This window comes from Panulirus ornatus, chromosome 17, assembly GCF_036320965.1.
Source record: "Panulirus ornatus isolate Po-2019 chromosome 17, ASM3632096v1, whole genome shotgun sequence".
In the NCBI taxonomy this organism is placed as follows: domain Eukaryota; kingdom Metazoa; phylum Arthropoda; class Malacostraca; order Decapoda; family Palinuridae; genus Panulirus; species Panulirus ornatus.
The window spans coordinates 44,307,251-44,379,339 of record NC_092240.1 but is presented as its reverse complement, the minus strand read 5'-3'; the positions used below and the strand labels follow the sequence as shown (position 1 = coordinate 44,379,339).

The window sequence follows — 72,089 nt, the reverse complement described above, 5'->3', positions numbered from 1 at the left end:
CCAATTCAACACCAGTACCATCCACTCCTCCTGCCTTGCTGTATGAAAAAAGTACAAACTGGGGAGTAAAAAATTCGAAAACCAAGAAAGAAACAACAAATCTCCATCTTCACTTCTTATCAAGAGCTATGAAATAAGCAAGACACACCTGCTTAATACTTCAACAGCAGTGGGACAGGCCAACTCAAAAGTATTCATACAACTTTAATAGTATTTTTTGTTACTTTTAAATTAATTTAATTTTTCTTTCACTAGGGAAAAACAACAAAGGAACAAATATCACTTTATGGTTTAAAGTCCCCTAAGCACACACTCACCTCCTTCCAGAATGCAATCTGTTTTTCTTCATGTCTCTCACAACCAAGTGCATAAGTATTAAAAATCGCCCACCTCTTAAATTCTCCTTTCATTTTGATCTCTTTAATCTTGAACACAATTCCTTATATTCTTTAACATTGATAGCTCATTCTTCATCAGAAAAGCCATCCACTCTTTTACATTTGCCCTTTCTCTCAAACTCTAAACTTTAATACATGAACACAGACAAAACAATCTACCTTCTTTGCCTTCACTTGTGTACCATTAAGAGCCAAAACATCCAGGTGACTGTCACCAAACAGAGCTCCTATCTCACCTTTCTTTTCTTTCTAGTTACAACCATAGACATAAAGACTTCCTATCCTGTGTCTTCAATGAAAAACCATCACTTAGCTCCCACCTGTAAGAGGATTTAAAGTGATAATACACCTCCCCACTCCCATCCCTGTCAATCATCTCCTATAATATGTAGGAGACACATGTAATGTTCTTACTTCCTTAAAAGGGGTGGGAGTGGGGTGCTGGAAATCCTCCCTTCCTCTTTTACTTTTCCAAAAGAAGGAAAAGAGACTGGGCTAAGAGAGGACTTTTCCCTCTGAGTCTCAGTCATCTGTTCTTCACACTACTGCCCTAAAGTGAGAAATTATGGATATGTATGAAAGAAAAAATACATGTATAAGCATAAATGTGTATATATATGAGTATATGAATGGATGGGTCTTTTATCATGTTTCCTGATGCTACCTCACTAACACAAGAAACAACGATCAAGGATAATGAAAAATAGATAAATATATATATGATGTGGGAGGCAAGTTGCTAGAAGCACTGAAAATTTTTCATTGAGGATGTAAGGCATGTGTGCAAGTAGGAAGAGAGGAAAGTAATTGGTTCCCAGTGAATGTCGGTTTGCGGCAGGGGTGCATGATGTCTCCATGGTTGTTTAATCTGTTTAGGGATGTGGTTCTTAGGGAGGTGAATGCAAGAGTTTTGGAGAGAGGGGCAAGTATGCAGTCTGTTGTGGATGAGAGAGCTTGAGAAGTGAGTCAGCTGTTCACTGATGATACAACACTGGTGGATGATTTGGGTGAGAAACTGCAGAAGCTGGTGACTGAGTTTGATAAAGTGTGTGAAAGAAGAAAGCAGAGAGTAAATGTGAATAAGAGCAAGGTTATTAGGTACAGTAGGGTTGAGGGACAAGTCAATAGGGAGGCAAGTTTGAATGGAGAAAAACTGGAGGAAGTGAAGTGTTTTAGATATCTGGGAGTGGATTTGTTGGGGTAGGGGGTGAAAGTTCTGGGAGCGTTGAAGAATGTGTGGAAGGCGAGAACATTATCTTGGAAAGCAAAAATGGGTATGTTTGAAGGAATAGTGGTTCCAACAATGTTATACGGCAGCGAGGCATGGGCTATAGATAGGGTTGTGCAGAGAAGAGTGGATGTGCTGGAAATGAGATGTTTGAGGACAATATGTGGTGTGAGGTGGTTTGATTGAGTAAGTAATGAAAGGGTAAGAGGGATGTGTGGTAATAAAAAGAGTGTGGTTGAGAGAGCAGAAGAGGGTGTATTGAAATGGTTTGGTCACATGGAGAGAATGAGTGAGGAAAGATTGACAAAGAGGATAGATGTCTCAGAGGTGGAGGGAACGTGAAGTGAGAGACCAAACTGGAGGTGGAAGAATGGAGTGAAAAAGATTTTGAGCGACTGGGGCGTAAACTTGCAGGAGGGTGAAAGGCGTGCAAGGAATAGAGTGAATTGGAATGATGTGGTATACCGGGGTCGTGCTGTCAATGGATTGAACCAGGGCATGTGATGCATCTGAGGTAAACCATGGAAAGTATTATGGGGCCTGGATGCGAAAAGGGAGCTGTGGTTTCAGTGCATTATACATGACAGCTAGAGATTGAGTGTGAACGAATGTAGCATTTGTTGTCTTTTCCAAGCGGTACCTCGTGCGCATGCGGAGGAAGGGAGGTGTCATTTCATGTGTGGCAGGATGGCGACAGGAATGAATAAAGGCAGCAAGTATGAATCATGTATATGTGTATATATGTATATGTCTGTATATGTGTATGTATATGTTGAAATGTATAGGTATGTATATGAGTGTGTGTGTGGACGTGTATGTATATACATGTGTATGTGGGTGGGTTGGGCCATTCTTTCGTCTTTCCATGTGCTACCTCGCTAACGCAGGAGACAGCAGCAGAATGAAAATAAATATAAATATGTGATTGTATGTGTGTGTGGGCGTTTATGTATATACATGTGTATGTGGGTGGGTTTGGCCATTCTTTTGTCTATTTCCTTAAGCTACCTCGCTAACACGGGAGACAGCAACTAAGTATAATGAATATCAAAAATATTAATCCATCTATATCTCTGATGCCCATTCCCTTCAACAAGGGGTGGCCACAGAAAAAGTCTCCACTTATCCCTATCCCTACATGCCTCCCTCACATACACTATTCTCTCCCTCCAGTATTCCTCCACCCTATTTATCCATCACAGGTGGTCTTCCTTTCACACCAACCACTTTAATTGTACTATCATACATTCTCCTTGTTAATTCCCAATCTTGCATTCTTTCCACACGACCAAATTACCTTAAAGCACTACATTTCCCCATTCTACCACTCCACAATTCAACCCCTTTGCACTCCCTGACATACCACATCTATCATACACCCCTTAATTTCTTTCTTCATTCCATCTTGTCACACCAAATGCTCTTCTCAAATAGCTCATTTCCACAGCCTGGACTTTTCGACCTCTGTGACTCATTTCATGTCCATGTTTCAACTGCATAGGTCAGGGCTGGGAGGGCTATGCTGTCCCTTAATCCTCTATTCTCTTCCAAACTTACATCTCTAACCTTCATTATTCTATTAAGGGACACAATGACTCTTCTACCCTGTACTGCTCTTTCCCTTATCTCTCTCCTTCCATAGTGAAATACCTAAATACTTAAGGTCTCTCACTTGTTCCAATGTTTCTCCACACATATCCAAGCACAATTTATTACACTTTCTTCTATCATTCCATATGGTTTTACAAAATCTATACTTTCACTGTATCCTTTCAAACACCATAACTTTACTTTTACTTGCATTCAATCTTCAATTACCTCTACTTACACACATCATAAAACACACTTACAACCTTCTGCAACCCCTCTTCACTCTCCGCAAAAAACACAGTATCATCCGCAAAATGGCTTGTCACTAGCCACCATATCTCACTGCCACACTCCATCTCTGCACCCTTTTCCCTAGGTTTGCTTTCATCTCTCTTATCACTCCATACACATATACATATCAAAAAGCTACGGTGACGTCACACAGCCATGCCTCACACCTACACGTACTGCAAAACTATCACTCAGTTTTCCATTCACTCTTACACGTGCATCTGCTTCTCTATAGAAGACTTTCACCGCATCCAATAGTTGTCCCCCTATCCCATACATCCTCAACACATCCCATTAAGCATTCCACTTGACTCTGTCATACACTTTCTCCAGATCCATAAAAGCTGCAATACAACTTCTTATCTTTCACTGAATACTTTTCCATGGTCACCTTTACTACAAATGTATGACCCACACACCTCCTACCTTTCCTATAACCCCCCTTGCTCTTCACTCATTCTGAATTCAGTCACTTACATCACTCTATCAATCAACATTCTTGCATACACTTAGCACCTTTTCCTTTGAATAAAGTAACAATAATAGTTTTCACCCGATCTTCAGGAACAACCATCTGCTTCCATGCTAAATTACATATAAGGCGCATCCACTCTTATCACACATTCTCCTCTATACTTCAGCATTTCAGCCGTAATCCCATCCACTCCACGTGCCTTTCCTAACTTCAACCTCATTATTGTCCTTCTTACCTTGCACTTGTATCCTCTTCCTTCCTTAATCCATAACCATGCATGTAACAACTGCTGTCTCCCCTTCTTCCAAATTCATCAGTTCTTCAAAATAATCTTTCCATCTTCCTTTCAATTCCTCCTCCTGATTCAGCAACTCCCCTTCCTTACTTCTCACATTAACATTTCCACCTTTCCTTTTTTACCTCCTTCCAGTATGGTTTCTTATTATCCCAAAACTTTTCACTTGACTTCCTTTCAAAATTTTCATCTACTCTTTCTTTACTTTCCTCTATCAGCTTCTTAACATTCTGCTTACAAATCTTACATTCTTTCCTCCTCCTTTGCTGAATTTCCACTGGTACAGTCTTTTCGAGCAATCACCATAAGCCTTTTTCTTCTCTTCCATAGCATTTCTAATCTCTTCTGTTCATCATGCATTGTCCTTTTTATTTCTATATCTCCCGAGCTTGTACTCAACTACTAATTCTACAACCTTTTTGATAGTATTTCTCTAAAACTCTAAACACCTCATTCATATAGGACCACATCCCTACATTCACTGCACTTCCATCTAAGCAATTAATTATCTTCCTTTCATACTCCCCTCCATTTTTCTGATTCATCTTCCTACTTGCCAACTCTTTTACCTCTCCATCCTTCCTTACACCATATCTCCCCTTATCCCTGATCCTCATCCCCACAAAATCCATAAAATGGTCAGAGTCTCCAAAGAATCCTCTCGATCCTAACATCCAGAACAGCCTCTCTCAATCTTACATCCACTGCCACATAGTCAATCAAAGCTTTTGCCCTTCTCTTCCATCATTCCTCATCCATGATCTGTGATCATCTTGTGCTGAAAAAAAGGTGTTTGCAAGGAATAAGCTCTCTCAGCACAAATGTCTACATGATAACTTCCATTCTCATTTACTCTAGGCACACCCTATTTACCAACTATTTCACCAATTTCATCACATCCCACTTTTGCATTCATATCATGCAATATGACCATGTTTCTCTCATTCTCAAAACCATTTATAAAGTCATTTGAATTTCTCCAGAAAAGCTTCGTTTCATCCTTACCTCACATGGCCTTCACATTCACAGGCACACCCATGCATACTCCACAATCCCAAACTTTCCTTTTACCCACACTATTCCTAATCCATTCCATAGATGCTTTGTAACACCCTGCCCCAACTCTTGGTGATAGAATTGCACGTCCTTCTTTCCCCTTTCCCCAATAATTTTCACTCATTTCCTCCCATACAACACCTCATCCCATGCCCTCCTATAACTTGCATTCATCATTTTCATTTCAACTCCACACACCCTGCCCAAGGGTATAGCTTTCCCCAATCCCCAGCATATCCAAGCTACAACTTTTAAAACTCTCCTCAACCTACCTCCATATATTCTCACCAGTCATCCCATTCATATTCAGCACCATCACCCTCAATTGTTTGTGTCTTTTAATCCTCAGCATAACTGGTAGACACCGGTGTTATTTTCTAGCCTTTCGTGCCTCACTCTTGACAGATCTCAGGCAGAGGGCAACTCCAACGCAATGTTTACAGAGGCAGTGAGGCTCTAAAATTGTTCAAAAACTAAAGTCACAGCACACCTCAGGTGTTTGTCTAAATCTAAAAGGACTTAATAACTTTCCCACAATTCTTTTTTTTATACTTTTCACAGCAGCAGCTCCTCCTACTTCATTGGTTATGATGCTAAAAAACTAAGAAAAAAATAGAAAATGTTATCGTGTGATTGAAGAAGATATTGCTTCCTCATGACAATTTCAGTCACTATTGCTGTTGTAACAATGTGGGGACATAGCCAATGCAACAAATTGTTTACATACATACACCTTACACTTATGGTTCATGTAATGTATTGTAAAATATAGGAAAACAATAGATAAAACAATAATGAAGTCTATAAAAGTAAATAAATACAAAGAATGTTAGGTAATAATTGACTGTAGTTCTGTACCATTTAAGAGAACTGTGGATCTTGTATCATGATAGTATACTCATAGGGTTAGTATCCTTGTTCAGTCAAACAAAATGATTTTACCTGTCACTTTCCTTATCTGGACAAGTTATGATATTCTGAGCCCTCATTATGGATTCCAAGAATGATCACTACCTCATGACGAGTTCAGTCCTGCCAAACGTATGTTAAATTTATTGATAAAGGGGCTTCGGCAAAAAAGAAAGTGCTGAATATGATGATCATATGTTTGGTAAAGTGTGTGAAAGAAGAAAGTTAAGAGTAAATGTGAATAAGAGCAAGGTTATTAGGTACAGTAGGGTTGAGGGTCAAGTCAATTGGGAGGTGAGTTTGAATGGAGAAAAACTGGAGGAAGTGAAGTGTTTTAGATATCTGGGAGTGGATCTGGCAGCGGATGGAACCATGGAAGCGGAAGTGGATCATAGGGTGGGGGAGGGGGCGAAAATTCTGGGAGCCTTGAAGAATGTGTGGAAGTCGAGAACATTATCTCTGAAAGCAAAAATGGGTATGTTTGAAGGAATAGTGGTTCCAACAATGTTGTATGGTTGCGAGGCGTGGGCTATGGATAGAGTTGTGCGCAGGAGGATGGATGTGCTGGAAATGAGATGTTTGAGGACAATGTGTGGTGTGAGGTGGTTGGATCGAGTAAGTAACATAAGGGTAAGAGAGATGTGTGGAAATAAAAAGAGCGTGGTTGAGAGAGCAGAAGAGGGTGTTTTGAAATGGTTTGGGCACATGGAAAGAATGAGTGAGGAAAGATTGACCAAGAGGATATATGTGTCGGAGGTGGAGGGAACGAGGAGAAGAGGGAGACCAAATTGGAGGTGGAAAGATGGAGTGAAAAAGATTTTGTGTGATCGGGGCCTGAACATGCAGGAGGGTGAAAGGAGGGCAAGGAATAGAGTGAATTGGAGCGATGTGGTATACCGGGGTTGACGTGCTGTCAGTGGATTGAATCAAGGCATGTGAAGCGTCTGGGGTAAACCATGGAAAGCTGTGTAGGTATGTGTATTTGCGTGTGTGGACGTATGTATATACATGTGTATGGGGGTGGGTTGGGCCATTTCTTTCATCTGTTTCCTTGCGCTACCTCGCAAACGCGGGAGACAGCGACAAAAAAAAAAAAAAAAAAGTTCACTATCATTATCCCTAAGGATAGGGGAGAAAGAATACTTTCCACATATTCCCTGCATGTCAAAAAGGCGACTAAAAGGGGAGGGAGTGGGGGCTGGAAATCCACCCCTCCAGTTTTGACTTTTCCAAAATAAGGAACAGAGAATGGGGCTAAGTGAGAATTTTCCATCTTCAGTCCTCTGTTCGTAACAATACCTTGCTAATGCAGGAAATGACAAATATGTATAAAAAATAAATATGTTCACTATCATATCTTAAAAGAGGATCCTCCAGAAAACTATAAAATTCTAGACTGAAAGTGACTCTAACTGAGGCATGCATTCATCCAGTTATTAATCTATTGTATCAAATCAGTGTCTCAACTGAAAATCAATACGGTCCTTTACTGTAATAGAGAGGAAAATTATCCTACACTTGCCAGTAGCAGATTACTTATTGTACTCCTTCCTGCCTTTGGATCATCAGCTATGAAGTTGTCCGTCCCACCTCTACCTTTCTGTATACTCTACCCAGCTACAGTATTAGTGTATTTATTTGGAATAAGAATCTTAAAGTCTGAGTAGAGCTTTGGTTTATTTCAGAACAGCACTACTCTATATCTTAGTACTGTACATATTGACTTCTTCTTTATGCACTTTTCACTTCAGTGTTCCAACAGACTTCATTTAGATTTTCTAAATGTACATACAGGAATATTAACAAATTGTTTTGTTACAAATAAAATAATTTTGTTACATACTACACTGTGTTCCTTACTATTTCAACAAAGTAGATGATTATATAAGTATGAAAATGCTATCCCTGGGGATAGGGGAGAAAGAATACTTCACATGCACTCCTCACGTGTTGTAGAAGGCAACTAAAGGGGACAGGAACGGGGGGGCTGGAAACCCTCCCCTCCGTGTATTTTAACTTTCTAAAAGGGGAAACAAAAGAAGGAGTCACGCGGGGAGTGCTCATCCTCCTCGAAGGCTCAGATTGGGGTGTTTAAATGTGTGTGGATGTAACCAAGATGAGAAAAAAAGGAGACATAGGTAGTATGTTTGAGGAAAGGAATCTAGATGTTTTGGCTCTGAGTGAAACGAAGCTCAAGGGGAAAGGGGAAGAGTGGTTTAGGAATGTCTTGGGAGTAAAGTCAGGGGTTAGTGAGACGACAAGAGCAAGGGAAGGAATAGCAATACTCCTGAAACAGGAGTGGTTTGAGTATGTGATAGAGTGTAAGAAAGTAAACTCTAGATTGATATGGGTAAAACTGAAAGTGGATGGAGAGAGATGGGTGATTATTGGTGATTGTTGTAAATGGAAATGGTGAAAAGCTTGTAGCTTCATATGCTGAAAAAGGACTGGTGATTGGGAATACCTGGTTTAAAAAGAGAGATATACATAAGTATATGTATGTAAGTAGGAGAAATGGCCAGAGAGTGTTATTGGATTACGTGTTAATTGATAGGTGCGTGAAAGAGAGACTTTTCGATGTTAATGTGCTGAGAGGTGCAACTGGAGGGATGTCTGATCATCATCTTGTTGAGGTGAAGGTGAAGATTTGTAGAGATATTCAGAAAAGAAGAGAGAATGTTGGGATGAAGAGAGTGGTGAGAGTAAGTGAGCTTGGGAAGGAGACTTGTGTGAGGAAGTACCAGGAGAGACTGAGTAAAGAATGGAAAAAAGGTGAGAACAAAGGATGTAAGGGGAATGGGATGTATTTAGGGAAGCAGTGATGGCTTGCGCAAAAGATGCTTGTGGCATGTGAAGCGTGGGAGGTGGGTTGATAAGAAAGGGTAGTGAGTGGTGAGATGAAGAAGTAAGATTATTAGTGAAAGAGAAGAGAGAGGCATTTGGACAATTTTTGCAAGGAAACAATGCAAATGACTGGAAGATGTATAAAAGAAAGAGGCAGGAGGTCAAGAGAAAGGTGCAAGAGGTGAAAAAGAGGGCAAATGAGAGTTGGGGTGAGAGAGTATCATTAAATTTTAGTGAGAATAAAAAGATATTTTGGAAGGAGGTAAATAAAGTGCGTAAGACAAGGAAGCAAATGGGAACTTCAGTGGAGGGGGCTAATGGGGAGGTGAAACAAGTAGTAGTGATGTGAGAAGGAGACAGAGTGAGTATTTTGAAGGTATGTTGAATGTGTTTGATGACAGAGTGGCAGATATAGGGTGTTTTGGTCGAGGTGGTGTGAAAAGTGAGAGGGTTAGGGAGAATGATTTGGTAAACAGAGAAGAGGAAGTAAAAGCTTTGCGGAAGATGAAAGCCGGCAAGGCAGCGGGTTTGGATGGTATTGCATTGGAATTTATCAAAAAAGGGGGTGACTGTATTGTTGACTGGTTGGTAAGGTTATTTAATGTATGTATGACTCATGGTGAGGTGCCTGAGGACTGGTGGAATGCTTGCATAGTGCCATTGTACGAAGGCAAAGGGGATAAGAGTGAGTGCTCAAATTACAGAGGTATACGTCTGTTGAGTATTCCTTGGAAATTATATGGTAGGGTATTGATTGAGAGGGTGAAGGCATGTACAGAGCATCAGATTGGGGAAGAGCAGTGTGGTTTCAGAAGTGGTAGAGGATGTGTGGATCAGGTGTTTGCTTTGAAGAATGTATGTGAAAAATACTTAGAAAAGCAAATGGATTTGTATGTAGCATTTATGGATCTGAAGAATGCATATGATAGAGTTGATAGAGATGCTCTGTGGAAGGTATTAAGAATATATGGTGTGGGAGGCAAGTTGTTAGAAGCAGTGAAAAGTTTTTATCAAGGATGTAAGGCATGTGTACGTGTAGGAAGAGAGGAAAGTGACTGGTTCTCAGTGAATGTAGGTTTGCGGCAGGGGTGTGTGATGTCTTCATGGTGGTTTAATTTGTTTATTGATGGGGTTGTTAGGGAGGTGAATGCAAGAGTTTTGGAAAGAGAGAGCTTGGGAAGTGAGTCAGTTGTTGTTCGCTGATGATACAGCGCTGGTGACTGATTCGGGTGAGAAACTGCAGAATCTGGTGACTGAGTTTGGTAAAGTGTGTGAAAGAAGAAAGCTGAGAGTAAATGTGAATAAGAGCAAGGTTATTAGGTACAGTAGGGTTGAGGGACAAGTCAATTAGGAGGTAAGTTTGAATGGAGAAAAACTGGAGGAGGTGAAGTGTTTTAGATATCTGGGAGTGGATTTGGCAGCGGATGGAACCATGGAAGCGGAAGTGAATCATAGGGTGGGGGAGGGGCAAAAGTTCTGGTAGAGTTGAAGAATGTGTGGAAGTCACGAACATTATCTCGGAAAGCAAAAATGGATATGTTTGAAGGAATAATGGTTCCAACAATGTTATAAGGTTGCGAGGTGTGGGCTATATATGTACACATGTATATATATACACATATACATGTGTATATATGTATATGTCTGTGTGTGTACATATATGTATAGGTTGAGATGTATAGGTATGTATATTTGCGTGTGTTGACGTGTATGTATATACATGTGTATGTGGGTGGGTTGGGCCATTCTTTCGTCTGTTTCCTTGCGCTACCTCGCTAACGCAGGAGACAGCGACAAAGTAAGATAGAATAAATAAAAATAAAAAAAAGCCATGATTTAGACGACCATTTCTAGTAATCAAATCAGCTTGCATGACTTTACTCTCTGCTAAACCTTAAAAATCCTTGGAAATGTTCATTATCTGTACCACAGAAAAATTTTTAATCCATTAATTGTGGACCCAACCATTCTAAACTAAATACACTTCATTGTATTCCTTAAAATATACGTAACAAGACATCAGAAACCACATTCATAAAAAAAATCCAATATTGTATATCCAACATTTACATACATACATACCCTATCAAGCACACCCATATTTACAATGATTAACTACCCTTCTAAATATCTCACTCTGTCTGCGGTGATTTCAGTGCACATCACCAATATGATTGACCACTCACTCCACAGAGCCCTGTAGTACTACAATCGTAAGCAATTACACATACTGCATATCATGAACCTCTGTAACCAACCCACCAAGTTACTTCCCAATCTCACCCACATACCTACTTTATCAGACAAATAGATTTGTACTTCTGGTCTACATATCTGTACCATATGGGAGACAAAACTTGCCCTATCCTCCCACCACCTCCTGATACCAATCACATTTTGATTCAACAAATCAACTTCTGCTACACACAAAAAGATACACATAAATTGTACCTGTGCATACTGTCAAGCTTTCATAAATTTATCAATCCAAAATTACAAACTTTTAGTCTAAACTCCAACCAATTATCAGACCTTACCACAATCTGTGTCAACATCAACTCACAAATCAGCTACAGAACTCTTCCTAAGCTCATAGAAAACATTTCAACCTAATCTTCTTCCAACAGATTTACAACTGTATTAAACAATATAACACACACTGCTAATTTAAGTTTTTGAATTTGAAAAAAGTTTTCTCTCCAAGATGGTGTCCCCCCCAAAAATGAAACAATTCTGGATGATCAGGGAGTGAATACCTCCAAACCCAACATATCAGTGCAGAGGCTCTCTTCTGGTCAAATAACAAACAACCGAAGTATTTGGCTTCATGAACCAGGAGTCCTCAGCCAGCAAGTGACAGCCAAAGGGTTGATGTCACTGACACAATTACTCCTGGCCAATCAGTGCCCACTTATCCACAAATTGTGGCACCAACCCAAGGTGGTAACCACTGGTGTAAAGAAAATTCTTTTGTTTTTATAAATGAAGAAGGCTGGGCAGGTTAAGAAAACAAGAAATTTGCTCATGGGATACTGCTTTCAAATTTCAAAGGCTTCATTTCTTTTTTCCAGAGACCTGTGAAAAGATGAAATCATACCATGTGAAGGAGGAATGTTACACAAAAAGTTTTTTCAAGAACTAAAAATTAACAACAGCAATCATAATACCTTCATGGTGATTTGGAGGAGATCTGGAAGCCAAGTCATTAGCAGGAGAAATCCTGAGCCATAAAGGGAAGATCCACCATGTTTAGACTAAATTATGGTACCATGTAATGAAGTTGACAGATGAATGCCAAATGCTACTGTTCTCAGTTTCCTCCAAAGAGAGACTCATGAGGAGGGTTAAAGTAGATGCTACCTCCATTACATCATATGCACTGACATAAAGTCATGGTTGCAGTAAAAGACGTTTCAAGATCCATGAAGACATTTTTCTTACAAAATGGGGTTTCAAGGTTCCACCATGCACAATTAAATTCCTCAGTAATCTTTAGTGGAAAATAATCTTGAAGGGATTCCACAGGCTCAAGGAATGATGTTCTCTAGAAGAACCTTTCCAAGTGTGGATAAGAATGGAACTAATATTAAACTTTAATATTTTCATTTCTAGCCAAAAAACCAAGGTTTGGGTTTAACTTAACCCATAATCTAATCATAAAAAACAAGAATACTCTAGTGTCTGAACACAGAATGTAATTATCCAACTCACCTTCCAGACCCTCAGGGAATAGAAAGTTTTCTAGAGATAAAACTGAGGAGCTACAGAAAAACTAATGAATTGTCTAAGACTTTAGAAAGCTCCTTCTTAGACTGAAGGAGACAGGTAACCGGTCTCCTAAAAAAGAGAAAGGTCAGAGAAGTTTATTCCAGACAAGGATTGACAAATTCAACCTAAAACACACAGAAAGTGATTATTGATGGGAGATCTTATACGATACAATTCTAGCCATGTACCAGACTAAAAGTAACTAACAACATAAGGCTTCTGAAACATCCAAGTCATTAACATCTTTCAACATCTAAGTCACTGACATCTTTCAGGGAGGTCTAAAAAAGATCTCCTAATAGAATGATACTGTCATTAAATAGAGAGCTTAGAGTAATCTGAAAGATCATTAGTCCTGACGATATTCAAACTTCTGCTTGTAGAAGTATTTGAGAAAAACCATACATGCAAGTTCCAGAATCCAGGACTTTCAGGTCAGGGTCTAACAAGGTGAGGTGACACAGAAATACCTGAGAAAGCAACTAAGCACATGGCAAATTTAATGGAGTCCCTGGCACCAAAAGTGCTTGTACTACCCAGGAGTTAACAATTCCAATGAACCCTGAAAAGCAGTTTGTTTTAGAAGTGAATCCAGATGAACTGGGGGAAAAAGATATATCTGGTTCCATAGACTCTAGGTCAGGAAAAGTGCATCTGTTACTGCTGGCCTTCATTCAAGAATGGAAAAACATAACTTATGAATAAAGCAGTGGCTCTAGAGGCATACAGACCATGAAGTGTGCTGCTACTCCTAGAAAAGGAGCCACTTGAGAGCATATTTCAAGAAAGACATCACTATTCCTTAGGAATCTGATCTACGGTGGGCATCTGCCCAAACAGTTCATACTCCTCTTTGATAAACGACTTAGAAGAACAGGTTCTTGGACAGAGCTCAAAGCAGTCTTTTCAATCAACTCTTAAAAGATGTAGAAATCTGTAAGATCCTTTGTTCATCATAGCGGCAGACCACTGTACCATCCATCAGAAATAAAATTTGACATTTAGATTTCAGTGCATTCTTGGCAATGAAGAACCATGGAACCAGATCTTTTATGATATACTGAAATTCCTGTACCCCTATTAACAATTAGCCTCAAAGAGAAAAAGGTATTCACAAGAGACAAAGACCACAGCAACTCCACATGTTCAATCTTATTTTGAGAAGTCACTATTGCTGAGAATTCGAGGGACAGAAAGTTGTATTAAGGTATGCCCTAAGACTTATCTAATGAGCTTTAGTATTCACATAGGCAGAAATATCTGCCAAGAATGCAAGGATATTTTCCAGGATGATCTGCAGGATGGTTCATTGTCTTAAAATTCCATTAAACTTAATTAGGCCAAGTGGAATACTGCTTAGCTTTTAAGGATGGATGCATTAATTCAATATATCATGGGATCCATTGTGTTAAAAGATGCAAATCTTCAAATGAAGACTCTGAACATATACCCCTTAGCCCTCCTAAACATTAAAAGACAAACAAATATCATCATACTTTCAGACCTTTGGTCCCACCCAGTAGATGTGGCCAACTTCCTATGCACTGTGGGAGCTCTAGAGAAGGGGTACTTTGGGAAGGAAGGTAAAAAAAGGTAAGGTATGGATGCATAATATATAAATACATCATTATCATGAAGTCACCCAAATCCACCTGCAAGTTGTTACAATGTGAGCAAGTTATCATATTTGGCAAGACTGTGTCATCTTCAAAGGACAGGAAGGAATATCTTTACAATATTCTCACTCCAGAGGAGTCTATCATTTTTCTCTGTTTCTCCAAGGAAAATGAATTATGTGTGAAGTGAGAAGTAAAAACTGAAAGATACTATATTAAAAAGAAATTTCAGATAGTGATCTTCCATTGCAACATCATGCACAGCATAGGGGAATAACCCATCACAAGCAAGTCTTAATGAATTCAGAAGTTAAAAAAAAAAAGAGGCAAAATGCATAAAAATAAGTCTAAAATATATCAACTTCACACCTTACAAGAAAAAACTTACTTTGCAAATCTAGCAGGTAAACCTGCAGGAACTCCACAGACTTCAGCAGGAAGAGACACCCTCGTACTGGGTAAGCAACTAGAATTAGTACTGAAGACTTCTGGTGGTTGACTGCTTGACATGTTAGGCTCCATTGCTACATCACATCAACTTTTTCAACCACATTCTTAGTTTTCTTGTTGACTTGAAGAAAAGTTGGCTTCTTAAGTCTTATCTGGGGTCTCCATACTGAAAATAAAATAATCTATTACACAATGAAAGTAAGTCTCAAAGGGTAAAGATATTGTATTGTGTAATGAGGTCCAAGATGGAACTAAAGAAAACATGTAAAAATATAAATCATCGATTAAGACATCAAAAAATGAATAATAAGACAGCTATGAATACCATCACTTTGCCTAATTAAGTTTAATGGAATTTGGAGACAACCTTACAAGTCTTTCACTTGTTTACCATCTTGCATATCATCCTGGAAAATAAATACATCTATAATATTAGATTAAGCTTACTACATTCACATTAAACTTTACGAAACTACAAGTTCCAATCCTATGTTAAGTGACAGGTGCAATCATATCACCTTTAACCTCATTTGAGATCTTTATATTCTTTTTTCCCTAACAAAAACATTCAGGTCAACAACAAAAATCTCAAAATAATTCCTTCAAGAGTGTATGCTCTAAAACCAAGACACCCTAAAATGCCTGAAGACCAGTTTCCATAACCAAGACCAGCTGGTTTGTGGGTTTGCTCTGGGTTATGGGATCAAAAATGCAAATGACCAATTACGAAGTTCATCTCTGAAACATGAAATATAGGTCAGGGCAAACTACTTTTGGTGGGATGCTGAAGTACTCATCAGAATAGCACCTGACAACTGAAACTAGAAATAAAACTTTACGTAAGTGCTGAGATGAACATGAGCAAGGTATCGAGACTGGAAGGTCATAAAAAACTTTTTCCTCCACTCAAAAAACTAAAGAAATATATAAATAAAAGAATAAATTCTCCATGAGGCAGTGTCCTCCGAGGAATAGATATATTCTCTAAGACTTTCTCAGGACTTTCCAACTTTCAGGACTTTTGGGGAGGAAGTGCTAGCCTGCCTTCCGCTGATCAGAGACCCTCACTTGGATGACATCATCGACCTACTCACCTCCAGCCCATCAGAGCTCACTATTTGGAGATCATGGTCCCCAACCCAAAGGCAGTCAAAGCAAGGACACAGGACAGGTTTTTCAAGAATCAGAAGGAAATGGCAGCACAAGATAAGAAAACTAGAGAAAAATAAGAATAAGAATACATCTAAAACCAATATGGATACCTGCAATGGAATCCAACTCTCTCAAAGAAGAATTCCTGGAGCCACACAGGATAGATACAACAATGTCTACACTACAGTAACATCAGGCAAAGGTGGAAAACAAGTCCTTAAAATCCCTTTTCTTGAATTTCTCCAACAAACGGTTTCAGAGGAAGACAAAGAAATTCTTGTGCCTGGAGGCAGTATGTTAATTACAAACTTCATCCAAGAGCCCAAGGCTATGAGGTAAAAGAGCTCTTACGAGAAGTTGAGGAGGTAAACTGCCAGAAATCCTGTAGATCATAGAAGGCCAAGACATCTGAAAGCTTCTATTTTGGTTGCAGTGGAAAAGCAACTGGTTTCGATAGAAAGAAAAACTGGAGATGTTTATCCCAACAGGGGCCTGTCGGATAACAGTAATATCAGAACCCTGAGGGAGGAGTTCTTGAAGGGTGCACTTATGAATGGCATAATTTCTATGATAAAAGGCCAAAGAACTCAAATATAAGGCTTTAGTAACATTCAAGACATCAGTTTCTTCAAGACTGAAATGTTTATGAGATTTTACAGACCAACTGGAAACAATTATGAGGAGAAGGGCAAATGTTTTATATAAGGTCATCTGTTTGGCTTTTCCCAAACCTCTGCCTGTAGAAGTGTTTGAAAAAATCTGTACAAGTACATTCCAAAGTTCAGTACTGAGAGGTTAGAGTCATGAAAAAAAAAACTGTGGTGGTCCACAGGGGTTTAAGATTATCAAATGAGGAATATGGCATAGTCACTAGCACCAAGACTGTTGTCCCACATTGGGGCTATCAATGTTACTAAACTCTGAAAACCGGCCAGTCTGAACAAAAAAATTCAGGAAGATGAACTGAGGAAAAAAGAATAACAGGATTCCAATTATTCAGTAATTTCAATCCAAAGAGTTAGCATCCGTCGCAACTGACCCTACATCTAAAACTAGTGAAACACAAAACAAGCAATGCACTAGGTCTAGTTGTAAGGAGATCCACTTGAAGAGAGGGGCAATAAATACTATTTTTGACACTGCATCAGATCTTAATAGAACATATGCTAATCTACTTCTCAAAAATAAGAGGCTTTGCAAGAAAATCCTTTGGACATAGCCAAGGAAAGATTTTTTTCATTAACAATAAGAGAGGCAAGGGCTTTGTAAGAACCTCTGTTTATATGGCATCAGACAGCCACAATATTGTCCACTGAAAATCAAGTTTTGCATTCTGGACTCAGGACATTTGAGAAGATGGATAACAATGGGAAAAGCAGCTCTATTACATTATTAGGAAAGGACTTTTATCTCTCCATCCTAGGGCAAACATCAAAGTGGCCCTCTGAAGAATGAAAACCAAATCCTTGATTCATAGTGTCCATTCAAACAACAAGCAAAGTCACTGGAGGTCTCCAAAGCAGGGTTTCTGGAGATTCTGTACAAAAGTCCACCTAACTAAAGATTTGAGAAATTCCCAGGGAAGCACTCTTGGAAGATCTCTGCTTTCTGCATTTTTCCCCCTAAATGGTAACTTTTCTGGTCTGTAGCCACTTGGCACAGAGACACCAAGGGCTGGCAATGCAAGCAACTGCAACATTTGTGCAGTCCCAAGTTTTGTTCCCAGGAAGACAAAGAGTGCTAGTATTTGTGTTTCAATCAATTCCTTCCCACGAGATATTTGGCTGGGAAATAAGTGGGACCTGCTCAGGTTGATGATAAAACCCAGTTCTTGAAGTGTTCTGGACCTGAAGCCCTTGACTGGCAAATTCCACCTCTGTTTAGAAATGACAGATCCAATTTTTTTCTCATTGACTTTTCTTTGGAACAAATTATAGTGCTGATATAGTGCAAAGGTGAAGATTTGTGGGGGTTTTCAGAAAAGAAAAGAGAATGTTGGGGTGAAGAGAGCTGTGAGAGTAAGTGAGCTTGGGAAGGAGACTTGTGTGAGGAAGTACCAGGAGAGACTGAGTACAGAATGGAAAAAGGTGAGAGCAAAGGAGGTAAGGGGAGTGGGGGAGGAATGGGATGTATTTAGGGAAGCAGTGATGGCTTGCACAAAAGATGCTTGTGGCATGAGAAGCATGGGAGGTGGGTTGATTAGAAAAGGTAGTGAGTGGTGGGATGAAGAAGTAAGATTATTAGTGAAAGAGAAGAGAGAAGCATTTGGACGATTTTTGCAGGGAGAAAATGCAAATGAGTGGGAGAGGTATAAAAGAAAGAAGCAGGAGGTCAAGAGAAAGGTGCAAGAGGTAAAAAAGAGGGCAAATGAGAGTTGGGGTGAGAGAGTATCATCAAATTTCAGGGAGAATAAAAAGATGTTTTGGAAGGAGGTAAATAAAGTGCGTAAGACAAGGGAGCAAATGGGAACTTCAGTGAAGGGGGCTAATGGGGAGGTGATAACAAGTGGTGGTGATGTGAGAAGGAGATGGAGTGAGCATTTTAAAGGTTTGTTGAATGTGTTTGATGATATAGTGGCAGATATAGGGTGTTTTGGTCAAGGTGGTGTGCAAAGTGAGAGGGTTAGTGAAAATGATTTGGTAAATAGAGAAGAAGTAGTAAAAGCTTTAAGGAAGATGAAAGCTGGCAAGGCAGCAGGTTTGGATGGTATTGCATTGGAATTTATTAAAAAAGGGGGTGACTGTATTGTTGACTGGTTGGTAAGGTTATTTAATGTATGTATGATTCATGGTGAGGTGCCTGAGGATTGGCGGAATGCATGCATAGTGCCATTGTACAAAGGCAAAGGGGATAAGAGTGAGTGCTCAAATTCCAGAGGTATAAGTTTGTTGAGTATTCCTGGTAAATTATATGGGAGGGTATTGATTGAGAGGGTGAAGGCATGTACAGAGCACCAGATTGGGGAAGAGCAGTGTGGTTTCAGAAGTGGTAGAGGATGTGTGGATCAGGTGTTTGCTTTGAAGACTGTATGTGAGAAATACTTAGAAAAACAAATGGATTTGTATGTAGCATTTATGGATCTGGAGAAGGCATATGATAGAGTTGATAGAGATGCTCTGCGGAAGGTTTTAGGAATATATGGTGTGGGAGGCAAGTTGTTAGAGGCAGTGAAAAGTTTTTATCGAGGATGTAAGGCATGTGTACGGGTAGGAAGAGAGGAAAGTGATTGGTTCTCAGTGAATGTAGGTTTGCGGCAGGGGTGTGTGATGTCTCCATGGTTGTTTAATTTGTTTATGGATGGGGTTGTTAGGGAGGTGAATGCAAGAGTTTTGGAAAGAGGGGCAAGTATGCAGTCTGGTGTGGATGAGAGAGCTTGGGAAGTGAGTCAGTTGTTCGCTAATGATACAGCGCTGGTGGCTGATTCATGTAAGAAACTGCAGAAGCTGGTGACTGAGTTTGGTAAAGTGTGTGAAAGAAGAAAGTTAAGAGTAAATGTGAATAAGAGCAAGGTAATTAGGTACAGTAGGGTTGAGGGTCAAGTCAATTGGGAGGTAAGTTTGAATGGAGAAAAACTGGAGGAAGTAAAGTGTTTTAGATATCTGGGAGTGGATCTGGCAGCGGATGGAACCATGGAAGTGGAAGTGGATCATAGAGTGGGGGAGGGGGCGAAAATTCTGGGAGCCTTGAAGCATGTGTGGAAGTCGAGAACATTATCTCGGAAAGCAAAAATGGGTATGTTTGAAGGAATAGTGGTTCCAACAATGTTGTATGGTTGCGAGGCGTGGGCTATGGATAGAGTTGTGCGCAGGAGGATGGATGTGCTGGAAATGAGATGTCTGAGGACAATGTGTGGTGAGAGGTGGTTTGATCGAGTAAGTAACGTAAGGGTAAGAGAGATGTGTGGAAATAAAAAGAGCGTGGTGAGAGAGCAGAAGAGGGTGTTTTGAAATGGTTTGGGCACATGGAGAGAATGAGTGAGGAAAGATTGACCAAGAGGATATATGTGTCGCAGGTGGAGGGAACGAGGAGAAGTGGGAGATCAAATTGGAGGTGGAAAGATGGAGTGAAAAAGATTTTGTGTGATCGGGGCCTGAACATGCAGGAGGGTGAAAGGAGGGCAAGGAATAGAGTGAATTGGATCGATGTGGTATACCGGGGTTGACGTGCTGTCAGTGGATTGAATCAGGGCATGTGAAGCGTCTGGGGTAAACCATGGAAAGCTGTGTAGGTATGTATATTTGCGTGTGTGGACGTATGTATATACATGCGTATGGGGGTGGGTTGGGCCATTTCTTTCGTCTGTTTCCTTGCGCTACCTCGCAGACGCGGGAGACAGCGGCAAAAAAAAAAAAAAAAAAAAATACATGCAACAAAGAATACATGAAAATGAAATTGAATGTCTGAAGGTATGTGGGGTTAGCAGTTTAAACAGCATGTCAAATGAGGAAATTAGAAAAGGATGTATGGTAGAGGTCAGTAAAGTGGGATATGAGTGGTAAGTACAGAAATATGTGTGTGTGTGTGTGTGTGTGTGTGTGTGTGTGTGTGTGTGTGTGTGTAAGAAATATTAGAATGAAAGCTGAAGGCATGGTGGAAGGACAGAATGGGAAACTGTGTACATAAGGTGTTTGTATGGACAAACCAGCTGAAATGTGGAAAGGCCACACTCATGTAATTAACTACAAAGGTTTCTGGTTATCCAGATGAATAAAGTTTACTTATACTGACTTATTTTGCACACCCTTCTGGTGTAAGAATAAACACTGGTGTACTTCACTTACCATCAGCCATCCTTCTTTCAGTATCCTTCTGTTGGAGGAATAAACACTGGTGTACTTCTCTTGCCATCAGCCATCCTTGTTTCAAACAGTTTGCTGATTATGGCTTTCTTGGGTGTATATAGACCTGAGGAATAAGCATAATCATCTGAACATCATCTTGACACCTCTCTAAAATTATTCTTCACCCAATACATAAGAAGCTAAATTTCGCTTTCTTTTTTATTTAAAAAATCCAACTGTTCTTTTAACCATTTCTGTCTACTACAAATTGACGTATCATTATTCATCTTTACACAATCAAAGAGATACAAAAATTTTTTAATACAATTTGCGAATAGGCAAAAGTGAAACTGAAGTAACTTCAAGTATAAAAATTTGAGCAAATATGATATGAAATAATTAACAAAATGGTGATGACACTACAAAGGCCAAACATGGAGTAACCTTCCTTTTATCAAGTACCTACAACAAGATTTTGCCAAAATGGCAAAGTTAGACTATTTTTCTGCCACAATATCTCCAACAATGACCTATTCTTGGTTCACCAGGATATGACCTCAGCACTGAGTCCAGCCTTCTCTTGAATGTTTCTCTGATTACCCTATGCATGTTTCTTCTTTCTCCTGGTATTACATCAAAACTTTTGTCGTGTTACTTCTCAGGACACTCATTAATATTTGTTTGATACTTCTGAAATCTGTTTTCAAGAATAATTCAAGATATGATCATAGGGTGGGGGAGGGGGCGAAAATCCTGGGAGCCTTGAAGAATGTGTGGAAGTCGAGAACATTATCTCAGAAAGCAAAAATGGGTATGTTTGAAGGAATAGTGGTTCCAACAATGTTGTATGGTTGCGAGGCGTGGGCTATGGATAGAGTTGTGCGCAGGAGGGTGGATGTACTGGAAATGAGATGTTTGAGGACAATGTGTGGTGTGAGGTGGTTTGATCGAGTAAGTAATGTAAGGGTAAGAGAGATGTGTGGAAATAAAAAAAGCGTGGTTGAGAGAGCAGAAGAGGGTGTTTTGAAATGGTTTGGGCACATGGAGAGAATGAGTGAGGAAAGATTGACCAAGACGATATATGTGTCGGAGGAGGAGGGAACAAGGAGAAGTGGGAGACCAAATTGGCGGTGGAAAGATGGAGTGAAAAAGATTTTGAGTGATCGGGGCCTGAACATGCAGGAGGGTGAAAGGCGGGCAAGGAATAGAGTGAATTGGATCGATGTGGTATACCGGGGTTGACGTGCTGTCAGTGGATTGAATCAGGGCATGTGAAGCGTCTGGGGTAAACCATGGAAAGTTGTGTGGGGCCTGGATGTGGAAGGGGAGCTGTGGTTTCGGGCAGTATTGCATGACAGCTAGAGACTGAGTGTGAACGAATGGGGCCTTTGTTGTCTTTTCCTAGCGCTACCTCACACACATGAGGGGGAGGGGGATGGTATTCCATGTGTGGCGAAGTGGCGATGGGAATGAATAAAGGCAGACAGTGTGAATTGTGTGCATGGGTATATATGTATGTGTCTGTGTGTGTATATATATGTGTACACTGAGATGTATAGGTATGTATATTTGCGTGTGTGGACGTGTATGTATATACATGTGTATGGGGGTGGGTTGGGCCATTTCTTTCGTCTGTTTCCTTGCACTACCTCGCAAACGCGGGAGACAGCGACAAAGCAAAATACTAATAATATAATAATGATCATTCTCAATGAGATGCATTAATATTCATATGTGGGGAGTGGGGGAGGAATGGAATGTATCTAGGGATGCAGTGATGACTTGCGCAAAAGATGCTTGTGGCATGAGAAGCGTGGGGAGGTGGGCAGATTAGAAAAGGTAGTGAGTGGTGATATGAAGAAGTAAGATTATTAGTGAAAGAGAAGAGAGAGGCTTTTGGACAATTATTGCAGGGAAATAATGCAAATGACAGGGAGATGTATAAAAGAAAGAGGCAGGAGGTCAAGAGAAAGGTGCAAGAGGTGAAAAAGAGGGCAAATGAGAGTTGGGATGAGAGAGTATCAATGAATTTTAGGGAGAATAAAAAGATGTTTTGGAAGGAGGTAAATAAAGTGTGCAAGACAAGGGAGCAAATGGGAACTTCAGTGAAGGGCGCAAATGGGGAGGTGAGAACAAGTAGTGGTGATGTGAGGAGATGGAGTGAGTATTTTGAAGGTTTGTTGAATGTGTTTGATGATAGAGTGGCAGATATAGGGTGTTTCGGTCGAGGTGGTGTGCAAAGTGAGAGGGTTAGGGAAAATGATTTGGTAAACAGAGAAGAGGTAGTAAAAGCTTTGCGGAAGATGAAAGCTGGCAAGGCAGCGGGTTTGGATGGTATTGGTGGAATTTATTAAAAAAGGGGGTGACTGTATTGTTGACTGGTTGGTAAGATTATTTAATGTATGTCTGACTCATGGTGAGGTGCCTGAGGATTGGCGGAATGCTTGCACAGTGCCATTGTACAAAGGCAAAGGGACAAAGGTGAGTGCTCAAATTACAGAGGTATAAGTTGGTTGAGTATTCCTGGTAAATTATACGGGAGGGTATTGATTGAGAGGGTGAAGGCATGTCCAAAGCATCAGATTGGGGAAGAGCAGTGTGGTTTCAGAAGTGGTAGAGGATGTGTAGATCAGGTGTTTGCTTTGAAAAATGTCTGTGAGAAATACTTACAAAAGCTAATGGATCTGTATGTAGCATTTATGGATCTGGAGAAGGCATATGATAAAGAGTTGATAGAGATGCTCTGTGGAAAGTATTCAGAATATATGTTGTGGGAGGCAAGTTGTTACAAGCAGTGAAAAGTTTTTATAGAGGATGTAAGGCATGAGTACGAGTAGGAAGAGAGGAAAGTGATTGGTTCTCAGTGAATGATGGTCTGTGGCATGGGTGCATGATGTCTCCATGGTTGTATAATTTGTTTATGGATGGGGTTGTTAGGGAGGTGAATGCAAGAGTTTTGGAAAGACGGGCAAGTATGCAGTCTGTTGTGGATGAGAGAGCTTGGGAAGTGAGGCAGTTGTTGTTCGCTGATAACACAGTGCTGGTGGCTGATTCGGGTGAGAAACTGCAGAAGTTGGTGACTGAGTTTGGTAAAGTGTGTGAAAGAAGAAAGCTGAGAGTAAATGTGAATAAGAGCAAGGTTATTAGGTACAGTAGGGTTGAGGGACAAGTCAATTGGGAGGTAAGTTTGAATGGAGAAAAACTGAAGGAAGTTAAGTGTTTTAGATATCTGGGGGTGGATTTGACAGCAAATGGAACCATGGAAGCAGAAGTGAATCATGGGTGGGGGAGGGAGCGAAAGTTCTGGGAGCATTGAAAAATGTGTGGAAGTCGAGAACATCATCTTGGAAAGCAAAAATGGGTATGTTTGAAGGAATAGTGGTTCCAACAATGTTATATGGTTGTGAGGCATGGGCTATAGATAGAGTTGTGCACAGGAGGGTGGATGTGCTGGAAATGAGATGTTTGAGGACAATATGTGGTGTGAGGTGGTTTGACCGAGTAAGTAATGAAAGGGCAAGAGAGATGTGTGGTAATAAAAAGAGTGTGGTTGAGAGAGCAGAAGAGGGTGTTTTGAAATGGTTCGGTCACATGGAGAGAATGTGAGGAAAGATTGACAAAGAGGATATATGTGTCACAGGTGGAGGGAATGAGGAGAAGTGGGAGACCAAATTGGAGTTGGAAAGATGGAGTGAAAAAGATTTTGAGTGATCAGGGCCTGAACATGCTGGAGGGTGAAAGGCTTGCAAGGAACAGAGTGAATTGGAACGATGTGGTATACCAGGGTCGACGTGCTGTCAATGGATTGAACCAGGGCATGTAAAGCGTCTGGGGTAAACCATGGAAAGTTCTGTGGGGCCAGGATGTGGAAAGGGAGCTGCAGTTTCGGGGCATTATACATGACAGCTAGAGACTGAGTGTGAACGAATGTGGCCTTTGTTGTCTTTTCCTAGCACTACCTCACACACATGCGGGGGGAGGGGGTTCTCATTTCATGTATGGTGGGGTGGCGATGGGAATGAAAAAGGGCAGACAGTATGAATTATGTACATGCGTATATATGTATATGTCTGAGTGTGTATATATATGTATACATTGAGATGTATAGGTATGTATATGTGCGTGTGTGGACGTGTATGTATATACATGTGTATGTGGGTGGGATGGGCCATTCTTTCGTCTGTTTCCTTGTGCTACCAGGAGACAGTGACAAAGTATAATAATAATATAATACTATTCATGCCTTCTATCTGCTGCCATGGATATACTGTCATACATCTCCCCTTTCTTTTTTCTAGACTATGTTTAAGCTCTTTCAATATCTCGTGGTAAATGATATACTCTAGACATTCAATTTTGCAAATTAAGTATTTCCATAATCTTTGCACCTTGTTTGTTTCCATCTGCTTTGTCCGTGACCATACCCCTTAAAGTCTGAGTTACTTGCTTCCCATCATAAAATGAAAAAAAGTGTGTGTGAAATTAAAGACTATGTACAAACAAGTGAGCTAACATACCACATTTGGCTAATGTGAATGAGGTGGTGGGTGAGGGAAGAGGTGAGGGAAGTTAACCTTAAGACCAAAAAATCACAAAATGACCCGTGTCATGATCAATGCTTACTACTTACTTTTTTCAGACTTGATCGCCATTTCCCTTGTTGGAGAGGTTGCATCAGGAACAAAGAAAGGCCCCACTTGATCACATCCACTGCAGTTTGCATGCTGTGAAAAGAAAAGCATGCAGGATGTAAGTTTGACTTTTGTAAATGAGATTAGCAAACGTTTAGACACAAGCTCTGCCTTTAATACAATCCAACCACAAATTTTGTTAAATAAATCATTAGGGATGGATGTAAACAGTAACTTACTGAAATGAATCTTCAGCTTTTCAACACAGAGGCCACAGTATACCAAGACAGATAACAGTGAGTCCAACATACTTTCTACCAATACGGGTGCATCCCAGGGGTGCGTTATGTCCCCCACTTTGTTCAGTTTGTATACTGATGACTGCACAAGTGTTTTTAGCAACTGCATTATCTCAAAATTTGCTGATGATACAGTAAGCACAGAAAATTTCTTAAAAGACAATTGTAAAGATTATTGCATAGGTTAGTTGCTTTCTTGAGTGGTGTAAAACAGATTATTTGCACTTGAATGTAAAGAAAACTTAAGAGATGATAATAGATTTTGGGACAAAAACACTACATGTAGCAGACTTAATTATAATTGAAAATAAAAATGTAGAAAGAGTGAGTCAGTACAAGTATTCAGGCTTTATCATATATGACCTGTTAAAAGGTGGTGCAAATACTGATATGATGCATAAAGATTGCACCTTGTACATATCTAAATAGCCTACATATAGACAATGCAATATCTTATCTTTTTATAGGTCAACTATAGAATCAATATTATGTTTTTCAATTACTGCCTGGTAGAGCAAGCTAAACAGTAAAGCAAAAAATAAATTTGAGAACACTGTTAAGAAAGCTGGGAAATTAGGTACAAACACTAAAACATTAGATATACTGCATCAGGAATGTGCAATGAAGCAGGTGGAGAAGATTATGCAAGAAGCAACACATCCTCTACACCAATATTATGCATTTTCAAGGTCAGGAAGAAGACTGTCTCTACCTATACAAAGCACCAATATATATTCAGGAAATTATTTGTACTAAAAAGCATTCTACTGTTTAACCATCTAGAGATGCAGTTACGCCTCTGTAATATAGTTTCTGAGTGCAATAGATGATTCTTTACATGATACTTTATGTTATATTCTTATTTCATCATTCCTATGCTTTTTAACTTTGAATTGAGATGTGGTATTTATCATTTTCATTTCATGATTCTTATACTTTTTAACTTTGAACTGAGTTTCTAGCCATAAAGAATTTCATTTTGTATCATGTATACAAGTTGACAAAGACATCTTATCTAAAAGTCCTCATTTGGTAACATCCATTTTCTACCTGTCATAAGTAATGCATCAGAGCCAAAGTCCCCTATTCACAACCAGGCCATATACACCTTTATATAGTTTCCCGCAGCTGCTTCATATGCCCTGGTTCAGTCCACTGACAGCATGTTACCCCCCATATGACAAATTGCTCCAACTCACTCTATCCCATGCACACCCTTCATCTTCCTGCATATTCAAACCCTGAGCACACAAAATCTTTTCACTCCATCCTTTCATCTCCAATTCATTCTTCACCTGCTTCTTATATCTTCTACTTCTGATATATAAAACCTTTTCATCAAACCTATCCTCACTCATTCTCTCTTTATCTCCGACCTATTTCTGCATACCCTCTTCAGTCCTCTCAAGTAGATTTTTCTTATTACCACACTTCTCTCTTACCCAAACATTACTTACTCAATCAACCCTCCTCACACTATATACTATCCTCAAACATTTCATCTCCAAGAACTGCACCCTCCTCCATACAGTCTTATCTACAGTCCATATCTCACATCCATACATCATCAATGCTATCTCAAGATCCATAAATTCATCACACAAGTCCTGTTTCTCTAGGTATTTCTGACAAACATTCTTCTATTCAAACATCTGATATACACATCCTCTACCACTCCTGAAACCACACTCTTCCTCCATAATATGAAGCTCTATGCTTGCCACCACCATCTCAATCAACACTCTCCCATACAAATTATCAGGTGTGCTTAACAAACTTCTACATACCTCTTACTCAGTCACCTTTATCCTCCTTGCCTTTAAACAGTGGCACTATAGATGCATTCTGCCAATCCTCAGGGCCCATACCATGATCCATACACACGCTGAGAATTCTAATTAATCAAATAACATTCAACCCCTTTCATAAGAAATTCAACTGCCATACTGTACCATCCACTCCAACTGCTTTGCCACATTTAACCTTAAGGAAGGTTTTCACTATTTCTTATCGCTTAACCAAACCGCTTACCATGACTCTCTTTTTTTGCATATCTCACTAGCCCAAACAACATACATCTGCTACCCCATTCAAAAATACTTCAAAATATACATAAGTGTCTGTATGAGAACAATACTAAAGGTTACTAAAGCATAAACAGGTTTGTTGAAGGTCTTTCCTTATCTCTTACTAATATTGATTCTATCATCTATCATAAGTTAGGCCCCAGTCAGGGGGCTGATGACGCCGCAGCGGCCGCCGATGTAAACATTGGCCTTTCTAGCCAGGTGATGCCTCCCTCGCGCTCGCCCACGGGTTTTTCGGGCTTTACTCCAGCTGAGCATAACCTTTTCAGTGATAATTGTGTCTCTCAGAATGACGGGTGGCCTGACAGTGTTCTCCTGCAGTGCGCCAGGGCTTACGGTCCTGTGGATGAGGTGTCTGATGGCATTGACCAGCATGTTGCCAATATGGTTAACCATGTATTTGCTCACGGCTTGTGAGAGGAGGAGTATAAGGAGATTTTGGAGGATGCTGCAGCCAAGAGGCCAGATAACTGTCATGCCTTAGTGCCCGTGGATTTCAACTTGCAAGTTTTAGATGCACTGCAGACTGAGGCCAAGAAGGCAGACTTCCGTTTGAAGGATGTTGGGACTTCCGTTTGAAGGATGTTGGGAAAGACATTATTACAGCTGCCACAATTTTGACTAAGTCACTCATACTGCTTGACAGGATTGCCCAGACTAGCCAACCAGATGTTGCCCAGGAAGTGTGCATGCTTAATGGTGCCCTGGCACTCCTGGGTCATGCTAATCACAAGAATAATCTGGCTTGCCGGTTCATCATCAAGCGCGAAATTAACCACAAGTATGCTCACCTCTGTTCAGACAAGGTGCCCATGACTCGTCTTCTGTTTGGGGATGATGTCCCACTCTCAGCCAAGCACACTGAGGAGTCTGAAAAGTTAAGGAGTAAGATTGCTCCAAGGAAACCGCTCTCTACCTCAAAGTTTGGTCCTTGCAAATTTAGGGGCTCTTCTGGGAGACTGCCATACAGGGGTTTTATGGCCAGGTTTCATCCATATGGCCAACGCATGCTTGGTCCCCGGAGTGAGCACCGGCAATCCTTCTCATGGCAGGGTCCTGAGACAAAAAACTCCCGAGGCCGGGGTCACAATCCCCGGCAGTAACTGAGGTGAGTCATCCTTTTCAAGCTGGCAGACTTCACTATTTTGTACATGAGTGGCATGCTATTACCAGTGATCCAAATATTTTAGATATTGTTCAGCATTGCCATTTAGATATTGATGTTGCTAACATTGGTCCTTTTTTGCTGAAGAAGTTGAGTATGTGTTTAATGTCGAGGAAAAGGAAATTGTTTGCCACGAAACTGTACAGCTTTTGAGATCAAGGAGACTCAGAGACAGGAGGGGCAGATTCTTTCCCCTATTTTCTTAAGACGGAAGAAGGATGGTGGGTTTAGGATGATCCTTAACCTGGAAAAATTTAATAAATTTTTAGAGTACAAACACTTCAAGATGGAAAATTTTGAGCAGGTGCTTCGTCTTGTTAACAGCGGTGTCTTCATGGCCTCTGTCGATTTGCAGCACGCCTATTATTCTGTTAAGATAGCTGAGGAGCAACAACGCTTTCTGTGTTTCAAGTGGCAAGGAAAAATTTATCAATTCACGTGTCTCCCTAATGGGGTTGCGGATGGTCCCTGTCTGTTCACTAAATTAATGAAACCTGTTTTTGCTGTCCTTAGAGAGAAGGGACATATCATCACGAGTTTCATTGATGATACTCTTATTTGTCACTGCACTTTTGATGGATGTTGTGAGAGTGTGCGTGCCACTGTTGACTTGCTCAAGAAGTTAGGTTTTGGATTTGTATGTAGCATTTATGGATCTGGAGAAGGCATATGATAGAGTTGATAGAGATGCTCTGTGGAAGGTATTAAGAATATATGGTGTGGGAGGCAAGTTGTTAGAAGCAGTGAAAAGTTTTTATCGAGGATGTAAGGCATGTGTACGTGTAGGAAGAGAGGAAAGTGATTGGTTCTCAGTGAATGTAGGTTTGCGGCATGGTTGTTTAATTTGTTTATGGATGGGGTTGTTAGGGAGGTGAATGCAAGAGTTTTGGAAAGAGGGGCAAGTATGAAGTCTGTTGGGGATGAGAGAGCTTGGGAAGTGAGTCAGTTGTTGTTCGCTGATGATACAGCGCTGGTGGCTGATTCATGTGAGAAACTGCAGAAGCTGGTGACTGAGTTTGGTAAAGTGTGTGAAAGAAGAAAGTTAAGAGTAAATGTAAATAAGAGCAAGGTTATTAGGTACAGTAGGGTTGAGGGTCAAGTCAATTGGGAGGTGAGTTTGAATGGAGAAAAACTGGAGGAAGTGAAGTGTTTTAGATATGTGGGAGTGGATCTGGCAGCGGATGGAACCATGGAAGCGGAAGTGGATCATAGGGTGGGGGAGAAGGCGAAAATTCTGGGAGCCTTGAAGAATGTGTGGAAGTCGAGAACATTATCTCGGAAAGCAAAAATGGGTATGTTTGAAGGAATAGTGGTTCCAACAATGTTGTATGGTTGCGAGGCGTGGGCTATGGATAGAGTTGTGCGCAGGAGGATGGATGTGCTAGAAATGAGATGTTTGAGGACAATGTGTGGTGTGAGGTGGTTTGATCGAGTAAGTAACGTAAGGGTAAGAGAGATGTGTGGAAATAAAAAGAGCGTGGTTGAGAGAGCAGAAGAGGGTGTTTTGAAATGGTTTGGGCACATGGAGAGAATGAGTGAGGAAAGATTGACCAAGAGGATATATGTGTCGGAGGTGGAGGGAACGAGGAGAAGAGGGAGACCAAATTGGAGGTGGAAAGATGGAGTGAAAAAGATCTTGTGTGATCGGGGCCTGAACATGCAGGAGGGTGAAAGGAGGGCAAGGAATAGAGTGAATTGGAGCGATGTGGTATACCGGGGTTGACGTGCTGTCAGTGGATTGAATCGGGGCATGTGAAGCGTCTGGGGTAAACCATGGAAAGCTGTGTAGGTATGCATATTTGCGTGTGTGGACATATGTATATACATGTGTATGGGGGTGGGTTGGGCCATTTCTTTCATCTGTTTCCTTGCGCTACCTCGCAAACGCGGGAGACAGCGGAAAAAAAAAAAAAAAAAAAAAAAAAAAAATCTGTCTTGGTCCCCACTAAGCGCTTGGAGTATTTGGGGAACATTATAGATTCTGAGACTATGACAGTAACATTACCTGATCGTAGGATACACAAGATACTACAATGCTGTGAGGAATTGTTACATAGTGACAGAGCCAAAATTCGGAATGTGGCCAGAGTTGTTGGGCTATTAGTTGAAGCCGTTCCAGCAGCAGAGATGGGGAAACTGCATTACAGGCAGTTAGAATGTGCTAAGATTGCTGCGTTTAGAGTCGCAAAAGGTAACTTTGACAAGTGGATGGTGGTCACTCATGAGATGAGATTGGACTTGCTTTGGTGGGTATCTCACATTGCATTGCAAACCAGACAGATTTTTCGGAAGGATACAGATTTGGATCTGTATACTGATGCATTGAATTTAGGTTGGGGTGGCCACCTCAATCAACAAAAAGTGAATGGGAGATGGTCATTATCAGAATCTGCCTTGCACATTAATGCAAAGGAACTCAAAGCCATCTCTCTGGTAGTGCGCTCATTTGCATCTCTTCTCAAAGGACGACATGTTCGGGTGTTTTGTGATAACACGACGGCAGTGACCTATGTCAATGAAATGGGCGGCACACGGTCCTCACTGTGTAATGACATTTGCCATGACCTTTGGGAGTGGTGTGCGGTGAATGATATCTGGCTTACCTGCTCTCATGTACCGGGTAAAGTCAATCTCATGGCAGACGCTGCATCTCGGACATTCAATGACAGGCATGAGTGAAAATTGAATGAAGAACTCTTTAGGGCCCTCTCTGAAGTATTTGGGGTTCCGGGCATTGATCTCTTTGCTTCTAGACTGAATGCTCAAGTGACTCGTTTCTGCTCCTGGAAACTTGACCCAGATGCAGAACATTTTGATGCCTTTTCTATCTGCTGGTATCAGTTTGAACTAATCTACCTTTTCCCACCCTTTGCGCTGATTGCCAGGTGCCTACAGAAAATTCAAGCAGAGTCAGCGAAGGGGTGGATGGTATTGCCTCTCTGGCCGTCCCAGCCCTGGATGGGGACTCTACTCACTTTGCTGGTCAAGGAACCACGGCTGATTCCGAGGGGGACACACGTCTTGCGTCACCCATCGACGGAGGAGGAACACCCCATTCTCTGACACACCCGACTGATGGCTTGCCTCTTATCTGGCAACGTCTGCGAGACAGGGGCATTTCTCAGGCAGGTACGGACATCATCCTTGCCTCCTGGAGACCTCCGACTGCGAGGCAGTACCAGCCACATATTAACAGGTGGTTACAGTTTTGTGGTAGCTGGAACATCGATCCCTTTGCTCCCACTGTAACTAATATTGTGACTTTTCTGTCTGTCACTTTCCACAGAGGTGTTAGTTATACTTCAATCAACACTGCCAGGGGTGCACTCTCCTCCTTGGGGATTACTGTGGGTGGTTGCAGTGCAGGCAGCCATCCTCTTGTCACCAGGTTCTTAAAGCGAGTTTTTAACTTGCGGCCGTCTGTCCCTAGGTATACAAGAACTTGGGATGTTCAGCAGGTGCTACAGCATCTGCGTGCCATGGATCCTTTGTCCTCCCTCTCTTTAAAGGATTTAATACTGAAGCTTGTGATGTTGATGGCACTTATGCAGGCTGCCAGAATACAAACTTTGCATTGTTTGTTGCTGAAGAATATTAGTTTTGGGCAGGCTTCTGTTTGTGTTTGGTTAGGAGAAACTATTAAACAGTGCAGGTCAAAGTTCAATGTGCGGTTTGTGACCTTTAAAGCATATTCTACTGACATTAGATTGTGTGTGTGTGAAACTCTGAAAATGTATATTGCTAGGACAGAGGAGTTCAGAAATTCTGCACATCAGGAGAATGGGAAGTTACTCCTAAGTTTTATCAAGCCCCACAAGCATGTAACGAGGGACAGTGTTGCAAGGTGGATTCGAACAGAGCTTTCTCTGTCGGGCATAGACTCCAGCCAGTATTCAGCGGGCAGTGTTCGACCTGCAGCTGCATCGAAAGCCAAAGCCATGGCTCTACCGATTTAACACATCATGGCAAGGGCTGGGTGGTCCAGGGCTGCCACTTTTGCCAAGTTTTATGACAAGGAGATTGTCCCAAGTCACGATCCTTTCCAAAGTGCTGTCCTTCAATAGTCTGTTCATTTTGTTTGCATAGGAGATGTTGTCTCTTGTCACCTGGTCCATGGCTACGTAAATTTCTTACTATATTGTAGTTGGTTACTGCTTGTATCATTTCTCCTCTCTACATGTCTACAGTACGACACCCACATGGCTTCAAAACCTCATGGGAAAGTGACCTCTAGCAGAGGTGTGATTTGCTGACGTAAAATTAATGAAGTACATGAGACTTACCGTAGGTCAGTTGAAATGTGCTTCGAATTTTATGAAGCAAATCACCTCTGCTAGAAGGGAGCTTTCACATGCCCACCTCTCCCACCCTACGCTCTGTAGCGTCTTGTGGCTTACATATTTCTAGCAGTGCGAAATGTTCAGTTACTTTCATGTGGTTGGTCGTACTCTTTAAAGTCTGGTGGCGTGAAGCGGCAAAACGTATCGCATGTGAAAGCTCCCTTCTAGCAGAGGTGATTTGCTTCATAAAATTCGAAGCACATTTCAATTGACCTACGGTAAGTCTCATGTACTTCATTAATTATCAGCTATGAGTAAAGACATAAATCTAATGCATTTATTCATCAATCATGTAGATAACTATTGTACAAGATATACAAACACACTATAATCCTATAAATATTGCTAGAAAAGGATATCAGCCTTTCTGGCTGTGGTCCACGTGAGGAATTCTGGCTATTTGGTTGATCTGTCATTGTGAAGTGGTCTGGAAAGAATGAGGGTTGTGACAATGAAACCTGCACCACTGATCAGCAAAAGGGTTAACTGGATCAATTTACACACAAACACACACATAAATCTGATATATTAAATTACTTACTTAGAAATTACTTAGAAATTTTCGAGAATAAAAAGATGTTTTGGAAGGAGACAAATAACATGCGTAAGACAAGAGAACAAATGGGAACAGTGGTGAAGTGGGCAAGTAGGGTGATCATAACAAGTAGTTATGAAGTGAGGAGATGAAGTGAGTATTTTGGAGGTTTGCTGAAGTGAGTATTTTGAAGGTTTGCTGAATGTGTTTGATGATAGAGTGGCAGATATAGGGTGCTTTGATCAGGATGGTGTGCTACTGAGAGGGTCAGGGAGAATGGTTTGGTGAAGAGAGAAGAGGTAGTGAAAGCTTTGCAGAAGATGAAGTCTAGCAAGGCAGCAGGTTTGGATGGTGTTGCAGTGGAATATATTAAAAAAGGGGTGACTATATTGTTAATTGGTGATTGATTGGTATGGATATTCAATGTATGTATGGACCATGATAAAGTGCCAGAGCATCGGCAGAATCCATACATGGTGGCACTGTACAAAGGCAAAGGGGATAAGGGTGAGTGTTCAAACTACAGTGGTATGGGGGATAAAGGTGAGTGTTCAAACTACAGTGGCATAATCTTTTGAGTATTCTCGGAAAAGTATATGGGTGACGGCATGTACAAAGCATCAGATTTAGGAAGAGCAGTGTGGTTTCAGAAGTGGTAGAGGATGTGTGGATCAGGTGTTTGTTTTGAAGAATTTTTTTTTTTTTTTTTTTTTTTTTTTTTTTTTTTTTTTTTTATACTTTGTCGCTGTCTCCCGCGTTTGCGAGGTAGCGCAAGGAAACAGACGAAAGAAATGGCCCAACCCCCCCCCATACACAAGTACATACACACGTCCACACACGCAAATATACATACCTACACAGCTTTCCATGGTTTACCCCGGACGCTTCACATGCCTTGATTCAATCCACTGACAGCATGTCAACCCCTGTATACCACATCGCTCCAATTCACTCTATTCCTTGCCCTCCTTTCACCCTCCTGCATGTTCAGGCCCCGATCACACAAAATCCTTTTCACTCCATCTTTCCACCTCCAATTTGGTCTCCCTCTTCTCCTCGTTCCCTCCACCTCCGACACATATATCCTCTTGGTCAATCTTTCCTCACTCATTCTCTCCATGTGCCCAAACCATTTCAAAACACCCTCTTCTGCTCTCTCAACCACGCTCTTTTTATTTCCACACATCTCTCTTACCCTTACGTTACTTACTCGATCAAACCACCTCACACCACACATTGTCCTCAAACATCTCATTTCCAGCACATCCATCCTCCTGCGCACAACTCTATCCATAGCCCACGCCTCGCAACCATACAACATTGTTGGAACCACTATTCCTTCAAACATACCCATTTTTGCTTTCCGGGATAATGTTCTCGACTTCCACACATTTTTCAAGGCTCCCAAAATTTTCGCCCCCTCCCCCACCCTATGATCCACTTCCGCTTCCATGGTTCCATCCGCTGACAGATCCACTCCCAGATATCTAAAACACTTCACTTCCTCCAGTTTTTCTCCATTCAAACTCACCTCCCAATTGACTTGACCCTCAACCCTACTGTACCTAATAACCTTGCTCTTATTCACATTTACTCTTAACTTTCTTCTTCCACACACTTTACCAAACTCCATCACCAGCTTCTGCAGTTTCTCACATGAATCCGCCACCAGCGCTGTATCATCAGCGAACAACAACTGACTCACTTCCCAAGCTCTCTCATCCCCAACAGACTTCATACTTGCCCCTCTTTCCAAGACTCTTGCATTTACCTCCCTAACAACCCCATCCATAAACAAATTAAACAACCATGGAGACATCACACACCCCTGCCGCAAACCTACATTCACTGAGAACCAATCACTTTCCTCTCTTCCTACACGTACACATGCCTTACATCCTCGATAAAAACTTTTCACTGCTTCTAACAACTTGCCTCCCACACCATATATTCTTAATACCTTCCACAGAGCATCTCTATCAACTCTATCATATGCCTTCTCCAGATCCATAAATGCTACATACAAATCCATTTGCTTTTCTAAGTATTTCTCACATACATTCTTCAAAGCAAACACCTGATCCACACATCCTCTACCGCTTCTGAAACCACACTGCTCTTCCCCAATCTGATGCTCTGTACATGCCTTCACCCTCTCAATCAATACCCTCCCATATAATTTACCAGGAATACTCAACAAACTTATACCTCTGTAATTTGCGCACTCACTCTTATCCCCTTTGCCTTTGTACAATGGCACTATGCACGCATTCCGCCAATCCTCAGGCACCTCACCATGAGTCATACATACATTAAATAACCTTACCAACCAGTCAACAATACAGTCACCCCCTTTTTTAATAAATTCCACTGCAATACCATCCAAACCTGCTGCCTTGCCGGCTTTCATCTTCCGCAAAGCTTTTACTACCTCTTCTCTGTTTACCAAATCATTTTCCCTAACCCTCTCACTTTGCACACCACCTCGACCCAAACACCCTATATCTGCCACTCTGTCATCAGACACATTCAACAAACCTTCAAAATACTCATTCCATGTGAGAAGGAGATGGAATGAGTATTTTGAAGGTTTGTTGAATGTGTCTGATGACAGAGTGGCAGATATAGGGTGTTTTGAAGAATGTATGAGAGAAATACTTAGAGAAAAAGATGGATTTGTACATAGCATTTATGGATCTAGAGAAGGCATATGAGAGGGTTGATAGAGATGCTTTGTGGAAGGTTTTAAGAGTATATTGTGTGGGAGGTAAGTTGCTACAAGCAGTGAAAAGTTTTTACCAAGGATGTAAGGCATGTGTACAAGTAGGAAGAGAGGAGAGTTATTGGTTCCCAGCGAATGTCACCTAGGTTGTTTAATTCATTCATGGATGGGGTGGTTAGGGAGGTAAATGCAAGAGTTATGGAGAGGGGTGAGTATGCAGTCTGTTGGGGATGAGAGGTGCCTGGGAAGTGAGTCACTTGCTGTTCGCCGATGATACGGCTCTAGTGGCTGATTCATGTGAGAAACTGCAGAAGTTGGTGACTGAATTTGGAAAAGTGTGTGAGAGGAGATTATTAAGAGTAAATGTGAATAAGACCAAGGTTATTAGGTTCAGTAGGGTTGTGGGACAAGTCGATTGGGATATAAGTTTAAATTGGAGAAAATAAAGTTTTTAGGTATCTGAGAATGAACTTAGCAGTGGATGGAACCATGGAAGCATAAGGAAGTCACAGTTTTGGGGAGGGGATGAAGGTTTTGGGAATGATGAAGAATGTGTAGAAGGAGAGAACACTATCTCAGAGAGCAAAAATTATTATGTTTGAGGGAACCGGAGTCCCAATAAAATGTGAATAAGACCAAGGTTATTAGGTTCAGTAGGGTTGTGGGACAAAGTAAATGGGACATAAGTTTAAATTGGAGAAAATAAAGTTTTTAGATATCTGAGAATGAACTTAGCAGTGGATGGAACCATGGAAGCATAAAAAAGTCACAGTTTTGGGGAGGGGATGAAGGTTTTGGGAATGATGAAGAATGTGTAGAAGGAGAGAACACTATCTTAGAGAGCAAAAATTATGTTTGAGGGAACGGTAGTTCCAATAATGTTATATGGTTGTGAGGCATGGGGTATAGATAGGGTTGCATGGAGGAGGGTGGATGTGTTGGAAATGAAATGTTTGAGAACAATAGGTGGTGTGAGGTGGTTTGATCAAGTAAGTAATGAATGGGTAAGACATATGTGTGGAAATAAAAAGAGTGTGGTTGAAAGAGCAGAAGAGGGTGTGAAAGACTGACAAAAAGGATATAGGTGTCAGAGGTGGAGGGAACAAGGAGAAGCGGGAGACCAAGTTGGAGGAGGAAGGATGCAGAGAAAAAGATTTTGAGCAACTTGGGCCTGAACATACAGGAGGGTGGGGGGCATGCAAGGAAAAGAGCGAATTGGAACGATGTGGTATTCTGGGGTCCTGCCATCAATGGACTGAACCAGGGCATGTGAAGTGTCTGGGGTAAACCATGGAAAGGTCTGTGGAGCCTGGATGTGGATAGGGAGCTATGGTTTCAGTGCATTGCACATGACAGCTAGAGAATGAATGTGAATGAATGTGGCCCTTTTTGTCTGTTTTCCTGGTGCTACCTCACTGAAGCAGGAGGTAATGATGCTGTTTCCTATTGGGCTGGAATGGATGAAGGTACGCAAGTATGAATATGTACATGTCTGTGTATGTGTATGTATATATATGTATATGATGATATGTACATGTATGTATATGGGCGTTTAAGTATATATATGTGTATATGAATGGATGTACCATTCTTCATCTGTTTCCAGGCACTACCTCTGATGCAGGAAACAGTGATTATATGTAATGAATAATAAATATATGCTTAAAAAATATAGCAAAGCCAAAATATGTGTAAGTTTGATACTTTCAAGTATTTTGTTTAAAAGAAAATAAAAAATTCTTTGTCATTTTCTTACCTGCTAGTGTAACTGAAAATAAAAAGCAAACTCCAACACTCCCCAGGGCTTATGATGAAGGCAAAGCTTGTAATGAAAGCCTCCATCTGGTAACTTGGGTAAAACATCTCCAACTAAAACTGGACCGCATGGAAGATGTCTAATCCAGTACCATTAACTGGAACCAATTTCCCTGCAGATATTACAAATGTATAAACACTAGGTAAAGGCCATTAAGAAAACACTAAAGTAAGATACCAAGACAAATAAGAAAGGAGAGAATTTTTTGTACTTAGCATCAGAGCTTTCAGTTTTAGAAAGTTTTAGAAAACCATCTACAAATATTATCAAGAGCCGACACCTAACTGGGTGATGGTAGAAGCTTAAAATTTCACCTAAAACTGGACACTTCTCCCTTACCCTCTTAAAACAAGGTGAAACAAAGAAATTATAAATCTAGAAAAAAAATCAAACTGACAAATGAGTATTAATCAAGAATATATCAACTAAATCTGCTACCTATCTATCTATCTACCTAGCTATCTATCTATCTATATCTATAATACCCATTCCCAGGAACTCCCATCAAGTGGCTGGTCACAGCAAAAGAGTCCATTGATCCCTGTCCTTGCATGCCTCCCTTGCACCATTCCACGTATCTTTACCGCTTCTCTCTCTCATCAGTATTCTTCCACTCTATTTCCCCATGATACAAGTACTCTTCCTCTTGTACCAACTATTTTAATTGCACTATCGTACACCCTCCTTGTAATCTGCCTATCTTACATTCTTTCCACATACCCAGACCAACTCAAAGCATTGCATTTCACTACTCAAGCACTCTACAATTCGTCCCCTTTCAATTTTTTGCCATACCAAATCTCTCACATGGAGAGAATGAACAAAGAGGATATATGTGTCAGAGGTGGAGGGAACGAGGAGAAGTGGGAGACCAAATTGGAGGTGGAAGGATGGAGTGAAAAAGATTTTGAGCGATCGGGGCCTGAACATGCAGGAGGGTGAAAGTCATGCAAGGAATAGAGTGAATTGGAACAATGTGGTATACCGGGGTCGACGTGCTGTCAATGGATTGAACCAGAGCATGTGAAGCGTCTGGGGTAAACCATGGAAAGTTTTGTGGGGCCTGGATGTGGAAAGGGAGCTGTGGTTTCGGTGCATTAAACATGACAGCCAGAGAAAGAGTGTGAACGAATGTGGCCTTTGTTGTCTTTTCCTTGCACTACCTCGCATGCATGAGGGGGGAGGGGGTTGACATTTCATGTGTGGCAGGGTGGCAACAGGAATGAATAAAGGCAGTAAGTATGAATTATGTACATGTGTATATATGTATATGTCTGTGTATGTATATATATGTATACGTTGAAATGCATAGCTATGTATATGTGCGTGTGTGGACATGTATGAATATACACGTGTATGTGGGTGGGTTGAGCCATTCTTTCGTCTGTTTCCTTGCACTACCTCACTGATGCGGGAGACAGCGACAAAGTATAATAAATAAATAACCAAATCTCTCATACACCACCATTACTTTCATCATTCCATTTAGTCATACCATATGCTCCTCTCAAATACCTCATTTTCACAGCCTAGATTCCTGACCTCTTTGACTAATTCTCTGGCTATGTTTTGGCTGCATAGGTCAGGGTCAGGAGGAGTATGCTGTTCCTTAATCCTTCTTCACTTCCATACTCGCACCTCTACCTTCATTATTGTATTAAGAGACCCAATGACTCTACTACCCTCTACTGCTCTATCCCTTATCTCTTATTCCATATCATCAAACTTACACAAGACAGCTCACAAATTCTTAAATTCTGTCACCTCTTCTGGTCTTTGTAACCCCATATCTAAAACATGGTTTGGTACACTTTCTCCTTTCTCTCTCTAAAGCTTTGCAAAATCTATACTTTGTTTCATTTCACTCGCCATTATTCTACTTTAACTTGCATTTACTTTCAATTGTCCATGCTTACACACACCATGAAGCACCCTTATAAACTAATTCCTTTTCACTCCCAGTAAACAACACAATATTATTTGCAAACAGGCTTGTCACTAGCCATCATACCTCACCACCACACCACACCTTTTTTCGTTCTTTTTCTTTTATTAGGTGAGATGGTGCAGGCAACTGAGGCTCTAATCAAAGAACATCTCATTAAGGCTATAAAAATCTATATATATTTTCATTTCCCATGTCAGCGACGTAGTGTCAAGATCAGAAGAAAGGTCTCATACAGTTACATCCATTCCCTAGCTATCACATTTAATGCACCAAAACCACAGCTCCCTTTCAAAAAACCAATCCCCTAAGACCTTTCCATGGTTTATTCTGAACACTTCCCATGACCTTGTTCAGTTTACTGACAGCATGTCAACCCCAGTATAACATATTGTTCCACTTCATTCTATCCCATGCAAACCTTTCATACTCCTGCATGTTCAGGTCCTGATAGCTTAAAACCATTTTCACTCCATCCTTCTATCTCCAATTTGGTATGCCTATTCTCTTTGTTCCCTTTGCTTCTCACACATTTATCCTCTGTCAGCCTTTCCTCTCGTTTCATTCATATGTCCAAATCATTTCAGTATACCCTCTTCACCTCTCCCAGTCACACTTTTATTATTACACACCTCTTTCTTACCCTTCTATCATTTACTTGGTCAAATTAACTCACACCACAGACTGTCATCAAATATTTAGTTTCCAACAAATCGACCCTCCTGCACACAGTCTTATCAGTATCCCATATCTCACATCCATATAATACTGTTACGACTACCATTCCTTTAAATATGCCCGTATTTGCCATTCCAGATAATCTCTCTTTCTACACATTCTTCAGTGCTCCCAGAACTGTCACCCCCTCACACATCCTATGACTCACTTCCCTTCCATGGTTCCACTCACTGTCATGTCCACTCCAAGGTATTTGATGCACTTCCAACTTCTTCAATTTATCTCCATACAGACTCACATCTCAACTAACCGGTCTCTCAACCCTGCAAAAGATAACAGCCTTGTTGTTAATCACAATTACCTTCAACCTCCTCCTTTCTTATACTCTTCTTAACTCAGTCACGAAACCTTTGCAACGTCTCACTCAAATCTGCCATCAAAGCTGTCATGAGCAAACAATGACTGACTAACAAACAGTTTACTCGCCCCTCTTTTCACGACTCTTCCATTTACGCCCCTCACCACCAAATCCATAAACAAATTGAACAAGTATGGTGGCATAACACAGCCCTGCCATAGACCAACCTTCACTTAGAACCATTCAGTCTTCTCTCTTTTTGCTCATACACCTGCCTTACACCCCTGATAAAACCTTCTCCCTGATTCTAGCAGCTTTCCTCCCACACCATATATACTTAAGATCTTCCATAAGGCATCTTTATTAACTCTACTTCATGATTTCTCCAAATATATGGATATCACATACAAATTCATTTTTCTTTTTGTATTTTCTACACACAATCTTGAAAACAAACACCTGATCCACACATCCTTTTTCTCTTCTCAATCAACAGTGTTCCTCCCTAATACAATGCTCCATACATGCCTTCACTCTCAATTAATACCCTCTCATATAACCTGTCAAGTACACTCAACAAACTTTTACCTCTGTAGTTTGAACACACCTTTATCCACCTTGTTTTTATATAAATGCACTACACATGCATTCCATCAAGCCATAGGCACCTCACCGTATTCCATGCATACAATGAAATCCTTAAAACCAATAAACTACAAAGTCATCTCCTTTCTTAATAAATTGAACTGCAAGACCATCCACTTAGGCTGCCTTGCCATACTTCATCTTCACCAAACAACTCTTTATGACTCTCTCACTTCACATGCCACCCTGACCCCAAAACCCTACATATGTCACTCTATCATCAAGCTTACTCAACAGTCCTTCATATTACTCACTCCTTTCCTCCTCACTTTATCACAACCTGTTACCACTTCCCCTTCATCAAAGTTCGAATCTGTTTTCTGTTCATTATTTACCTCCTTCCAAAACATCTAATTTTCCATAAAGTTTACTGATACTTGCTCATGTAAACTCTCACTTGCTTTTTTCATGCACAGTACCTTCCTCTTGATCTCCTGCCACTTTCTCATATAAACCCCCCAATCACTTACAATCCCTCCCTATAAGTACAGCCCAAATGCCTCTCTTCTGCTTTCCTTGCAACTTTACCTCTTCATCCCTCCACTCACTACCCTTTCTAATATACCACCCTCCTATATTTTGCATGCCACATGCATCTCTTGCACATGCAAGCACTGCTTCCTTAAATACCTTCCATTCCTCATCCACTCCCCTTCCTTCACTTACTATCACCTTTGGTCATTCTAAACTTAATCTCTCCTGGCATTTCTTCATTTAAGGCTCTTTTCCAAGATCACTTATTCTCACCCACACTATTTCTCATTTACTGATAAACTCCAAAAATCTTTATCCCTGCCTACCCAAGATAGTGATCAGACATCCCACCAGCTGCCCTCCTCACCATATCTACATCCAAATAGTCTCTTTTACATGCCTATCAGTCAATATGTGTTTCAATAATGCCTACTGATCATCTTTCCTACTCACATACATTTACTTGTATAAGTTCTTCTTTTAAACCTGATAATCCCAATCACCAGTCCTTTTGTAGCACACAACTTCACAAGCTGTTCATCATTTCCATTCATAGCACTTGATACCCCATACCCCAAATCATACCCTCAAGTGCCACATAACTCACCTTTGCATTCAAGTCACTCATCACTAATACCCGATCTCTCACATCAAAACCACTGACACACTCACTTAACTGCTCCCAATCACTTACCCCTCACAACCTCTCCTCAGGGCTAGTTGCAGATGTGATAATAATCACCCAAATCTCTCCATCCACTAAGTTTTACCCTTGTCAATCTAGAATTTACTTCCTTACACTCTTTCATTCGCTCCCACAACTACTGCTTTAGGAGTAGTGTTGTAACTTAAGCATGTTCCGAGGTTATAAGAAGCCACATTCTGTTCCAGCCAACATTCTGCTCGTTATTCAACAAAATCATAGATAACGCAAAAGTCCTCTTATAAGCACAGGAACAGTAAACAAAAGATAATCACAGTGGAGTATTCAATCCTTCAACAGGGTATCATAATAACAGTATCCTCAGTTGATACACAACAATACACATCAATACACAACACCTCCCCCCTGACTTGTTTCTTGACTCAAAATTAAATAGTCATCTTTTCAAAAAATGAAAACAAAAACTAGTAATATGGTAGAACAAAATGGTATAAAAAGGTGATATTCCATATAAACATGAATAACTAAATACATCAAATAATACTGAACACAAAAGACATACTTCAAAGGTCAAGTCTATCAATGACGCTTCACCACTCTTCCGGATCATCTCAGGGCTGGCACCTGAGGCAAAGATACATGTACTAGAGATTTGGGTTTATCAATGACATGCTCTGCTACATCATCAGTATAATGGAAATATTTCTCTCCCCTAAATTCATGGCCTGAACTAACCTCCTTTGGATTACCCCTGAGCCTGTATCACCATCTCTCACAGGAAAACTGCAGCTTTAATTTGGCAGACTATTGGAATACACATCCTCAGAAGCATTTTGGCCATGAGAAACTGGAAATCTGTGCATAGCTGACACATCTTGGCCATGAGAAACTAGAAATCTGTGCATGGTTGAAGCATCTTAGTCATGAGAAACTAGAAATCTGCACATGATTTGATTTACATACCTCTTCCATACCATATTTCCAAATTATCATACACGAACCTTAATAATTCCTTGGTCCTAACGCTTCAACAACTTCTCCCTTCACCCAAGATTCTCCTTTCCACAGTCCTTCACAAATACTCCATCATCTACCTGGTAGAGTTTAATTTCAATGCAAAAGACATTATCATTCAACTGAGCTAACGTTTTGTTTTTCTGTGGCATATGCTCGACTGACACAATAGTTCCCTTAAAATTTCTGTTAAACATCAGCTTAGCCAATGTCTTACCAGTTCCAGAGTGAACAATCTTCCTCTGATAATACAAAAACCTACAGATTCTAGTATTTAAACTGCCATGACAAAATATCTTTAACCCTTCTTTCAAGGTTCATATTGGTCTTTCTACCAATCCATCAGAAGAAGGGTTATATGGAGCACGCATTACTTGTTTGATACCATTTTTCTTTAAAAACTGTTGCATTCCTTGAGACAGAAAATAAGGGACATTATCTGTAAAAACTACATCTGGAAATCCAAAATTATGGAAAGATTTCCTAGTAGGTCAATGGTAACAGTAGAGGTTATGAAATTAGTTACATGAACATATAAAAATTTATGGATGGGGTTGTTAGGGAGGTAAATGCAAGAGTTTTGGAAAGAGGGGCAAGTATGAAGTCTGTTGGGGATGAGAGAGCCTGGGAAGTGAGTCAGTTGTTGTTCGCTGATGATACAGCGCTGGTGGCTGATTCATGTGAGAAACTGCAGAAGCTGGTGACTGAGTTTGGAAAAGTGTGTGGAAGAAGAAAGTTAAGAGTAAATGTGAATAAGAGCAAGGTTATTAGGTACAGTAGGGTTGAGGGTCAAGTCAATTGGGAGGTGAGTTTGAATGGAGAAAAACTGGAGGAAGTGAAGTGTTTTAGATATCTGGGAGTGGATCTGGCAGCGGATGGAACCATGGAAGCGGAAGTGGATCATAGGGTGGGGGAGGGGGCGAAAATCCTGGGGGCCTTGAAGAATGTGTGGAAGTCGAGAACATTATCTCGGAAAGCAAAAATGGGTATGTTTGAAGGAATAGTGGTTCCAACAATGTTGTATGGTTGCGAGGCGTGGGCTATGGATAGAGTTGTGCGCAGGAGGATGGATGTGCTGGAAATGAGATGTTTGAGGACAATGTGTGGTGTGAGGTGGTTTGATCGAGTGAGTAACGTAAGGGTAAGAGAGATGTGTGGTAATAAAAAGAGCGTGGTTGAGAGAGCAGAAGAGGGTGTTTTGAAGTGGTTTGGGCACATGGAGAGGATGAGTGAGGAGAGATTGACCAAGAAGATATATGTGTCGGAGGTGGAGGGAACAAGGAGAAGAGGGAGACCAAATTGGAGGTGGAAGGATGGAGTGAAAAGGATTTTGTGTGATCGGGGCCTGAACATGCAGGAGGGTGAAAGGAGGGCAAGGAATAGAGTGAATTGGAGCGATGTGGTATACCGGGGTTGACGTGCTGTCAGTGGATTGAATCAGGGCATGTGAAGCGTCTGGGGTAAACCATGGAAAGCTGTGTAGGTATGTATATTTGCGTGTGTGGACGTATGTATATACATGTGTTTGGGGGGGGGGGGTTGGGCCATTTCTTTCGTCTGTTTCCTTTCGCTACCTCACAAATGCGGGAGACATCGACAAAGTATAATAAATATAAATAAATAAAAATTTTGTAAATGAATCCACAATCACAAGAAAATACTTAATTTCAAGAGGACCTGCATAATCTATGTGTAGCCTAGACCACATGAGCCTGCACTTGGCCATGACAGAGCTGGTGTGGCTGGTGCATTAACAATTATGAAACAAATATCACATTTTATCATTTCTGCAATACCTTGATTCAACTTTGGCCACCACACCCAACTCCTTGCCTCTGCCTTCATAGCACTGATGCCATTATGACCAACATGTAAATGTTTAAGTACCTTGCAACACAGGTCAACTGTAACTAGCACCTTATTACAATACAAAATAACATCATTATGGAGGCTCAAATCAGCTTTCATAGATGCATACTCAACTAACTCTGGGTTAACATCATTATTCCACCCAAAATTTAGACTACTGATCAACTATGTACATATCTCTCTGTCGGTTTTCTGATGGTGTGGAAGGAAATGCCTCAAACTCAAGTGATTCTACTAACTTAACATACTCAGCAGGAGTGCCTGACTGAAGCTCATCTTTAACTGGCAGCCTGCCTAGGGTGTCAGCCACTACACCGTCCTTCCCTGGCTTGTGAACTAAGTCATAATCATATTAAGACGGCAACAAAACCCATCTCTGGATTCTGGAATCTATATTACAGAAAACTGGCCTTCTTTTGCCAAAAATTTCAATTAAGGGCTTATGGTCTGTCCTAGCTACAATACGTCTCCCTACCAAAAGATATCTAAATCTTCTAAGAGCAAACACTATGGATAAACCTTCACCATCAATCTGAGAATAATTCTTCTCAGCTGAAGATAATTTTTTGCTGGCAAAATAAACTGTTTTTTTCCTCCACTATCTTTGTTTTGCAAAAGGTCACAACCACACCTACAGGGGATGCATCCACTTAAAAAATTAAGGAAGCTTCCACATCATCAAAGTTAGTTAACAATGTTGAGTTCCTCAAGTCATCTATAATGTCCTGAAAAGCCCTTTCCTCTCCTGCAGTCCATCTAAATCTAACTCCTCTTTTAAATAAATTATACAAAAGTGCCAATCTTGATGACAAGTTCTTAACAAACTTACAATAATATGTAACCATCCCTAAAAAGGAATGTACTTCAGCTACAGAAGTAGGAGCTGGAGCATCAAAAATAGCCTCTAGTTTCCTGGGAAAAGGTTCCATTCCTTCACCAGAGATATGGTAACCTACATATTCCACTGACTTAGCATGAAACACTGATCTACTCTCGTTAATCCGCACACCCCACTGAATAATGAGTACCACCCTCACTAGTTTTTCATGTTCACCTTTACTTCTACCACAAACAATAATGTCATCTAGATATGCTGCTACACCTTCTATCTGAGCAAACAACTGTGATATAAATTTGTGAAAAATTCCTGGTGATGATGAGAACCCAAAAGATAATCTTTTGTACCTAAATAGCCCCTTACTAGTGTTAATCACCAAAATATCTTGTTGTGGGACAAGTTGATTGGGATATAAGTTTAAATTGGAGAAAATATAGTTTTTAGATATCTGAGAATGAACTTAGCAGTGGATGGAACCATGGAAGCATAAGGAAGTCACAGTTTTGGGGAGGGGATGAAGGTTTTGGGAATGATGAAGAATGTGTAGAAGGAGAGAACACTATCTCAGAGAGCAAAAATTATGTTTGAGGGAACAGTAGTCCCAATAAAATGTGAATAAGACCAAGGTTATTAGGTTCAGTAGGGTTGTGGGACAAGTTAATTGGGATATAAGTTTAAATTGGAGAAAATAAAGTTTTTAGATATCTGAGAATGAACTTAGCAGTGGATGGAACCATGGAAGCATAAGGAAAGTCACAGTTTTGGGGAGGGGATGAAGGTTTTGGGAATGATGAAGAATGTGTAGAAGGAGAGAACACTATCTCAGAGAGCAAAAAATTATGTTTGAGGGAACAGTAGTTCCAATAATGTTATATGGTTGCGAGGCATGGGGTATAGATAGGATTGCATGGAGGAGGGTGGATGTGTTGGAAATGAAATGTTTGAGAACAATAGGTGGTGTGAGGTGGTTTGATCGAGTAAGTAATGAATGGGTAAGACATATGTGTGGAAATAAAAAGAGTGTGGTTGAAAGAGCAGAAGAGGGTGTGAAAGATTGACAAAGAGGATATAGGTGTCAGAGGTGGAGGGAACAAGGAGAAGCGGGAGACCAAATTGGAGGTGGAAGGATGGAGAGAAAAAGATTTTGAGCAACTTGGGCCTGAACATACAGGAGGGTGGGAGGCATGCAAGGAAGAGAGCGAATTGGAACGATGTGGTATTCTGGGGTCCTGCTGTCAATGGACTGAACCAGGGCATGTGAAGCGTCTGGGGTAAACCATGGAAAGGTCTGTGGAGCCTGGATGTGGATAGGCAGCTGTGGTTTCAGTGCATTGCACATGACAGCTAGAGAATGAATGTGAATGAATGTGGCCCTTTTTGTCTGTTTTCCTGGTGCTACCTCACTGAAGCAGGAGGTAATGATGCTGTTTCCTATTGGGCTGGAATGGATGAAGGTACGCTAGTATGAATATGTACATGTCTGTGTATGTGTATGTATATATATGTATATGATGATATGTACATGTATGTATATGGGCGTTTAAGTATATATATGTGTATATGAATGGATGTACCATTCTTCATCTGTTTCCAGGCACTACCTCTGATGCAGGAAACAGTGATTATATGTAATGAATAATAAATATATGCTTAAAAAATATAGCAAAGCCAAAATATGTGTAGGTTTGATACTTTCAAGTATTTTGTTTAAAAGAAAATAAAAAATTCTTTGTCATTTTCTTACCTGCTAGTGAAACTGAAAATAAAAAGCAAACTCAAACACTCCCCAGGGCTTATGATGAAGGCAAAGCTTGTAATGAAAGCCTCCATCTGGTAACTTGGGTAAAACATCTCCAACTAAAACTGGACCGCATGGAAGATGTCTAATCCAGTACCATTAACTGGAACCAATTTCCCTGCAGATATTACAAATGTATAAACACTAGGTAAAGCCCATTAAGAAAACACTAAAGTAAGATACCAAGACAAATAAGAAAGGAGAGAATTTTTTGTACTTAGCATCAGAGCTTTCAGTTTTAGAAAGTTTTAGAAAACCATCTACAAATATTATCAAGAGCCGACACTTAAATGGGTCATGGTAGAAGCTTAAAATTTCACCTAAAACTGGACACTTCTCCCTTACCCTCTTAAAACAAGGTGAAACGAAACAATTATAAATTTAGAAAAAAAAATCAAACTGACAAATGAGTATTAATCAAGAATATATCAACTAAATCAGCTACCTATCTATCTATCTACCTAGCTATCTATCTATCTATATCTATAATGCCCATCCCCTCAGGAACTCCCATCAAGTGGCTGGTCACAGCAAAAGAGTCCATTGATCCCTGTCCTTACATGCCTCCCTTGCACCATTCCATGTATTTTTACCGCTTCTCTCTCTCACCAGTATTCTTCCACTCTATTTCCCCATGACACAAGTACTCTTCCTCTTGTACCAACTACTTTAACTGCACTATCGTACACTCTCACTGTAATCTCCCCATCTTACATCCTTTCCATATACCCAGACCAACTCAAAGCATTGCATTTCACGACTCAAGCACTCCACAATTCTTCCCCTTTCAGTTTTTTGCCATACCAAATCTCTCACATGGAGAGAATGAACGAAGAAAGATTGACAAAGAGGTTATATGTGTCAGAGGTGGAGGGAACGAGGAGAAGTGAGAGACCAAATTGGAGGTGGAGGGATGAAGTGAAAAAGATTTTGAGCGATCGGGGCCTGAACATGCAGGAGGGTGAAAGTCATGCAAGGAATAGAGTGAATTGGAACGATGTGGTATACCGGGGTCAACATGCTGTCAATGGATTGAACCAGGGCATGTGCAGCGTCTGGGGTAAACCATGGAAAGTTTTGTGGGGCCTGGATGTGGAAAGGGAGCTGTGATTTCGGTGCATTAAACATGACAGCTAGAGACCGAGTGTGAACGAATGTGGCCTTTGTTGTCTTTTCCTTGCACTACCTCACATGCATGAGGGTGGAGGGGGTTGACATTTCATGTGTGGCAGGGTGGCAACAGGAATGAATAAAGGCAGTAAGTATGAATTATGTACATGTGTATATATGTATATGTCTGTGTATGTATATATATGTATACGTTGAAATGCATAGCTATGTATATGTGCGTGTGTGGACATGTATGTATATACACGTGTATGTGGGTGGGTTGGGCCATTCTTTCGTCTGTTTCCTTGCACTACCTCACTGATGCGGGAGACAGCGACAAAGTATAATAAATAAATAACCAGATCTTATTCCATTTAGTCATACCATATGCTCCTCTCAAATACCTCATTTTCACAGCCTAGATTCCTGACCTCTTTGACTAATTCTCTGGCTATGTTTTGGCTGCATAGGTCAGGGTCAGGAGGAGTATGCTGTTCCTTAATCCTTCTTCACTTCCATACTCGCACCTCTACCTTCATTATTGTATTAAGAGACCCAATGACTCTACTACCCTCTACTGCTCTATCCCTTATCTCTTATTCCATATCATCAAACTTACACAAGACAGCTCACAAATTCTTAAATTCTGTCACCTCTTCTGGTCTTTGTAACCCCATATCTAAAACATGGTTTGGTACACTTTCTCCTTTCTCTCTCTAAAGCTTTGCAAAATCTATACTTTGTTTCATTTCACTCGCCATTATTCTACTTTAACTTGCATTTACTTTCAATTGTCCATGCTTACACACACCATGAAGCACCCTTATAAACTAATTCCTTTTCACTCCCAGTAAACAACACAATCTTATCTGCAAACAGGCTTGTCACTAGCCATCATACCTCACCACCACACCACACCTTTTTTCGTTCTTTTTCTTTTATTAGGTGAGATGGTGCAGGCAACTGAGGCTCTAATCAAAGACATCTCATTAAGGCTATAAAAATCTATATATATTTTCATCTCCCATGTCAGCGAGGTAGTGTCAAGATCAGAAGAAAGGTCTCATACAGTTACATCCATTCCCTAGCTATCACGTTTAATGCACCAAAACCACAACTCCCTTTCAAAAAACCAATCCTCAAAGACCTTTCCATGGTTTATTCTGAACACTTCCCATGACCTTGTTCAGTTTACTGACAGCATGTCAACCCCAGTATAACATATTGTTCCACTTCATTCTATCCCATGCAAACCTTTCATCCTCCTGCATGTTCAGGTCCTGATAGCTTAAAACCATTTTCACTCCATCCTTCTATCTCCAATTTGGTATGCCTATTCTCTTTGTTCCCTTTGCTTCTCACACATTTATCCTCTGTCAGCCTTTCCTCTCATTTCGTTCATATGTCCAAATCATTTCAGTATACCCTCTTCACCTCTCCCAGTCACACTTTTATTATTACACACCTCTTTCTTACCCTTCTATCATTTACCTGGTCAAATTACCTCACACCACAGACTGCCATCAAATATTTAGTTTCCAACAAATCGACCTTCCTGCACACAGTCTTATCAGTATCCCATATCTCACATCCATATAATACTGTTAGGACTACCATTCCTTTAAATATGCCCATATTTGCCATTCCAGATAATCTCTCTTTCTACACATTCTTCAGTGCTCCCAGAACTGTCACCCCCTCACACGTCCTATGACTCACTTCACCTTCCATGGTTCCACTTACTGTCATGTCCAATCAAAGGTATTTGATGCACTTCAACTTCTTCAATTTATCTCCAATCTCCATACAGACTCACATCTCAACTACCCGGTCTCTCAACCCTGCAAAAGATAACAGCCTTGTTGTTAATCACAATTACCTTCAACCTCCTCCTTTCTTATACTCTTCTTAACTTAGTCACGAAACCTTTGCAACTTCTCACTCAAATCTGCCATCAAAGCTGTCATGAGCAAACAATGACTGACTAACAAATAGTTTACTCGCCCCTCTCTTCATGACTCTTCCATTTACGCCCCTCACCACCAAATCCATAAACAAATTGAACAAGTATGGTGGCATAACACAGCCCTGCCATAGACCAACCTTCACTTAGAACCATTCAGTCTTCTCTCTTTTTGCTCATCCACCTGCCTTACACCCCTGATAAAACCTTCTCCCTGATTCTAGCAGCTTTCCTCCCACACCATATATACTTAAGATCTTCCATAAGGCATCTTTGTTAACTCTACTTCATGATTTCTCCAAATATATGGATATCACATACAAATTCATTTTTCTTTTTGTATTTTCTACACACAATCTTGAAAACAAACACCTGATCCACACATCCTTTTTCTCTTCTCAATCAACAGTGTTCCTCCCTAATACAATGCTCCATACATGCCTTCACTCTCAATTAATACCCTCTCATATAACCTGTCAAGTACACTCAACAAACTTTTACCTCTGTAGTTTGAACACACCTTTATCCACCTTGTTTTTATATAAATGCACTACACATGCATTCCATCAATCCATAGGCACCTCACCATATTCCATGCATACAATAAAATCCTTAAAAACCAATAAACTACAAAGTCATCTCCTTTCTTAATAAATTGAACTGCAAGACCATCCACTTAGGCTGCCTTGCCACACTTCATCTTCACCAAACAACTCTTTATGACTCTCTCACTTCACATGCCACCCTGACCCCAAAACCCTACATATGTCACTCTATCATCAAGCTTACTCAACAGTCCTTCAAATTACTCACTCCTTTCCTCCTCACTTTATCACAACCTGTTACCACTTCCCCTTCACCAAAGTTCGAATCTGTTTTCTGTTCATTATTTACCTCCTTCCAAAACATCTAATTTTCCATAAAGTTTACTGATACTTGCTCATGTAAACTCTCACTTGCTTTTTTCATACACAGTACCTTCCTCTTGATCTCCTGCCACTTTCTCATATAAACCCCCCAATCACTTACAATCCCTCCCTATAAGTACAGCCCAAATGCCTCTCTTTTGTTTTCCTTGCAACTTTACCTCTTCATCCCTCCACTCACTACCCTTTCTAATATACCACCCTCCTATCTTTTGCATGCCACATGCATCTCTTGCACATGCAAGCACTGCTTCCTTAAATACCTTCCATTCCTCATCCACTCCCCTTCCTTCACTTACTATCACCTTCGGTCATTCTAAACTTAATCTCTCCTGGCATTTCTTCATTTAAGGCTCTTTTCCAAGATCACTTATTCTCACCACTCTGTTCTCACCCACACTATTTCTTATTTACTGATAACCTCCAAAAATCTTTACCCCTGCCTACCCAAGATAGTGATCAGACATCCCACCAGCTGCCCTTCTCACCATATCTACATCCAAAAAGTCTCTTTTACATGCCTATCAGTTAATATGTGCTTCAATAATGCCTGCTGATCATCTTTCCTACTCACATACATATACTTGTATAAGTTCTTCTTTTAAACCTCACTTACCCCTCACAGCCTCTCCTCAGGGCTAGTTGCAGATGTGATAATAATCACCCATATCTCTCCATCCACTAAGTTTTACCCTTGTCAATATGGTAGAACAAAATGGTATAAAAAGGTGATATTCCATATAAACATGAATAACTAAATACATCAAATAATACTGAACACAAAAGACATACTTCGAAGGTCAAGTCTATCAATGACGCTTCACCACTCTTCCGGATCATCTCAGGGCTGGCACCTGAGGCAAAGATACATGTACTAGAGATTTGGGTTCAACATTGACATGCTCTGCTACATCATCAGTATAATGGAAATATTTCTCTCCCCTAAATTCATGGCCTGAACTAACCTCCCTTGGGATTACCCCTGAGCCTGTATCACCATCTCTCACAGGATAATTGCAACTTTAATTTGGCAGACTATTGGAATACACATCCTCAGAAGCATTTTGGCCATGAGAAACTGGAAATCTGTGCATAGCTGACACATCTTGGCCATGAGAAACTAGAAATCTGTGCATGGTTGAAGCATCTTAGTCATGAGAAACTAGAAATCTGCACATGATGTGATTTACATACCTCTTCCATACCATATTTCCAAAATATCATACACGAACCTTAATAATTCCTTGGTCCTAACACTTCAACAACTTCTCCCTTCACCCAAGATTCTCCTTTCCACAGTCCTTCACAAACACTCCATCATCTACCTGGTAGAGTTTAATTTCAATGCAAAAGACATTATCATTCAACTGAGCTAATGTTTTGTTTTTCTGTGGCATATGCTCGACTGACACAATAGTTCCCTTAAAATTTCTGTTAAACATCAGCTTAGCCAATGTCTTACCAGTTCCAGAGTGAACAATCTTCCTCTGATAATACAAAAACCTACAGATTCTAGTATTTAAACTGCCATGACAAAATATCTTTAACCCTTCTTTCAAGGCTCATATTGGTCTTTCTACCAATCCATCAGAAGAAGGTTTATATGGAGCAGGCATTACTTGTTTGATACCATTTTTCTTTAAAAACTGTTGCATTCCTTGAGACAGAAAATAAGGGACATTATCTGTAAAAACTACATCTGGAAATCCAAAATTATGGAAAGATTTCTTAGTAGGTCAATGGTAACAGTAGAGGTTATGAAATTAGTTACATGAATATATAAAAATTTTGTAAATGAATCCACAATCACAAGAAAATACTTAATTTCAAGAGGACCTGCATAATCTATGTGTAGCCTAGACCACATGAGCCTGCACTTGGCCATGACAGAGCTGGTGTGGCTGGTGCATTAACATTTATGAAACAAATATCACATTTTATCATTTCTGCAATACCTTGATTCAACTTTGGCCACCACACCCAACTCCTTGCCTCTGCCTTCATAGCTCGGATGCCATTATGACCAACATGTAAATGTTTAAGTACCTTGCAACACAGGTCAACTGTAACTAGCACCTTATTTTTTTTTTTTTTTTTTTTTTTGTTGTCGCTGTCTCCCGCGTTTGCGAGGTAGCGCAAGGAAACAGACGAAAGAAATGGCCCAACCCACCCCCATACACATGTATATACATACGTCCACACACGCAAATATACATACCTACACAGCTTTCCATGGTTTACCCCAGACGCTTCACATGCCTTGATTCAATCCACTGACAGCACGTCAACCCCGGTATACCACATCGCTCCAATTCACTCTATTCCTTGCCCTCCTTTCACCCTCCTGCATGTTCAGGCCCCGATCACACAAAATCTTTTTCACTCCATCTTTCCACCTCCAATTTGGTCTCCCTCTTCTCCTCGTTCCCTCCACCTCCGACACATATATCCTCTTGGTCAATCTTTCCTCACTCATTCTCTCCATGTGACCAAACCATTTCAAAACACCCTCTTCTGCTCTCTCAACCACGCTCTTTTTATTTCCACACATCTCTCTTACCCTTACGTTACTTACTCGATCAAACCACCTCACACCACACATTGTCCTCAAACATCTCATTTCCAGCACATCCATCCTCCTGCGCACAACTCTATCCATAGTCCACGCCTCGCAACCATACAACATTGTTGGAACCACTATTCCTTCAAACATACCCATTTTTGCTTTCCGAGATAATGTTCTCGACTTCCACACATTCTTCAAGGCTCCCAGAATTTTCGCCCCCTCCCCCACCCTATGATCCACTTCCGCTTCCATGTTTCCATCCGCTGCCAGATCCACTCCCACATATCTAAAACACTTCACTTCCTCCAGTTTTTCTCCATTCAAACTCACCTCCCAATTGACTTGACCCTCAACCCTACTGTACCTAATAACCTTGCTCTTATTCACATTTACTCTTAACTTTCTTCTTTCACACACTTTACCAAACTCAGTCACCAGCTTCTGCAGTTTCTCACATGAAACAGCCACCAGCGCTGTATCATCAGCGAACAACAACTGACTCACTTCCCAAGCTCTCTCATCCCCAACAGACTTCATCCTTGCCCCTCTTTCCAAAACTCTTGCATTCACCTCCCTAACAACCCCATCCATAAACAAATTAAACAACCATGGAGACATCACACACCCCTGCCGCAAACCTACATTCACTGAGAACCAATCACTTTCCTCTCTTCCTACACGTACACATGCCTTACATCCTCGATAAAAACTTTTCACTGCTTCTAACAACTTGCCTCCCACACCATATATTCTTAATACCTTCCACAGAGCATCTCTATCAACTCTATCATATGCCTTCTCCAGATCCATACATGCTACATACAAATCCATTTGCTTTTCTAAGTATTTCTCACATACATTCTTCAAAGCAAACACCTGATCCACACATCCTCTACCACTTCTGAAACCACACTGCTCTTCCCCAATCTGATGCTCTGCACATGCCTTCACCCTCTCAATCAATACCCTCCCATACAATTTGCCAGGAATACTCAACAAACTCATACCTCTGTAATTTGAGCACTCATTCTTATCCCCTTTGCCTTTGTACAATGGCACTATGCACGCATTCCACCAATCCTCAGGCACCTCACCATGAGTCATACATACATTAAATAACCTCACCAACCTTATTACAATACAAAATAACATCATTATGGAGGCTCAAATCAGCTTTCATAGATGCATACTCAACTAACTCTGGGTTAACATCATTATTCCACCCAAAATTTAGACAACTGATCAACTATGTACATATCTCTCTGTCGGTTTTCTGATGGTGTGGAAGGAAATGCCTCAAACTCAAGTGATTCTACTAACTTAACATACTCAGCAGGAGTGCCTGACTGAAGCTCATCTTTAACTGGCAGCCTGCCTAGGGTGTCAGCCACTACACTGCCCTTCCCTGGCTTGTGAACTAAGTCATAATCATATTAAGACTGCAACAAAACCCATCTCTGGATTCTGGAATCTATATTACAGAAAACTGGCCTTCTTTTGCCAAAAATTTCAATAAAGGCTTATGGTCTGTCCTAGCTACAATACGTCTCCCTACCAAAAGATATCTAAATCTTCTAAGAATAATTCTTCTCAGCTGAAGATAACTTTTTGCTGGCAAAATAAACTGTTTTTCCTCCACTATCTTTGTTTTGCAAAAGGCCACAACCACACCTACAGGGGATGCATCCACTTAAAAAATTAAGGAAGCTTCCCCATCATCAAAGTTAGTTAACAATGTTGAGTTCCTCAAGTCATCTTTAATGTCCTGAAAAGCCCTTTCCTCTACTGCAGTCCATCTAAATCTAACTCCTCTTTTAAATAAATTATACAAAAGTGCCAATCTTGATGACAAGTTCTTAACAAACTTACAATAATATGCAACCATCCCTAAAAAGGAATGTACTTCAGCTACAGAAGTAGGAGCTGGGGCATCAAAAATAGCCTCTAGTTTCCTGGGAAAAGGTTCCATTCCTTCACCAGAGATATGGTAACCTACATATTCCACTGACTTAGCATGAAACACTGATCTACTCTCGTTAATCCGCACACCCCACTGAATAATGAGTACCACCCTCACTAGTTTTTCATGTTCACCTTTACTTCTACCACAAACAATAATGTCATCTAGATATGCTGCTACACCTTCTATCTGAGCAAACAACTGTGATATAAATTTGTGAAAAATTCCTGGTGATGATGAGAACCCAAAAGGTAATCTTTTGTACCTAAATAGCCCCTTAGAAGTGTTAATCACCAAAATATCTTGGCTACTGTCATCAAATGATATTTGTAAGTAAACATTTTCGACATCGATCTTAGAAAATATTTTACCTTTACTAATTACTGACAATAACTCTTTAGTCTTTGGTAGTGGATACTTATTATACTGAATCTGTTTGTTAAGTTCTCTTAGTATATTTTATCTATTTATTATACTCTGTCGCTGTCTCCCGCATTACCGAGGTAGCGCAAGGAAACAGAGAAAAGAATGGCCCAACCCACCCACATACACATGCATATACATGCACGTCCACACAAACACATATACATACCTATACATTTCAACGTATACATACATATACGGACATATACATATATATACATGCACATAATTCATACTTGCTGCCTTTATTCATTTCTGTTGCCACCCCACCACACATGACATGATAACCCCCTCCCCACATGCCCGCGAGGTAGTGCTAGGAAAAAACAACTAAGGCCACTTTCGTTCACACTCAGTCTCTAGCTGTCATGTATAATGCACTGAAACCACAGCTCCCTTTCCACATCCAGGCCCCACAAAACTTTCCATGGTTTACCCCAGACACATCACATGCCCTGGTTCAATCCATTGACAGCACGTCGACCCCAGTGTACCACATCGTTCCAATTCACTCTATTCCCTGCATACCTTTCACCCTCCTGCATGTTCAGGCCCCGATCCCTCAAAATCTTTTTCACTCCATCCTTCCACCTCCAATTTGGTCTCCCACTTCTCCTCGTTCCTTCCACCTCTGACATATGTATCCTCTTTGTCAATCTTTCCTCACTCATTCTCTCCATGCCTCGCAACCATGTAATATTGTTGGAACCACTATTCCTTCAAACATACCCATTTTTGCTTCCAGAGATGATTTTCTTGCCTTTCACACATTTTTCAACACTCCCAGAACTTTCACCCCCTCCCCCACCCTGTGACTCACTTCCGCTTCCATGGTTCCATTCGCTGCTAAATCCACTCCCAGATATCTAAAACACTTCACTTCCTCCAGTTTTTCTCCATTCAAACTTACCTCCCAACTGACTCGTCCCTCAACCCTACTGTACCTAATAACCTTGCTCTTATTCACATTCACTCTCAGCTTTTTTCTTTCACACACTTTACCAAACTCAGTCACCAGCTTCCGCAGTTTCTCATCTGAATCAGCCACCAGCACCGTATCATCAGCGAACAACAACTGACTCACTTCCCAAGCTCTCTCATCCACAACAGACTGCATACTTGCCCCTTTCTCCAAAACTCTTGCATTCACCTCCCTAACAACCCCATCCACAAACAAATTAAACAACCATGGAGACATCACACACCCCTGCCGCAAACCGACATTCACTGAGAACCAATCACTTTCCTCTTCCTACTCATATACATGCCTTACATCTTCGACAGAAACTTTTCACTGCTTCTAGCAACTTGCCTCCCACACCATTTACTCTTAATACCTTCCGCAGAGTATCTCTATCAACTCTATCATATCCCTTCTCCAGATCCATAAATGCTACATACAAATCCATTTGTTTTTCTAAGTATTTCTCATATACATTCTTCAAAGCATACAACCGATCCACACATCCTCTACCACTTCTGAAACCACACTGCTCTTCCCCAATATGATGCTCTGTACATGCCTTCACCCTCTCAATCAATACCCTCCTATATAATTTCCCAGGAATACTCAACAAACTTATACCTCTGTAAGATGAACACTCACCTTTATCCCCTTTGCCATTTGTACAATAGCACTATGCATGCATTCCTCCAATCCTCAGGCACTTCACCATGAGCCATACACACATTGAATATCCTCACCAACCAGTCAACAACACAGTCACCCCCTTTTTTTAATAAATTCACTGCAATACCATCCAAACCCGCTGCCTTGCTGGCTTTCATCTTCTGCAAAGCTTTCATTACCTCTTCTCTGTTTACCAAATCATTCTCCTTGACCCTCTCACTTCGCACACCACCTCCAACAAAACATCCCATATCTGCCACTCCATCATCTAACACATTCAGCAAACCTTCAAAATACTCACTCCATCTCCTTCTCACATCACCACTACTTGTTATTACCTCCCCATTAGCCCCCTTCACTGATGTTCCCATTTGTTCCCTTGTCTTATGCACTTTATTTACCTCCTTCCAAAACACCTTTTTATCCTCCCTAAGATTTAATGATACTCTCTCACCCCAACTCTCATTTGCCCTCTTTTTCACCTCTTCACCTCTCTCTTGACCTCCTGCCTTTTTCTTTGATATGTCTCCCAGTCATTTGCATTATTTCCCTGCGAAAATCACCCAAATGCCTCTCTCTTCTCTTTCACTAACAATCTTACTTCTTCATCCCATCACTCACTACCCTTTCTAATCTGCCCACCTCCCACACTTTCCATGCCACAAGCATCTTTTCCGGAAGCCATCACTGCTTCCCTAAATACATCCCATTCCTCCCCCAACTCCCCTCACGTCCTTTGCTCTCATCTTTTTTCATTCTGCACTCAGTCTCTCCTGGTACTTCCTCACACAAGTCTCCTTTCAAAGCTCACTTACTCTCACCACTCTCTTCACCCCAACATTCTCTCTTCTTTTCTGAAAACCTCTACAAATCTTCACCTTTGCCTCCACAAGATAATCATCACACATCCCCCCAGCTGCACCTCTCACCACATTAATATCCAAAAGTCTCTCTTTCACGCGCCTATCAATCAACACGTAATCCAATAACGCTCTCTGGCCATCTCCCCTACTTAAATACGTATACTTATGTATATCTCTCTTCTCAAACCAGGTATTCCCAATCACCAGTCCTTTTTCAGCACACAAATCTACAAGCTCTTCACTGTTTCCATTTACAACACTGAACACCCCATGTACACCAATTATTCCCTCAACTGCCACATTACTCACCTCTGCATTCAAATCACCCATCACAATGCTTGAGATAGGCTTGCCAGAATCAACAAAGTAATTATCTAACAACCCTTCTACATCTACAATCTGATGCACTTTAGAGTTTTCATCCAGTCCAGCCAGGTAAATGCCAACAATACTCATGAGGCCACACAAACTGGTATTCTGAGAATCAACAACATATAAGTACTGAACTGTTTCACAACCATTATAATTGACTGATGCAGTGGTTTTTACCTATCACTTGAATATTCGAATTATCATAAGCACATAACCTTTTACTGGATGGTTCAACTTTTAAGCTGTAACAACTTTACCCAATGACTCGATTGAGTAGAAATAGCTGATACATGTTTCCCTTCATTTCTAAAATTAAACTTTTGTCTTCACCACCATCTTTCACTGATAACAGCATCTTCAAGGGCTAGTTTTCTCATCTGAATCAATTAGAATCTTAACAAACCTTACTTTATACTTATTTTTGTTTTCAATCAAGTTTTCTTCCATCAGTACAAACTCTTTTCAAATGCTCTTTTTTTCTTACACAGATCACAAGTAAGGTCTTTGAACCTACACTTACTTCTATCAAGAGGAAAAACCACAATGTCTACAGCTGTTTCTCTTTGGACCAAGTTCCAACACTCACCGCTTTCATCGGTTGTGGCTCACCTTTATCACCAACAAAAACCTTCTCCAGGTTTAGGATCCTTCCAGGAATCTGAGATGACATCTTTTGCCACTAAATAAGGATAATAAATTTCATGTTCCACAGCCATAAAAGATTGATCCCTAACCCTGGAGTCAAACTGGTCTCTAAAATTACAATGCCTAGCTAAGCAACTGAAACCAGCATACAAAACTTTAAGTTTCATCTGACCTTTTCTTCCTCTGTTGAAAAGCAATAAAACTCCAATGATAGGATGGCTTTACATCATAATGCTTCTTCAGTGCTCATACTAAATCATCATAAGATTTTGGTCTCCAAAATTACAATGTCTAGCTAAGCGACTGAAACCAGCATACAAAACTTTAAGTTTCATTTGACCTTTTCTTCCTCTGTTGAAAAGCAATTAAACTACAATTATAAGATGGTTTTACATCATAATGCTTCTTCAGTGCTCTTACTAAATCATCATGAGATTTGTGAGTGGTAAATTAAGTGCACAGAGGTTACCCAATGCACTGTATGTCTCTGTACCCATTGTCACCAGTATCCCTGGTATCATCAGAATGGTACCAGCCAATGCCAGCACCATCAGAATGTCACTAGCAACCCCCAGCATCATTAGTAGGGTACTAGAAATTACCAGCACCATCAGGATGGCTCCAACCATCCCCAGCACCATTAGAATAGTTTCATCTAAACCTAGAACCACCAGAATGTTTCCATCCAAACCCAGAACCATCAGAATCGTGCTAACTGTCCCCAGCACCATAAGGATGGTACCAATCATCTCCAGCATCATTATAGATGCATCAGCCGTTCCCAGCATCATTGAAAGGGTCCCAGCCATCTCCAACACTATCAAAAGGATGCCAGCCATCTCCAGCACCATCAGAAGGGCACTAGCCTTCTCCAGCATCTTTAGAATTGTACCAACAATCCCCAGCACCACCAGAATGCCACTATCAAGCCCCACCACCTCAAGAATGGTGCCAAAATATCAGCCCATCCCCAACCCCATGGGAATGGCACCAGCCATCCCCACTATGATGAAAATGGTACCAGCCATCCCGCCACCATCAGGATGGTATCAGGCATCCGAAGCACCATCAGAGTGTTACCAGTCAGTCCACAGGGCCATTAGAATAGCACCAGCTATCCCCAGCATCATTAGAATGGTACCAGCCGACCCACAGCAACATGAAAATGGTAACAGCCATCCCAGCACCATTGCAATGGCACCAACCATCCCCAGCACCATCATAATGGCACCAGCCACTTCCAGCACCATTAGATTGGAACTAGCCATCTCTAGCACCATCTGAAGAGTACAAGCCATACTCATCACCATCATAATGTAACCAGCCAACAAACCCAGCATACAGCATCTTTAGAATTGTACCAGCAATCCCCAGCACAATCAGAATGGCACAATCTATTCCCAGCATCATCAGAATGGTACCAGCCAATTCCCAGCACCATGAGAATGGTAACAGCCATCATCAGCACCATTAAAATGGCAATATATATCTTCAGCACCATCAGGATAGAATCAGTTCACCCTAGCACCATTAGAATGGTACCAACCATCCCTAGCACCATCACAATGGTACCAGCCATCCACAGCATCATCAGAATGGTACCAACCATCCCTAGCACCATCAGAATGGTACCACCCATCCCTAGCACCATCAAATTGGTACCAGCCATCCACTTGCTCAACCAGATTGGTAAGTCAAACCCAGCAACATTAGAATAGTGCCAGTCACGCCAAGCACAAGAGAATGGTACCAGCTATCAATAGCACCATCAAAACGGTACCAGCCATCATCATCACCATCTAAATGGTATCAGTTATCCCTAGGGCCATCAGAATGGTACCAGACATCACTAACACCATCGGAATGATGTCAACCATCCCCGGCAGCATACGAATGGTACCAGACAACCCTGCCACCATCAAATGGTACCAACCATCCCCAGTATCATCAGAATGGTACAATATTTAACCACAACTATCAGAACAGTATCAGCCAATGCCAGCATCATGATAATGGCACTAGCAATCCCCAGCACCAATAATAGGGTACCCGAAATCATCAGCACCATCAAAATGGTACCAATAATTACCAGCATCATCCAGATAGCTCCAACCATCTCCAACACCATCATAATGGTTTCATCCAAACCCAGAATCATCAGAATGGTTTAAACCAAACCCAGAACCATCAGAATTGTGTTAACCATCCCTAGCACCATAGCAATGGTACCAATTATTTCCATCATTATTAGAATAGCACCAGCCTTCCCCAGCACCACTGGAAGGGTACCAGCTGTCTCCAGCATCATCAGAAGGGTACCAGCCGTCCCCAGCACCATCAGAATGGTTTCATCCAAACCCAGAATCATCAGAATGCTTTAAACCAAACCCAGAACTATCAGAATCATGCTAGCCATCCCCAACACCATATCAACGGTAGCAATCATTTCCATCATCATTAGATTGGCACCAGCCTTCCCCAGCACCAACGGAAGGGTACCAGGTATCCCCAACATTATTAGAATAGTAAAAGCCAATCCCCAGCACCATCAGAATGGTAACATTTATCCCCAGCATCATTAGACTGTCACTAGCCTTCCCCAGCACCATCGGAAAGGTACCAGCCGTCTCCAGCACCATCAGAAGGGTACCAGGAATCCCCAGCATCATTAGAATAATAACAGCCAATCCCTAGCACCATCAGAATGGTAACACCTAACCCCAGCATCATTAGACTGGCACCAACCATCCCCAGCACCATCAGAATGGCACCAGCCATCCTCTGCACGTTTACAATTGTACCAGCAAACCCCAGCAACATCAGAAGGGCACCATCAAGTCCCCAGGACCACAGGAATGGTGTAAGTCAACCACAACACCATCAGAATGGTACCAGTCCATCCCAGCACCATCAGAATGATACTAGCCATCCCAACACCATCAGAATGGTACTAACCATGCCCAACACATTCAGAATGGTACCAGCCATCAACCTCACCATTAGGATGGTACTAGCCATGCCCACCACCGCTAGAATGGTACCAGCTATCACCATCATATCAATCATACCCACCATCCCCAGCACCTTCAGAATGGTACCAGCCATTCCCAGCGCCAGCACCATCATGATGTTACCAGTCAGTCCCCTGCACCATCAACTGACACCAGCTATCCCAAGTATCATTAGAATGGTACCAGACAATTCCCAACACCATTAGAATGGTAACAGCTGTCCTCAGTACCATTAGAATGGTAACAGCTGTCCTCAGTACCATTAGAATGGTAACAGCTGTCCTCAGTACCATTAGAATGGTAACAGCTGTCCTCAGTACCATTAGAATGGTAACAGCTGTCCTCAGTACCATTAGAATGGTAACAGCCGTCCTCAGTACCATTAGAATGGTAACAGCTGTCCTCAGTACCATTAGAATGGTAACAGCCGTCCTCAGCACCATTAGAATGGTAACAGCTGTCCTCAGTACCATTAGAATGGTAACAGCCGTCCTCAGTACCATTAGAATGGTAACAGCTGTCCTCAGTACCATTAGAATGGTAACAGCTGTCCTCAGTACCATTAGAATGGTAACAGCCGTCCTCAGCACCATTAGAATGGTAACAGCTGTCCTCAGTACCATTAGAATGGTAACAGCCGTCCTCAGTACCATTAGAATGGTAACAGCTGTCCTCAGTACCATTAGAATGGTAACAGCTGTCCTCAGTACCATTAGAATGGTAACAGCTGTCCTCAGTACCATTAGAATGGTAACAGCCGTCCTCAGCACCATTAGAATGGTAACAGCTGTCCTCAGCACCATTAGAATGGTAACAGCCGTCCTCAGCACCATTAGAATGGTAACAGCCGTCCTCAGTACCATTAGAATGGTAACAGCCGTCCTCAGCACCATTAGAATGGTAACAGCTGTCCTCAGCACCATTAGAACGGCACCAGCCATTTCCAGCATCATTAGAATAGCACCAGCTATCCCCAGCGCCAACAGGAGGTTACCAGTCATCCCCAGCACCAGCCATCCTTAGCACCTATAGAATCATACCAGTAATCCACAGCACCATCAGAATGACAACAGCTATCTCCAGCATTATTAGAATGGTAACAGCCAATCCCAGCACCATGAGAATGGTATCAGCCATCCCCAGCACCATCAAAATGACACCAACCATCTCCAGCACCATTAGAATGGCACCAGCCATCTCCAGCACCACTAGAATGGCACCAGCCATCTCCAGCACCACTAGAATGGCACCAGCCATCTCCAGCACCACTAGAACGGCACCAGCCATCTCCAGCACCACTAGAATGGCACCAGCCATCTCCAGCACCACTAGAACGGCACCAGCCATCTCCAGCACCATTAGAATGGCACCAGCCATCTCCAGCACCACTAGAACGGCACCAGCCATCCCTAGAACCACTAGAATGGCACCAGCCATCTCCAGCACCACTAGAACGGCACCAGCCATCCCTAGAACCACTAGAATGGCACCAGCCATCTCCAGCACCACTAGAACGGCACCAGCCATCCCTAGAACCACTAGAATGGCACCAGCCATCTCCAGCACCACTAGAACGGCACCAGCCATCTCCAGCACCACTAGAATGGCACCAGCCATCTCCAGCACCACTAGAACGGCACCAGCCATCTCCAGCACCATTAGAATGGCACCAGCCATCTCCAGCACCACTAGAACGGCACCAGCCATCCCTAGAACCACTAGAATGGCACCAGCCATCTCCAGCACCACTAGAACGGCACCAGCCATCCCTAGAACCACTAGAATGGCACCAGCCATCTCCAGCACCACTAGAACGGCACCAGCCATCCCTAGAACCACTAGAATGGCACCAGCCATCTCCAGCACCACTAGAACGGCACCAGCCATCCCTAGAACCACTAGAATGGCACCAGCCATCTCCAGCACCACTAGAACGGCACCAGCCATCCCTAGAACCACTAGAATGGCACCAGCCATCTCCAGCACCACTAGAACGGCACCAGCCATCCCTAGAACCACTAGAATGGCACCAGCCATCTCCAGCACCACTAGAACGGCACCAGCCATCCCTAGAACCACTAGAATGGCACCAGCCATCTCCAGCACCACTAGAACGGCACCAGCCATCCCTAGAACCACTAGAATGGCACCAGCCATCTCCAGCACCACTAGAACGGCACCAGCCATCCCTAGAACCACTAGAATGGCACCAGCCATCTCCAGCACCACTAGAACGGCACCAGCCATCTCCAGCACCACTAGAATGGCACCAGCCATCTCCAGCACCACTAGAACGGCACCAGCCATCTCCAGCACCATTAGAATGGCACCAGCCATCTCCAGCACCACTAGAACGGCACCAGCCATCCCTAGAACCACTAGAATGGCACCAGCCATCTCCAGCACCACTAGAACGGCACCAGCCATCCCTAGAACCACTAGAATGGCACCAGCCATCTCCAGCACCACTAGAACGGCACCAGCCATCCCTAGAACCACTAGAATGGCACCAGCCATCTCCAGCACCACTAGAACGGCACCAGCCATCCCTAGAACCACTAGAACGGCACCAGCCATTCTCAGGACCAATTGAAGTATACCAGCCATCTCCTGCACCAGCAAAACGGCAACAGCCAACCCAAGCACCTTTAGAATTGTACCAGCAATCTCCAGCACCACCTGAACGGTACCATCAAGCCCCAGCACCATCGGAATGGTACCAGCCATCCCCAGCGCAAGGAGAATGGTACCAGGCATCCTACAACCAATGAAATTGTACCAGACATTACCAGCACCATCAGAATGGTATTAACCATCCTAGGCACCATTATGATGGTATCAACCATCCTAACCACTATCATGATGGTATCAACCATCCTTAGCACCATCATGATGGTATTAACCATCCTAGGCACCATCATGATGGTATCAACCAACCTAGGCACCAACATGATGGTATCAACCATCCTAGGCACCATCATGATGGTATTGACCATCATAGGAACCATCATAATGGTATCAACCATCCTAGGCACCATCATGATGGTATCAACCATCCTAGGCACCATCATGATGGTATCAACCATCCTAGGCACCAACATGATGGTATCAACCATCCTAGGCACCATCATGATGGTATTGACCATCATAGGAACCATCATAATGGTATCAACCATCCTAGGCACCATCATGATGGTATCAACCATCCTAGGCACCATCATGATGGTATCAACCAACCTAGGCACCATCATGATGGTATCAACCATCCTATGCACCATCATGATGGCATCAACCTTCCTAGGCATCAGCATGATGGTATCAATCATCCATGGCACCAACATGTTGGTATCAACCATCCAAGGCACCATCATTATGGTATCAACCATCCTTGACACCATCATAATGGTATCAACCATGCTAGGCACCATCATGATGGTATCAACCATCCCTGGCACATTCATGATATTATCAACCATCTTAGGCACTCTTATGATGGTATCAAACATCCTTCACACCATTATGATGGTATCAACCATCCTAAGCATGATCATGATGGTATCAATCGTCCTAGACACCATCATGATGCTATCAATCATCCTTGGCACCATCATGATGCTATCAATCATCCTTGGCACCATCATGATGGTATCAACCATCTTAGGCACAATCATGATGTATCAACCATCCTTGGAAATATCATCATGATATCAACCATCCTAGGCAAAATAATGATGCTATCAACAATCTTAGGCACCATCATGATGACATCAACCTTCCTAGGCACCATCATGATAGAATCAACCATCCTAGGCACGATCATAATGGTATCAACCATCCTAGGCACGATCATGATGGTATCAACCATCCTAGGCATCATCATGATGGTATCAACAATCTTTGGCACCATCATGAGGGTATCAACCATCCAAGGCACCATCATGATGGCATCAATCATCCTTGGCACCATCATGATGGTATAAACCATCATAGGCACCATTATGATGGTATCAACCATCCTAGGCATCATCATGATGGTATCAACCATCCTAGGCACCATCATGATGGTATCAACTATCCTAGGCACCATTATGATGGTATCAACCATCCTAGGCATCATCATGATGGTATCAACCATCCTAGGCATCATCATGATGGTATCAACCATCCTAGGCACCATCATGATGGTATCAACCATCCTAGGCATCAGCATGATGGTACCAACCATCTGAGGCACTATCATGATGGTATCAACCATCCTAAGCACAAGCATGATAATATCAACCATCCTAGAAATCATCATGATGGTATCAACCATCCTAGGCACCATCATGATGGTATCAACCATCCTAGGCACCATCATGATGGTATCAATATTCCTAAGCACCATCATGATGGTATCAACCATCCTAGGCACCATCATGATGGTATCAACCATCCTAGGCACCAACATGATGGTATCAACCTTCCTAGTCACCATCATGATGGTATCCATCAACCTAGCTAGACACCATCATGATGGTATCAACCATCCGAGGCATGATCATGATGGTATCAACTATTCTAGGAACCATCATGATGGTATCTACCAACCTAGACACCATCATGATGGTATCAACTTACCTAGAAACCATCAAGATAGTATCAACCATCCTAAAATCCATCATGATGGCACCAACCATCCTAGGCACCATCATGATGATATCAACCATCCTAGGCACCACCATGATGGTATCAACAATACTAGGCACCATCATGATGGTATCAACTATCCTTGGCACCATCATGATGGTATCAACCATCCTAGGCACCATCATGATGGTACCAACCATCCTAGGCACAATCATGAGTGTATCAAACATCATTGGCACCATCAAAATGGTATCAACCATCCTAGGCACCATCATGATGGCATCAACCATCCTAAGCACTATCATGATAGTGTCAACGATCCTATGCACCATCATGCCATCAACAATCCTAGGCACCATCATGATGATATCAACCATCCTAGACACCATCATGATGGTATCAATCATCCTTGGCACCATCATGATGGTATAAACCATCCTAGGCACCATCATGATGGTATCAACCATCCTAGGCACCATCATGATGGTATCAACCATCCTAGGCACCATCATGATGGTATCAACCATCCTAGGCATCAGCATGATGGTACCAACCATCTGAGGCACCATCATGATGGTATCAACCATCCTAGGCACCATCATGATGGTATTGACCATCATAGGAACCATCATAATGGTATCAACCATCCTAGGCACCATTATGATGGTATCAACTATCCTAGGCATCATCATGATGGTATCAACCATCCTAGGCACCATCATGATGGTATCAACCATCCTAGGCACCATCATGATGGTATCAACCATCCTAGGCATCAGCATGATGGTACCAACCATCTGAGGCACCATCATGATGGTATCAACCATCCTAGGCACCATCATGATGGTATTGACCATCATAGGAACCATCATAATGGTATCAACCATCCTAGGCACCATTATGATGGTATCAACTATCCTAGGCATCATCATGATGGTATCAACCATCCTAGGCACCATTATGATGGTATCAACCATCCTAACCACTATCATGATGGTATCATCCTAAGCACAAGCATGATAATATCAACCATCCTAGAAATCATCATGATGGTATCAACCATCCTAGGCACCAGAATAGTGGTATCAACCATCCTAAGCACCATCATGATGGTATCAACCATCCTAGGCACCATCATGATGGTATCAATCTTCCTAAGCACCATCATGATGGTATCAACCATCCTTGGCACCATCGTGATATCAACCATTCTAGGCACCATCATGATGGTATCAACCATAATAGGCACCATCATGATGGTATCAACCAACCTAGAAACCATAATGATGGTATCAACCATCCTAGAATCCATCATGATGGTATCAACCATCCTTGGCACCATCAGGATGGTATCAACCATCCTAGGCCCCATCATGATGGTATCAACCATCCTAGGCCCCATCATGATGGTATCAACCATCCTAGGCACCATCATGATGGTATCATCCATCTTTGGCACCTTCATGATGGCATCAACCATCCTAGGCACCATCATATTGGAACCAAACATCCTAGGCACCATCAAGATGGTACTAACCATCCAAGGAACCATCGTGATGGTATCAACAATCCTAGGCACCATCATGATGGTATCAACCACCCTTGGCACCATCAAGATGGTATCAACCATCCTAAGCACTATCACGATGGTATTAACCATCGAGGCACCATCATGAAGGTATCAAACATCCTTGGCACCATCATGATGGTATCAACCATCCTAGGCACCATCATGATGGTATAAACTATCCTTGGCACAACCATGATGGTATCAACCATCCTAGGCATCATCATAATGGTATCAACCATCCTAGGCACAATCATGATGGTATCAACCATCCTAGGCACCATCATGATGGTATAAACTATCCTTGGCACAACCATGATGGTATCAACCATCCTAGGCATCATCATAATGGTATCAACCATCCTAGGCACAATCATGATGGTATCAAATATCATTGGCAAAATCATGATGGTATGAACTATCCAAGGCACCATCCATCACGATGGGATCAACCAACCTAGACGCCACCATGATGGTGTCAACCATCCTAGGCAACATCATGATGGTATCAACAATCCTAGGCACCATCATGATGGTATCAACCATCCTTGGCACAATCGTGAAGGTATCAACCATCCTTGGCCCCATAATGATGGTATCAACCATCCAAGGCACCATCATTATGGTATCAACCATCTTTGGCACAATCATGATCGTATCAACCATCCTAGGCACCATCATGATGGTATCAACCATCCTTGGCATCATAATGATGGTATCAACAATCGTAGGCACCATAATAATGGTATCAACCATTCCTGGGACAATCATGATGGTATCCACCATCCTTGGCACCATCATGATGGTATCATCCATCTTAGGCATCACCATGATGGTATCAGCCATCCTAGGCACTATCATGATAGTATCAACCATCCTAGGCACCCTCATGATGGTATCAACCATCCTTGGCATCATCATGATGGTATCAATCATCGTAGGCACCATAATAATAGTATCAACTATCTTTGGCACCATCATGATGGACTCAACCATCCTTGGCACCATTATGATGGTATCAACTATCTTAGGCACCATCATATCAACCATTCTATGCACCTCCATTATGGTATCCACTATCCTAGGCACCATCATGATGGACTCAACCATCCTTGGCACCATTATGATGGTATCAACTATCTTAGGCACCACCATATCAACCATTCTATGCACCTCCATTATGGTATCCACTATCCTAGGCACCATCATGATGGACTCAACCATCCTTGGCACCATTATGATGGTATCAACTATCTTAGGCACCACCATATCAACCATTCTATGCACCTCCATTATGGTATCCACTATCCTAGGCACCATCATGATGGCATCAAGCATTGCAGACACCATCATGATGGTATCAACCATCCTAAACACCATGATGGTATCAACCATCCTTGGCACCATCATGATGTATCAACCATCCTAGGCACCAACATTATGGTATCAACCAATCTTGGCACCATCATGATGGAATCAAAAATCCTAGGCACCATCATGATGGTATCAACCATTCTTGCCAAAATGAAGATGGTATCAACCATTCTATGAACCATCAAGATAACCATCCTAGGCACCATCATCATGGTATCAACCATCCTTGGCACTATCATAACCATCCTTGTCGACATCATGATGGTATCAACCATCGTAGGCACCATCACGATTGTATGAACCATCCTCGGCACCATCA

General features: G+C 41.5%; 1 long non-coding RNA gene and 2 pseudogenes across 1 annotated transcript; 2 read left to right on the top strand and 1 right to left on the bottom strand.

The window, feature by feature from the left end:
• Window positions 1-14,779: 14,779 nt before the first annotated feature.
• LOC139754478 (uncharacterized) lies at window positions 14,780-48,843 on the bottom strand. The gene is made up of 6 exons (XR_011713893.1): window positions 48,678-48,843; window positions 43,775-43,836; window positions 38,389-38,560; window positions 25,484-25,577; window positions 20,854-20,977; window positions 14,780-15,086 (listed from the first exon to the last, which is right to left on the bottom strand). It is a non-coding gene; the product is annotated as an uncharacterized lncRNA (long non-coding RNA).
• LOC139754832 (uncharacterized) lies at window positions 28,075-28,973 on the top strand (annotated as a pseudogene).
• On the top strand, window positions 31,894-33,533 carry LOC139754477 (uncharacterized; annotated as a pseudogene).
• Window positions 48,844-72,089: the final 23,246 nt, after the last annotated feature.